Below are 72,089 nucleotides of genomic sequence, written 5' to 3'. Positions count from 1 at the left end.
TTTAGGTTGGTAGATAATTAAATTCTACTGTATTTGGTATAAGTTTTTTTTTTGCTATTATTTCTTGCTTTTTAGAATTTTCGACTAAATACTTCTAAATTAAGGGGGGTTGCTTAGATTGTATTTTAAACTGAACTACGGAGGTTGGAATGCCCCCCCCTAAAATGTACTTGGAAAAATCGATTTTATAGCGAGACTTAAGAATGGTTAGCCGAAAAAAAGGTGAAAAGCAAAACAAATAATCAATAAATAATTGTTACCAAAGGCAATAAATGCTACTTTTTTTTACTTATATGAATGAGTTTATTTTCTGTTTTAAAGTATTTTCAAGCACTTTTCTTTATTTTTAATCTAAAATTGCGGGTGTGTGGGTGCGGAATTTCTCTAGATTTTCTAGAATTCCCCACTAGATTGCAAACGAAATCTCCAGATCTAGCGGGAAAACCGCTAAATTGGAAACACTGGTCACGTGACGGCAAGCGGTGATAAATAATTGTCCATAAATAAAAAAACATGGCCCATCGGTACAAAGAAAATCACCTATTTATTATAGAAAAATTAAGTATAATGTTAGAATTAAAAAGAGATATATAAAAACGCGCATAGGTACAGTAAACATATACCAAAATGACGAAGCAATCATTTATTTAGTTATTTAGACTATTAAGTACGAACGAACCAAGAGTTACATTCATATATATATATATATATATATATATATATATATATATATATATATATATATTCTCTCACACTTTCTAATAATTATATATATATGGGTGACCATTTGAAAATGCTAGGGGCCGTATGTACCACGCCAAGACGTAGAAATTTCGACGTTGGTATCTGAAAGCGCGTTTAATTCACTGGAGGATATTCATCCCTAATCTTCGTTAAGACATGCATACAGGATAAGGAAAAATCTTATGTAAAAACCTGAGATCTACTGTATGCTCCCTATCGTGACAGCCATTGCACCGACAAAGATTAGCAGTTGTAACAAAAGGTGTAGTTGGTTCTACACAAAGCCTTCCCCACTTTAAACAAGTCATCTGTGTGGATTTCTGAGTAACTTGATTGTTGTGGCGGAGCTCATACGTTGAAATCGACTGGAGGATCCATTATATATATATATATATATATATATATATATATATATATATATATATATATATAGGTGTATGTGTGTGTGTCTGTTTGTATATAGAATCGATTTATAGAGTATGTCCATAGGACAAGGCCATGTCCAATTTTCTAAGGTATGTGAAATTTCACGTTTTGTCGGGTCTACAGAAGACGTTAAAAAGGATGCCGAACGAACGTTAATTCGTCTCCAGTGTTCGTCAAAAAGAGGATGAAAGATAGAGTCACGTGACTGGCGTCATACATTCAGAGCTAGAGGCGAAATTTTATAAGTCTGTGCGTATTTTCGCATTTACTGTTACAACGTCGGGAATAATAATATCTTGAGAAGATCTTAGGTAAATTTTTGTAAGTTCAGAAAAAGATAAACTGTAACGACCATAGATTGGAGCTCAGCCGAGCACTTGCCATGAAAATAGCGATAAAGCAGAGACAAACTCGCAACATCTCTTCTATGAGAAAGAGGTTGCAGGGAAGAGAAAAGGGACATCCCCTACAAGGCTACGAAGTCTATTTTGAACTCTATCTATTAGTTTTCATAATAACCTTGAGTACAAAAAAAAAAAAAGGAAAAAAGAAAAAAATGGAATGCGTTATATATATATATATATATATATATATATATATATATATATATATATATATATATATATATATATATATGCTTTTTATATTTCACTGAAGAGTAACAATAAACACGCGATAGAAAGAGAGAAATAATAAAATAAAGAAAATATAAAAGAAGGAAAAATGCAAACCTGTTTTTCGTTCTTTAAAAGAATAAAAGAATAAAACAATAAAAGAATAGGTCCACGATAAATTACCAACGAGTAAGCAACCATAATCTTTATGAAACATAGGGTTTTATAGATTATAAATTCTTGAGCAAATAAATTGGGCCAAATTATATTTTAATTATCCAGAAGTGAAAGGACCTTATATTTCCTTTCTCTATTTAACATCGCACACCCTTCGATCAAATAACAAACCCTCTTTCTGTGCGTGGCAGTGATTTATGCGACCGTCATAGAATTTTGAAGCAACAGACATGCCGTCAGAGTAAAAGATAATAGTGGGGCAGGTTATCTCAATATTCCATAAGAATCTTTTAATTACAAGCACAAAAATTGGCACAAATGGCGTTCAGAACATACATTTCAAGAAAAGAACGTTAGCCATTAGAAAATTCAAGATGGCTGCCAGTTTTCAAGATGGCTGCAGAAGCAAACCTGACAAATTTCAATTTGGGTGCTTGTATCACTAAGTGAAAGATTGTTTCAGCAATCTGCCCCACTAACATAACCTAATTCTTATCGAACGAGTTTGAGAGAAAGGAATATTTGCATTTTTACAATCATTTGTGTCGTTGTTAATGCTGCTGATTCTGTTTGTTTATTTCTTTCTTCATCATCATTCCTGATGATTTTTTTAGAATTCGTTTCCCCGATATCTTTCTATTAAGAATTATTTCTAGAAGGATATCAGGTATTTATGGGCGGGACCACGTGACGGTTACCGACGTTCTTAAGTGAAAGTATTTCTGTGGAACTAACTGGATTCGAATTCGGCACGCCCAAGTTCTCAGTTCCTATTGTTAACCACTGGGCCACCATCACCTCCCTGCTACTGTTGCTGGTGGTACTGGTGCTTTCTTTTTGACAGTTATCAAGGCCCAAAGTCCATTCGACGATAAGTGTCAGGTAATTGGCGAGACAATACCGTGATAATCGATAATGGTGCAAATTTATGCAAACGGCACAACGATTTATGACAACACTTCAAAGACCAGTTATGACCCAGACTTTTCTGATTCTCTCTCTTCTGGACTTAGGAACGTGGTGCAATGGGGAAAGAGGTGGCTGGTTAACTTTAATGCATCGAAAACCAAGCTTCTCTCCTTTCATCATAATCGCTCTGATGCTCATCACGCTCTAATTGAAATGAATGGCTCTCGTCTGGAGGAAGCTCCATATCTTGACAAGCTCCTGAGACTGACCTTCACTCATAATCTGAAATGGAATACATCAAATATGTTGCCAAAATCGCTGGAAAAATGGTTGGATAACTCTACTGCTCCAGTAGGTATCTCACTGCTGATGCCATCCTCTATCTGTATAAGAGTAAGGTAGTCCTAAAATGGAGTACTGTTGCCACATCTGTAGTAGCTGCTCGACGCATCCTATCCAGCCTTGATAGAGTTCAAAACCGGCTTCAAAACCTTGTAGGCACTCTTTCCCACAGAAGAGACGTTGCGAGCCAATCTCTGCTCTATCGTTATTTTCTAGCAAGCGCTCGACTGAACTCCAATCTATGGTACCCTTTGCTAAACTTACATAAAAAACACTCGGCTAGCTACAACCACTATATACGATTCCCCCACATTCTATTTGTGCCTAAAACTAAACGAAGATTCCATGAACAAAGTTTATTTCCCAGAACTGCCCGCCCGTGGAACACTGCTCCGCTGGCTTGCTTCCTGGTTGAATACAACATAGTTACCTTCAAATCCAACGTAAACAAGTTCTTGTTGAGCCGTCCCTGTAAATAATTAAATTCTACCCAATTAAAACCATTAACGGTTACTACACTACATTCATTAACACTTATCATCGAGAGGACTTCGGGCCTTGATAAGTGGTGACTCCCAAGTAAAAAAAATGAGTAGAATTTCATTATTTAAGAAAGTTGGACTTAAAAACGACCATTTTATCGTCAGCTAAGAAGCAGTTCCGCGGTATTGTGTTCCACAGAGAGGTACTTATAGTAAAGAAACTTTGCTTACAGAATTATTTTTTATTTTTAGGCACAAATAGAGAGCAAGGGAAATTATTAACTGTGGTTGTAGCTAGTCGAGTGCTTTTATTGTTAAGTTAAAGATCACGAAAATCGTGTCTGGAAATTTTAATGAATGTATAAGAGTCTAATACATCTTCTGAGGAGGAGCTGCCCAGAGTACTCTTTCCTGCCTTGACAGACTTCGAAATCTAGTTGGTGGTGTTATTTTCTCCTATTGTCAATTTCTTTCTCAGACGTTGCGAGACTATCTTTGCTTTATTGTTATTTTCATGGAAGTGCTCAAATGCCCCTTCAATCTATGCTCCCAATGCAAAATATTCATAACAAACACTTGTTTAGCTACAACCACTGTCAACAATTTCCGTTACTCTCTCCCTGAGCTTAAAACTAAACTCAAATTCCATGAACACCGTCTCTTTCCTAAAACTGTCCGCCCATGGAACTTTATACCGCAAGGATGTTTTCCACTGACTACAACATGGTCGTTTACAAGTCCAATATAAACAAGTTATTTATTTATTTATTTATTTATTGTGGACTATTATCCTCATCTTTCTTAGTTTTTGTTTCACAACGTTTCGGCCAACTATTCCTCTGGCCTTCGTCAGGTGGTAACCGCGACGGGATGGGAATTCCGATTCTCCTAACTGCATTCTCAGCAATTACTGCCATTCATAGTTGTTGTCGTCCCACTAAGTTTTAACCAAGTAAGACTCTGGCCGGCTTTGGGCAGGATTGAAACCGCTATCTTCAGACAATTCTCACCAGAAACCCTAGAGATTCAACGTTTCTATCCACTGCGCCACGGGCCCCGTGAAACAGCAACTAAAAATAATGAGGATAATAGTCCGCAATAAATAAATCAATACTCATCTCAATAATGAACTGCAATAAAATAATATATAAACAAGTCCTCTTAAATAATTAAATTCTACCCAATTTCCACCACTACAGTGTTGCTTCACCGAACACCTGACGATTATTAACACTTATCCTCGAATGGCATTTTAAGTGCGATAAGTTGATGAAGACTCCCACATAAAAAAACAAAACAAACAAAAGACAAAAAAATGAAAAACACACACACACACATCTTTTCTGATCGGACTATCTAACTTTAAAAATATGTATATGAACATGAAAACCCTCCCATTGGTTTTGATATTGAAAGATGGGTCTCCTTGCTGCCTCGGTTACTTGGAGATTTGAGTAGAAAAAACCAGGCAATCAACCCGACAGGTGATGGGCCAGGAACTGGCCCACTACTTGTTGGACTGGGGTACGCCACCTGGGTATTACTAGGTGTGCCAGAAATTTCGTGAAAAATAGTGAATAATTCCACCCCATCTTTCCAAGCTTATAACTCCACGAAAAATGTAATTCAAGCCCTATTTTTTTTCAAGTTTCGTGTTAGGGGTGTCAAAAATTCCTAAAAAAATTCTGATGCACCTAGGGTATTACCTAGGAGGTCTACATTTCCCAGGCCTTTTCAGGTGGGACAAGTTTATTGCTTGTTGTCTGAGGCGCCCCTATCAGGGAATGCCGACGGGGATGCTCAGGCAATTTTTTTGATAGGCCACAGTTCAGTGCCCCTCTTTTAGGGGCGCGGATTGGACTTCCTTACTTTCCGACCTTCTGTCACATCTTGCTGAGGCGGGCAGCAAGTCAATATCAGCCCTTGCCCCTTAGCTTATTATTATATAGACACCGCCTAATATGAATCGTAACCAAACAGCTAGTGCTTGCCCTAACGGGTCAACTGTCGTCTAAAGATCTTTGTTTTTCTAATTGTCCGTCAGCTTCGCTGACAGGCAAGCGCCTAGTCTCTCAAAATTCTGCCGAACCGAGAAAACCTTAACAAACCGACGAAAAAAAAAATGTCTTTCTTCGTCGACGGGTTTTTTTATTTTTTATTTTTTATGTTTATTCCTTTTGTTTATTTTACCGTCCTCACTTGACCTTTTCCCAGTCGCCCTCTTCACCCACGAATAAACAGAATCGAAAGTAAAAGAATCTGTTAACTTAATAAATAGTTTTCAAAAAATAAACAAATAAAAATAAAACCTAATGAAAATAACACAGTAACAACAAAAGTGTATCGAGTTCGAAGAAGGTGAAGGTTAATTTGTTTTAAAGTGTCTCATATAAGAAACAATGATGAAATATTGTCAGTAACTTAAGACTGCTTGGAGAGGCTTCGTGTGTCACTTGTCTTTCATTTGTTATCTTATTATTACTTGTGAGTACACACGTGTGTGTGTTGAGACGCAAAAGAGCGTGTGTGACCTATATCAGCATCCAAATGTAAAGTTAGACATCGTTAGCAAGATATCAAGTATTTAAAAAAGATATCTCACTACCTTATATTAATGTGTTAGAATATACGCTATTTCGTTACACAACTCATGTACTAAACTTATATTCTTATACATATAATTTATAAACTTATATTCCAAACGTATTTATGAAGTATATAAAATTTATAAACTTATATTCCAAACGTATTTATAAACTATATAATTTATAAACTTATATTTCAAACGTATTTATAAAATATATATAATTTATAAACTTATATTCCGAAGGTATTTATAAAATATATATAATTTATAAACTTATATTTCAAACGTATTTATAAACTATATATAATTTGTAAACTTATATTCCAAACGTATTCATAAAATATATATAATTTATAAACTTATATTCCAAACGTATTTATAAAATATATATAATTTGTAAACTTATATTCCGAAGGTATTTATAAACTATATATAATTTGTAAACTTATATTCCAAACGTATTCATAAAATATATATAATTTGTAAACTTATATTCCAAAGGTATTTATAAAATATATATAATTTGTAAACTTATATTCCAAAGGTATTTATAAACTATATATAATTTATAAACTCATATTCCAAACGTATTTATGAACTATATATAATTTATAAACCTATATTCCGAACGTATTTATAAACTATATATAATTTATAAACTTATATTCCAAACGTATTTATAAACTATATATAATTTATAAACCTATATTCCGAACGTATTTATAAACTATATATAATTTATATACTAATATTCTGAAAGTATTTATGAACCATATAAAATTCATAAACTTATATTTCGAACGTATTTATAAACTATATATAATTTATAAACTTATATTTCAAACGTATTTTAAAGTATATATAAGTTATAAACTTATATTCCAAATGTATTTATAAACTATATATAATTTATAAACTTATAATCCGAACGTATTTATAAATTATGAAAAATTTATAAACTTATATTCTAAACGTATTTATAAACTATATATAATTTATAAACTTATATTCCATGCGGATTTATAAACTATATATAATTTATAAAAATATATTTCAAAACTATTTTTAAAATATATATACTTTATACACTTATATTCTAAACATATTTATAAAATATATATAATTTATAAACTTATATTCCAAACGAGTTTAAAACTATATATGATTTATAAACTTATATTCTAAACGTATTTATAAAATATATATAATTTATAAACTTATATTTCCAAAGTATTTCTGGACCATATATAATTTATAAACTTATATTCCGAACGTATTTATAAACTATATATAATTTATAAACTTATATTTCAAACGTATTTTTAACTATATAAATTTTTTAAACTTATATTCCAAAGGTATTTATAAACTATATACAATTTATAAACTTATATTCCAAACGTATTTATAATATATATAAAATTTATAAACTTATATTCGAAACGTATTTATAAAATATATATAATTTATAAACTCATATTCTAAACGTATTTATAAACTATATATAGTTTATAAACTCATGTTCTAAACGTATTTATAAAATATATATAATTTATAAACTTATGTTCTAGACGTATTTATAAACTAAATATAATCCATAAACTTATATTCTGAACGTATTTATAAAGTATATATAATTTATAAACTTATATTCGAAACATATCTTTTTTACTCTTATTCGCGTCAAAAAAGCATATTGCCCTTTGAACGTAAATGGTTATTATTTTGAATGTAAATGCTAATTATTTTGAACGTAAATTGTTATTATTTTGGACGAAATGGTTATTATTTTGATCGTAAATGGTTATTATTTTGAACGTAAATTGTTATTATTTTGGACGAAATGGTTATTATTTTGAACGTAAATGGTTATTATTTTGAATGTAAATGGTTATTATTTTGAATGTAAATTGTTATTATTTTGAACGTAAATGGTTATTATTTTGAACGTAAATGGTTATTATTTTGAACGTAAATGGTTATTATTTTGAATGTAAATGCTTATTATTTTGAATGTAAATGCTTATTATTTTGAACGTAAATGGTTATTATTTTGAATGTAAATGCTTATTATTTTGAACGTAAATGGTTATTATTTTGAACGTAAATGGTTATTATTTTGAATGTAAATGCTTATTATTTTGAACATAAATGGTTATTATTTTGAACGTAAATGGTTATTATTTTGCATGTAAATGCTTATTATTTTGAACGTAAATGGTTATTATTTTGAACGTAAATGGTTATTATTTTGAATGTAAATGCTTATTATTTTGAATGTAAATGCTTATTATTTTGAATGTAAATGCTTATTATTTTGAACGTAAATGGTTATTATTTTGAATGTAAATGCTTATTATTTTGAATGTAAATGGTTATTATTTTGAACGTAAATGGTTATTATTTTGAATGTAAATGCTTATTATTTTGAATGTAAATGCTTATTATTTTGAACGTAAATGGTTATTATTTTGAATGTAAATGCTTATTATTTTGAATGTAAATGGTTATTATTTTGAACGTAAATGGTTATTATTTTGAATGTAAATGCTTATTATTTTGAATGTAAATGCTTATTATTTTGAATGTAAATGCTTATTATTTTGAATGTAAATGCTTATTATTTTGAATGTAAATGCTTATTATTTTGAATGTAAATGCTTATTATTTTGAACGTAAATGGTTATTATTTTGAATGTAAATGCTTATTATTTTGAATGTAAATGGTTATTATTTTGAACGTAAATGGTTATTATTTTGAATGTAAATGCTTATTATTTTGAATGTAAATGCTTATTATTTTGAATGTAAATGCTTATTATTTTGAATGTAAATGCTTATTATTTTGAATGTAAATGCTTATTATTTTGAATGTAAATGCTTATTATTTTGAACGTAAATGGTTATTATTTTGAATGTAAATGCTTATTATTTTGAATGTAAATGGTTATTATTTTGAACGTAAATGGTTATTATTTTGAATGTAAATGCTTATTATTTTGAATGTAAATGCTTATTATTTTGAACGTAAATGGTTATTATTTTGAATGTAAATGCTTATCATTTTGAATGTAAATGGTTATTATTTTGAACGTAAATGGTTATTATTTTGAATGTAAATGCTTATTATTTTGAATGTAAATGCTTATTATTTTGAATGTAAATGCTTATTATTTTGAATGTAAATGCTTATTATTTTGAATGTAAATGCTTATTATTTTGAATGTAAATGCTTATTATTTTGAATGTAAATGCTTATTATTTTGAATGTAAATGCTTATTATTTTGAATGTAAATGGTTATTATTTTGAACGTAAATGGTTATTATTTTGAATGTAAATGCTTATTATTTTGAATGTAAATGCTTATTATTTTGAACGTAAATGGTTATTATTTTGAATGTAAATGGTTATTATTTTGAATGTAAATGCTTATTATTTTGAATGTAAATGGTTATTATTTTGAACGTAAATGGTTATTATTTTGAATGTAAATGCTTATTATTTTGAATGTAAATGCTTATTATTTTGAATGTAAATGCTTATTATTTTGAATGTAAATGCTTATTATTTTGAATGTAAATGGTTATTATTTTGAATGTAAATGGTTATTATTTTGAATGTAAATGCTTATTATTTTGAATGTAAATGCTTATTATTTTGAATGTAAATGCTTATTATTTTGAATGTAAATGCTTATTATTTTGAATGTAAATGCTTATTATTTTGAACGTAAATGGTTATTATTTTGAATGTAAATGGTTATTATTTTGAACGTAAATGGTTATTATTTTGAATGTAAATGCTTATTATTTTGAACGTAAATGGTTATTATTTTGAACGTAAATGGTTATTATTTTGAACGTAAATGGTTATTATTTTGAATGTAAATGCTTATTATTTTGAATGTAAATGCTTATTATTTTGAATGTAAATGCTTATTATTTTGAACGTAAATGGTTATTATTTTGAATGTAAATGCTTATTATTTTGAATGTAAATGCTTATTATTTTGAATGTAAATGGTTATTATTTTGAATGTAAATGCTTATTATTTTGAATGTAAATGCTTATTATTTTGAATGTAAATGCTTATTATTTTGAATGTAAATGCTTATTATTTTGAATGTAAATGCTTATTATTTTGAACGTAAATGGTTATTATTTTGAATGTAAATGCTTATTATTTTGAATGTAAATGGTTATTATTTTGAATGTAAATGCTTATTATTTTGAATGTAAATGCTTATTATTTTGAATGTAAATGCTTATTATTTTGAATGTAAATGCTTATTATTTTGAATGTAAATGGTTATTATTTTGAATGTAAATGCTTATTATTTTGAACGTAAATGGTTATTATTTTGAATGTAAATGCTTATTATTTTGAATGTAAATGCTTATTATTTTGAACGTAAATGGTTATTATTTTGAATGTAAATGCTTATTATTTTGAATGTAAATGGTTATTATTTTGAATGTAAATGCTTATTATTTTGAATGTAAATGCTTATTATTTTGAATGTAAATGCTTATTATTTTGAATGTAAATGCTTATTATTTTGAATGTAAATGCTTATTATTTTGAACGTAAATGGTTATTATTTTGAATGTAAATGCTTATTATTTTGAATGTAAATGCTTATTATTTTGAATGTAAATGGTTATTATTTTGAACGTAAATGGTTATTATTTTGAATGTAAATGCTTATTATTTTGAATGTAAATGCTTATTATTTTGAATGTAAATGCTTATTATTTTGAATGTAAATGGTTATTATTTTGAACGTAAATGGTTATTATTTTGAATGTAAATGCTTATTATTTTGAATGTAAATGCTTATTATTTTGAATGTAAATGCTTATTATTTTGAATGTAAATGCTTATTATTTTGAATGTAAATGCTTATTATTTTGAATGTAAATGCTTATTATTTTGAACGTAAATGGTTATTATTTTGAATGTAAATGCTTATTATTTTGAATGTAAATGGTTATTATTTTGAACGTAAATGGTTATTATTTTGAATGTAAATGCTTATTATTTTGAATAAATGCTTATTATTTTGAATGTAAATGGTTATTATTTTGAACGTAAATGGTTATTATTTTGAATGTAAATGCTTATTATTTTGAATGTAAATGGTTATTATTTTGAATGTAAATGCTTATTATTTTGAATGTAAATGCTTATTATTTTGAACGTAAATGGTTATTATTTTGAATGTAAATGCTTATTATTTTGAATGTAAATGGTTATTATTTTGAACGTAAATGGTTATTATTTTGAATGTAAATGCTTATTATTTTGAATGTAAATGCTTATTATTTTGAATGTAAATGCTTATTATTTTGAACGTAAATGGTTATTATTTTGAATGTAAATGCTTATTATTTTGAATGTAAATGCTTATTATTTTGAATGTAAATGCTTATTATTTTGAATGTAAATGCTTATTATTTTGAATGTAAATGGTTATTATTTTGAATGTAAATGCTTATTATTTTGAATGTAAATGCTTATTATTTTGAATGTAAATGCTTATTATTTTGAATGTAAATGCTTATTATTTTGAATGTAAATGGTTATTATTTTGAATGTAAATGCTTATTATTTTGAACGTAAATGGTTATTATTTTGAATGTAAATGCTTATTATTTTGAATGTAAATGGTTATTATTTTGAACGTAAATGGTTATTATTTTGAATGTAAATGCTTATTATTTTGAATGTAAATGGTTATTATTTTGAATGTAAATGGTTATTATTTTGAATGTAAATGCTTATTATTTTGAACGTAAATGGTTATTATTTTGAATGTAAATGCTTATTATTTTGAATGTAAATGGTTATTATTTTGAACGTAAATGGTTATTATTTTGAATGTAAATGCTTATTATTTTGAATGTAAATGCTTATTATTTTGAATGTAAATGCTTATTATTTTGAATGTAAATGCTTATTATTTTGAATGTAAATGCTTATTATTTTGAATGTAAATGCTTATTATTTTGAACGTAAATGGTTATTATTTTGAATGTAAATGCTTATTATTTTGAATGTAAATGCTTATTATTTTGAACGTAAATGGTTATTATTTTGAATGTAAATGCTTATTATTTTGAATGTAAATGGTTATTATTTTGAACGTAAATGGTTATTATTTTGAATGTAAATGCTTATTATTTTGAATGTAAATGCTTATTATTTTGAATGTAAATGCTTATTATTTTGAATGTAAATGCTTATTATTTTGAATGTAAATGCTTATTATTTTGAATGTAAATGCTTATTATTTTGAATGTAAATGCTTATTATTTTGAATGTAAATGCTTATTATTTTGAATGTAAATGCTTATTATTTTGAACGTAAATGGTTATTATTTTGAATGTAAATGTTTATTATTTTGAATGTAAATGCTTATTATTTTGAATGTAAATGGTTATTATTTTGAACGTAAATGGTTATTATTTTGAATGTAAATGCTTATTATTTTGAATGTAAATGCTTATTATTTTGAATGTAAATGCTTATTATTTTGAACGTAAATGGTTATTATTTTGAATGTAAATGCTTATTATTTTGAATGTAAATGCTTATTATTTTGAATGTAAATGCTTATTATTTTGAATGTAAATGCTTATTATTTTGAATGTAAATGCTTATTATTTTGAATGTAAATGGTTATTATTTTGAATGTAAATGCTTATTATTTTGAATGTAAATGCTTATTATTTTGAATGTAAATGCTTATTATTTTGAATGTAAATGCTTATTATTTTGAATGTAAATGCTTATTATTTTGAATGTAAATGCTTATTATTTTGAACGTAAATGGTTATTATTTTGAATGTAAATGCTTATTATTTTGAATGTAAATGCTTATTATTTTGAATGTAAATGCTTATTATTTTGAATGTAAATGCTTATTATTTTGAATGTAAATGGTTATTATTTTGAATGTAAATGCTTATTATTTTGAATGTTAATGCTTATTATTTTGAATGTAAATGCTTATTATTTTGAATGTAAATGGTTATTATTTTGAATGTAAATGCTTATTATTTTGAATGTAAATGCTTATTATTTTGAACGTAAATGGTTATTATTTTGAATGTAAATGCTTATTATTTTGAATGTAAATGCTTATTATTTTGAATGTAAATGGTTATTATTTTGAACGTAAATGGTTATTATTTTGAATGTAAATGCTTATTATTTTGAATGTAAATGCTTATTATTTTGAATGTAAATGCTTATTATTTTGAACGTAAATGGTTATTATTTTGAATGTAAATGCTTATTATTTTGAATGTAAATGCTTATTATTTTGAATGTAAATGCTTATTATTTTGAATGTAAATGCTTATTATTTTGAATGTAAATGCTTATTATTTTGAATGTAAATGCTTATTATTTTGAATGTAAATGCTTATTATTTTGAATGTAAATGCTTATTATTTTGAATGTAAATGCTTATTATTTTGAATGTAAATGCTTATTATTTTGAATGTAAATGCTTATTATTTTGAACGTAAATGGTTATTATTTTGAATGTAAATGCTTATTATTTTGAATGTAAATGCTTATTTTTTTGAATGTAAATGGTTATTATTTTGAACGTAAATGGTTATTATTTTGAATGTAAATGCTTATTATTTTGAATGTAAATGCTTATTATTTTGAATGTAAATGCTTATTATTTTGAATGTAAATGGTTATTATTTTGAACGTAAATGGTTATTATTTTGAATGTAAATGCTTATTATTTTGAATGTAAATGCTTATTATTTTGAATGTAAATGCTTATTATTTTGAATGTAAATGCTTATTATTTTGAATGTAAATGCTTATTATTTTGAATGTAAATGCTTATTATTTTGAACGTAAATGGTTATTATTTTGAATGTAAATGCTTATTATTTTGAATGTAAATGGTTATTATTTTGAACGTAAATGGTTATTATTTTGAATGTAAATGCTTATTATTTTGAATGTAAATGCTTATTATTTTGAATGTAAATGGTTATTATTTTGAACGTAAATGGTTATTATTTTGAATGTAAATGCTTATTATTTTGAATGTAAATGGTTATTATTTTGAATGTAAATGCTTATTATTTTGAATGTAAATGCTTATTATTTTGAACGTAAATGGTTATTATTTTGAATGTAAATGCTTATTATTTTGAATGTAAATGGTTATTATTTTGAACGTAAATGGTTATTATTTTGAATGTAAATGCTTATTATTTTGAATGTAAATGCTTATTATTTTGAATGTAAATGCTTATTATTTTGAATGTAAATGCTTATTATTTTGAATGTAAATGCTTATTATTTTGAATGTAAATGCTTATTATTTTGAATGTAAATGGTTATTATTTTGAATGTAAATGCTTATTATTTTGAATGTAAATGCTTATTATTTTGAACGTAAATGGTTATTATTTTGAATGTAAATGCTTATTATTTTGAATGTAAATGGTTATTATTTTGAACGTAAATGGTTATTATTTTGAATGTAAATGGTTATTATTTTGAATGTAAATGGTTATTATTTTGAATGTAAATTGTTATTATTTTGAACGTAAATGGTTATTATTTTGAATGTAAATGGTTATTATTTTGAATGTAAATGCTTATTATTTTGAATGTAAATGCTTATTATTTTGAATGTAAATGCTTATTATTTTGAATGTAAATGCTTATTATTTTGAATGTAAATGCTTATTATTTTGAATGTAAATGGTTATTATTTTGAACGTAAATGGTTATTATTTTGAATGTAAATGCTTATTATTTTGAACGTAAATGGTTATTATTTTGAACGTAAATGGTTATTATTTTGAATGTAAATGCTTATTATTTTGAATGTAAATGGTTATTATTTTGAATGTAAATGCTTATTATTTTGAACGTAAATGCTTATTATTTTGAATGTAAATGGTTATTATTTTGAATGTAAATGCTTATTATTTTGAACGTAAATGGTTATTATTTTGAATGTAAATGCTTATTATTTTGAACGTAAATGCTTATTATTTTGAATGTAAATGGTTATTATTTTGAATGTAAATGCTTATTATTTTGAATGTAAATGCTTATTATTTTGAATGTAAATGCTTATTATTTTGAATGTAAATGCTTATTATTTTGAATGTAAATGCTTATTATTTTGAATGTAAATGCTTATTATTTTGAATGTAAATGCTTATTATTTTGAATGTAAATGGTTATTATTTTGAACGTAAATGGTTATTATTTTGAATGTAAATGCTTATTATTTTGAACGTAAATGGTTATTATTTTGAACGTAAATGGTTATTATTTTGAATGTAAATGGTTATTATTTTGAACGTAAATGGTTATTATTTTGAACGTAAATGGTTATTATTTTGAATGTAAATGCTTATTATTTTGAACGTAAATGGTTATTATTTTGAACGTAAATGGTTATTATTTTGAACGTAAATGGTTATTATTTTGAATGTAAATGCTTATTATTTTGAATGTAAATGGTTATTATTTTGAACGTAAATGGTTATTATTTTGAATGTAAATGCTTATTATTTTGAACGTAAATGGTTATTATTTTGAACGTAAATGGTTATTATTTTGAATGTAAATGCTTATTATTTTGAATGTAAATGGTTATTATTTTGAATGTAAATGCTTATTATTTTGAACGTAAATGCTTATTATTTTGAATGTAAATGGTTATTATTTTGAATGTAAATGCTTATTATTTTGAACGTAAATGGTTATTATTTTGAATGTAAATGCTTATTATTTTGAACGTAAATGCTTATTATTTTGAATGTAAATGGTTATTATTTTGAATGTAAATGCTTATTATTTTGAATGTAAATGCTTATTATTTTGAATGTAAATGCTTATTATTTTGAATGTAAATGCTTATTATTTTGAATGTAAATGCTTATTATTTTGAATGTAAATGCTTATTATTTTGAATGTAAATGCTTATTATTTTGAATGTAAATGGTTATTATTTTGAACGTAAATGGTTATTATTTTGAATGTAAATGCTTATTATTTTGAACGTAAATGGTTATTATTTTGAACGTAAATGGTTATTATTTTGAATGTAAATGCTTATTATTTTGAACGTAAATGGTTATTATTTTGAACGTAAATGGTTATTATTTTGAATGTAAATGCGTATTATTTTGAATGTAAATGCTTATTATTTTGAATGTAAATTGTTATTATTTTGAATGTAAATGGTTATTATTTTGAATGTAAATGGTTATTATTTTGAACGTAAATGGTTATTATTTTGAATGTAAATGGTTATTATTTTGAACGTAAATGGTTATTATTTTGAATGTAAATGCTTATTATTTTGAACGTAAATGCTTATTATTTTGAACGTAAATGGTAATTATTTTGAATGTAAATGCTTATTATTTTGAACGTAAATGGTTATTATTTTGAATGTAAATGCTTATTATTTTGAACATAAATGGTTATTATTTTGAATGTAAATGCTTATTATTTTGAATGTAAATGGTTATTATTTTGAACGTAAATGGTTATTATTTTGAACGTAAATGGTTATTATTTTGAATGTAAATGGTTATTATTTTGAATGTAAATGCTTATTATTTTGAACGTAAATGGTTATTATTTTGAACGTAAATGGTTATTATTTTGAATGTAAATGGTTATTATTTTGAATGTAAATGGTTATTATTTTGAACGTAAATGGTTATTATTTTGAACGTAAATGGTTATTATTTTGAATGTAAATGGTTATTATTTTGAATGTAAATGCTTATTATTTTGAACGTAAATGGTTATTATTTTGAATGTAAATGGTTATTATTTTGAACGTAAATGGTTATTATTTTGAACGTAAATGGTTATTATTTTGAATGTAAATGCTTACTATTTTGAACGTAAATGGTTATTATTTTGAACGTAAATGGTTATTATTTTGAATGTAAATGGTTATTATTTTGAATGTAAATGCTTATTATTTTGAATGTAAATGCTTATTATTTTGAACGTAAATGGTTATTATTTTGAATGTAAATGGTTATTATTTTGAACGTAAATGCTTATTATTTTGAATGTAAATGCTTATTATTTTGAACGTAAATACTTATTATTCTGCACTATGTTTGCTCAAATTACACTTAAACTTCTGCGTGTATGTACAGTCATGTAAGCATGTAACAAGGACGGAATTCCAAAGTTTAGCAGTCATAAGGAGTAAACTATTAGAGTAGAAGGCTTTCAGAAATCTAGGAACCTCTACAGTGAAGGGGTGGGTTTTTGTTGCTAAACGGGTTTGTCGAGGGAACGTCGACAGGGCACAAGTTCGATGAGTTGATAGAGACTCTCCTTTGGACCCTGCTCAAGAGTGGGGGGGATTGATGCTAATAATACATGTAATTTCATTTCACAGCTCTTGTTTTTAACATATGCTCTGAACATATCCATGAATAACAGGAAAGTCTACGATAAAAGTTCATTTAACACGTGACGCGGTTCGTTGCTTTTGTAGGGCCGCTCTAGACGATGATAGTGTCTTTGAGTATAGCCAAACATTTCATATTAATTCGGTATAAAAGTAATGTTTTAGCGATGGAAGAAAATGAAGCATATTAAACAGACGTGCATATGAAAAAAAAAAGAAATAAAACATTGCAAAAAATAGAAAGGACACCAGGTAGCACTTGCTACCTAAAACATAAACAGATTTTCAAGATAAAGAATTGAAGAAAACGAAACTTTATAACAAAACATTTTTTATATAGGATATAAGAATATAAATGTTATTTTCATGTTAGTAAATGCTCATAGTGCAAACGTATTTGGGAAAGAAAATCGGGTTCGTAATACCAAAAATTAGATTCTTCATATGTTCATTGTGTATATATGCATATGTAAGTATGTGAGTATTTGGCAGCGTGGCATTCTGGGGGGGGGAAGGGACGACAGTGCAATTTGGTCATATTACTCGTTTTAATCGCTGGCCACCGTGGGGTAAGGCTGCATATTTTTGGCTCTCTTTAAAGGGGAGGGGCTCTTCCTCAGCACTGGTTAAGAAAAGCTAATTGTTGTGAGTGTTAATTGTTTTATTGTAAAATATTGTAATATATCATGTAAAATTAAATAGTTCAGATTTTCTTATATATTACGACTTGTGTTGCGTGTTGTTTAATCTGCCTTAAACATCAGAACGAGGCCGTCACGCTTCTCAGCTAGAGCACAACTTCAAGAAGTCACCTCGAGGAATGGACAGCCCAACAAAGAGGTACATCACTCTTTGATTTCTAGATCATTACAGACGGGGGCTGGCAGGAAAACACAAAGTAACACTCCCATCCTCCTCAGAACTGCCGCCGTTGGGACCAGAAATGAACGATGACGCAGAGAAGAAACCCAACAGACTGATGTATGTTTTATTGTTTTCTGGAATACTGCTTGTTAACAACTGCGGGCCTGGATTCAACCGTACATTGGTTGCCGTTCCTAGGACATTTGTGTAACACTTGGGCGGTCACACTACACTCATTATCGACGTCACAGTCCCAAATGATTTGGCCTAAATAGAGCTGAACGGGAAAAGATAACAAAATGTAAGGACCTAAAAAATGATATAAACACGACATGGTCTCTGAAAGAAATAAACATTATACCGGTTGCGACGGGAGTAACTGGCCTAATAAAAAAGAACCTTCAGAAATACTTAGAAGCAATTCCTGGAAGACCAAGCTGTAACGAAATACAAATAGCAGCCATAAAGGGAACAGCGTCTATTCTTAAAAGAGCCCTCAGATATAAATTTGAATCGTAACAAAATCAAGTGTTAGCCCCAGGAGAGAGCCCCTTGATCTCTTCAAACTAACAAAAAAAAAAAAAAAAAAAAAAAAAAAGAAGTAACCGACTCATCGTGTTTTATGTGTGCGCGTTGTTTTTACCTTGTTTTTGTTAGTGCATGTATAGCTGTGAGCAGTAGTTCGTTTCTGTTCTCTTGTTGGTGCGTAGGAATTTGTGTGCGAGATCGATAAGGCTCGTACCTGAGTCATTGTATCCTTTCCGTATCTCTCGGCTCAAATATACGAGGTGGGTGAGTAGACGTTCTTGGGTTCTTCATATAGATGCGACCGATGAAGTCCGTAAAAAAAAAAACCCCCCAAAAAAACATTTATTGACCAGGTCTTGCAGATTTTTTTTGACGTAAGCTTATTACATCCACATAGGCATGTTGATTTTGTGTCTTGAAACGATCTTTATTAGTTGGGAAATACTTTGAGGTCAAACGTTTCTTTGAAACTTACTTGGTTTAGAAAGCGAGAAAGCAAGCGAATCTAAACGGAAGATAGACGGTAGCAATGAAAGCCATTTACTTTTTAGCGTTCGTCGAAATCATTTCGTGATTCAGCCGCCACAAATACATTTATGTTCAATTAACACACTTCAGGAAACTTACATTATTATACAATCAATATAAATATTTAGTCTTACTCTGCCTTCAACACAGGAACATGGATTACTGAAAGTGAGGGAAGAAACCCAGATTCTTCATTTTGTTGGGCCCAAGGGAGCGATCTGACATCGGTAGGTTCTTTTTCTTTTTACATTGGAGTCACCACTTATCAAGGCCGGGAGGCCACTCGAGGATAAGGGTTATTGAGTGTACAGTAGTCAATGGGATAATATCATAGTAATCGTTTGCAGTAGAAATTTGGTAAATTGGATTACTTAAAGAGACGGCTCATCAAGAACTTGTTTACGTTGGACTTGAAGACAACCATATTGTATTCAGCCGGAAAGCAGGGAAACGGAAGAGAGTTCCACAGGCGTGCAGTTCTAAGATAGAAACTTTGTTCATGGAATCTAGATAAAAAGTGGGGGAAATTATTAATAGTGGTTTCAGCTAGACGAGTGTTATTTTGTGACAATTTGGCGAGGGGGACCATAGGTTGGAGCTCAGACGAGCACTTGCCATGAAAATAACGATAGAGCGGAGACAGGCTCGCAACATCTCTTCTGTGGGAAAGTGAATCTTTGGTTTACTTTTAACAAACGATGAATAACAAGATTTTTTTTCAGCTGACGTTATAAGAGATTTTACCAAATTCATTATGGAATATTGCCCCTCTGATTTTTCAATAAACAAAAACATGAATATTATATTCAAATGTATAGAATAGTCTTTGATCTTGAAACACATTTTCCATCTATAAAAGAATATGTTGGGTAGCGGAACAGCACTACTGTCAAAGGAAATGTAAAACGCCCCTTTTCTCCATTAGTCTGTGGGAGACCCTTGGACATGGTCAAGAACTCACTCAGCCCCTTGATCAGGTTAAGGTGAGGTCATGGAAAACAGGTAACTGATGTAACGCGGAAGCAAACAGAGAAATATTTCTGTTCATAATTTCGTATTTCGTTGTGCTGTGCAGAAGATGCCTCTGGGTACAATGGGCCGGACGATCGTCCAGTATGGGCATTGCTCGGACAGAAAGAAACTGCAAACTACTGTCTGTAGAGCTGGAAAGAAAGCTATGGCAAGACATTGTGAGGAATTCTACAATTGTAAGCAAGCCCCTCATTGGCTGATTGGCCACCCACTGTCTTTGTTTAGACCAATCAGATTGGTCGAGATTTTAACAGCCGAGCGATGGGTTTGGCGGGTTTTTGAATGCCTTTTCTTTTCAGTTCCAATTACAGCAGCCGTGGAAGAAACATGGAACTCAACTCTCTCTGTGCATATGAGACATTTGGCGCCTCTACCCTTCGTCTCGTTGGGATTTTATTTTTAAAGCCTAAATGATTAGGCTGAGTTATCATTATATATGTCTCCCAGAGGCATTTTTAAGGTCAGAATTATTGACCTGTCTTTTATGACAATTCCTCCAAATGAACATGCTTTATGAACTTCTCTGATGTCGACTCTAGTCGAGAACTGAATCCATCACCAGAAGGCGTCATACCAACCCTTTCAAACGGCTGTAATTTATCCGATCTTCGAACAGTGCTGAATCCGAATTCCAGTTCCTGCTGAAGATAAAAGGACTATTACCTTTCGCGGTATTACCAGCTCAGAGGCAAAATAGGCATTTCCTTTTTTGCAACGAAGGATGAATAAAATTTGTGTCAAATTTTAGAGTCATGCTTTGCTGTAATTGTTATGTTAATTTTTTGCAACTGTCTTTGAGCAAAAACAGGGGAGAAGAAAATTATCACATTATTCGAGAAACAGCGTGAATAGGGTCCTGAATCAGAACACCTCGCTCGGTAAAGATTACCATGAAACTACTCTCCGACGGACAGGCAAAGAATAACGAGAAAGATCGTGGGTAAAAGAAACAGAGAAAAATACGTTGACACTATGAACACCCAGGAAACATAAAACATGATGAGCAACTATGAATTCATGAATGCCTCCATGGAGAGGGATAGATGGAGAGCCATGACCGTCAATGCCTGTACCAGACCGGACGCCACTTGAATGAACGAAAAGAATATATTCGTATTGACCGAAGCTTTCATATCCAGCACCAATACAATAGAAATGCTATACTATCGCCATAATGATTTATATATGGAAATAATACTAAACTTACAAAATTTTGCACGTTAGGAAATTTTTTCAACTTACGTCAAAAACGTGGTGGAAGAAGAGGCATACTCGCTTTTAAATGGATTTCAAAAAAAACATTATAAATCAACAGGCTGTCCTTTATTTTCTGCAGACCAACTATCTTATGTCTTACTACTGTGCTAGATATCAAGGCAATCTTATGAATTACGTCCAGAGAAATTCCCATTACCATCTTTGTCTTTATTATACAATGGAATCACATACAGCAGTAAAAGCACTCTTAGAGAAAGGTTCTTGCATCAATTGAAACGAATGGTTCTCCTCTTGGGGAGGCTTGATGCTTTGAAAAACTTCTGGGTCTGACCTTTACTCCTGATCTGAAATGGAACACATACATCAAATCCGTTGCCAAGGTCGCTGGAAATATGGTGGGATCATTCAACCGCTTCAGTAGATATCTCACTGCCGATGCAATTCTCTACCTATATAAGAGCAAAGTACGTCCTAAGATAGAGTACTGTTGCCACATCTGGGCAGGATAAGATGCTAGAAGCAGCTTATCCTTCCTTTACAGAGTTCAAAATAGACTTTGTAGCCTAGTGGCCTAGTTTCTCTTCCGTGCAACCTCTTTCCCACAGAAGAGCTGTTGCGAGCCTTTCTCTGCTTTATCGTTATTTTCATGGCAAGTGCTCGGCTGAGCTCCAATTTGTGGTCCTATCTCGCAAAACTTTCACGAAAAAGACTCGTCTAGCCAAAACCATTATAAATAATTTCTCACACTCTTTATCTGAGCCTAAACCTAAATGCAGATTCCATGAACCAAGCTTCTTTCTTTCTTAGAACTGCACGCATGGGAAAAATCTCTTCCGATTGCCTGGTTTTCAGCTGACTACAATTTGATTGTCTTCAAGTCCAACGTAAACAAGTTCTTGATGAATCGTCCCCCTAAGTAATCCAATTAACAAAATCCCCAGTACTTATGTTTACTTCGCTATAATCATAATGACCAATGTATACCCATAAAACCGTATCCTCGAGTGGCCCCCTTGATAAGTGGCGATTCCTGTGTAAAAAAAAAGAAAGGCAGCAAAGCAACACTTATGAATATGAACTATGTTTCCATTATTATTCATGATGGTAAGCAATGGCAGTGATATGTTTCCATTATTATTTATTATAGTAAGCAATGGTAGTGATATGTTTCCATTATTATTTATCATGGTAAGCAATGGTAGTGATATGTTTCCATTATTATTTATTATGGTAAGCAATGGTAGTGATATGTTTCCATTATTATTTAATATGGTAAGCAATGGTAGTGATATGTTTCCATTATTATTTATTATGGTAAGAAATGGTAGTGATATGTTTCCATTATTATTTATTATGGTAAGAAATGGTAGTGATATGTTTCCATTATCATTTATTATGGTAAGCAATGGTAGTGATATGTTTTCATATTATTATTTATTATGGTAAGCAATGGTAGTGATATGTTTCCATTATTATTTATTATGGTAAGCAATGGTAGTGATATGTTTCCATTATTATTTATTATGGTAAGCAATGGTAGTGATATGTTTCCATTATTATTCATTATGGTAAGCAATGGTAGTGATATGTTTCCATTATTATTTATCATGGTAAGCAATGGTAGTGATATGTTTCCATTATTATTTATTATGGTAAGCAATGGTAGTGATATGTTTCCATTATTATTTATTATGGTAAGAAATGGTAGTGACATGTTTCCATTATTATTTATTATGGTAAGCAATGGTAGTGATATGTTTCCATTATTATTTATTATGGTAAGCAATGGTAGTGATATGTTTCCATTATTATTTATTATGGTAAGAAATGGTAGTGATATGTTTCCATTATTATTTATTATGGTAAGCAATGGTAGTGATATGTTTCCATTATTATTTATTATGGTAAGCAATGGTAGTGATATGTTTCCATTATTATTTATTATGGTAAGCAATGGTAGTGATATGTTTCCATTATTATTTATTATGGTAAGCAATGGTAGTGGTATGTTTCCATTATTATTTATTATGGTAAGCAATGGTAGTGATATGTTTCCATTATTATTTATTATGGTAAGCAATGACAGTGATATGTTTCCATTATTATTTATTATGGTAAGCAATGGTAGTTATATGTTTCCATTATTATTTATTTTGGTTAGCAATGGTAGTGATATGTTTCCATTTTTATTTATTATGGTAAGCAATGGTAGTGATATGTTTCCATTATTATTTATTATGGTGAGCAATGGTAGTGATATGTTTCCATTATTATGTATTATGGTAAGCAATGGTAGTGATATGTGTCCATTATTATTAATTATGGTAAGCAATTGTAGTGATATGTTTCCATTATTATTTATTATGGTAAGCAACGGTAGTGATATGTTTCCATTATTATTTATTATGGTAAGCAATGGCAGTGATATGTTTCCATTATTATTTATTATGGTAAGCAATGGTAGTGATATGTTTCCATTATTATTTATTATGGTAAGCAATGGTAGTGATATGTTTCCATTAATATTTATTATGGTAAGCAATGGTAGTGATATGTTTCCATTATTATTTATTATGGTAAGCAATGGTAGTGATATGTTTTCATTATTATTTATTATGGTAAGCAATGGTAGTGATATGTTTCCATTATTATTCATTATGGTAAGCAATGGTAGTGATATGTTTCCATTATTATTTATTATGGTAAGCAAATGTAGTGATATGTTTCCATTATTATTTATTATGGTAAGCAATGGTAGTGATATGTTTTCATTATTATTTATTATGGTAAGCAAATGTAGTGATATGTTTCCATTATTATTTATTATGGTAAGCAATGGTAGTGATATGTTTCATATTATTTATCATGGTAAGCAATGGTAGTGATAAGTTTTCCATTATTATTTATTATGGTAAGCAATGGTAGTGATATGTTTCATTATTATTCATTATGGTAAGCAATAGTAGTTATATGTTTCCATTATTATTCATGATGGTAAGCAATGGTAGTGATATGTTTCCATTATTATTTATTATGGTAAGCAATGGCAGTGATATGTTTCCATTATTATTTATTATGGTAAGCAATGGTAGTGATATGTTTCCATTATTATTAATTATGGTAAGCAATGGTAGTGATATGTTTCTATTATTATTTAATGTGGAAAGAAATGGCAGCTATATGTTTCCATTATTATTTATTATGGTAAGCAATGGTAGTGATATGTTTCCATTATTATTTTTCATGGTAAGCAATGGTAGTGATATGTTTCCATTATTATGTATTATGGTAAGCAATGGTAGTGATATGTTTCCATTATTATTAATTATGGTAAGCAATTGTAGTGATATGTTTCCGTTATCATTTATTATGGTAAGCAATGGTAGTGATATGTTTCCATTATTATTTATTATGGTAAGCAATGGCAGTGATATGTTTCCATTATTATTTATTATGGTAAGCAATGGTAGTGATACGTTTCCATTATTATTAATTATGGTAAGCAATGGTAGTGATATGTTTCCATTATTATTTAATGTGGAAGAAATGGCAGCTATATGTTTCCATTATTATTTATTATGGTAAGCAATGGTAGTGATACGTTTCCATTATTATTTATTATGGTGAGCAATGGTAGTGATATTTTTCCATTATTATGTATTATGGTAAGCAATGGTAGTGATATGTTTCCATTATTATTAATTATGGTAAGCAATTGTAGTGATATGTTTCCGTTATTATTTATTATGGTAAGCAACGGTAGTGATATGGTTCCATTATTATTTATTATGGCAAGCAATGGTAGTGATATGTTTACATTATTATTTATTATGGCAGGCAATGGTAGTGATATGTTTCCATTATTATTTAATGTGGCAAGAAATTGCAGTTATATGTTTCCATTATTATTTAATATGGTAAGCAATGGTAGTGATATGTTTCCATTATTATTTATTATGGTAAGCAATGGCAGGTATATGTTTCCATTATTATGTATAATGGTAAGCAATGGTAGTGATATGTTTCCATTATTATTTATTATGGTGAGCAATGGTAGTGATATGTTTCCATTATTATGTATTATGGTAAGCAATGGTAGTGATATGTTTCCATAATTATTAATTATGGTAAGCAATTGTAGTGATATGTTTCCGTTATTATTTATTATGGTAAGCAACGGTAGTGATATGTTTCCATTATTATTTATTATGGTAAGCAATGGTAGTGATATGTTTCCATTATTATTTATTATGGCAAGCAATGGCAGTGATGTGTTTCCATTATTATTTATTATGGCAAGCAATGGTAGTGATATGTTTCCATTATTATTTATTATGGTAAGCAATGGTAGTGATATGTTTCCATTATTATTTATTATGGCAAGCAATGGTAGTGATATGTTTCCATTATTATTTATTATGGTAAGCAATGGTAGTGATATGTTTCCATTATAATTTTTATGGCAAGCAATGGCAGTGATATGTTTCCATTATTATTTATGATGGTAAGCAATGGTAGTGATATGTTTCCATTATTATGTATTATGGTAAGCAATGGTAGTGATATGTTTCCATTATTATTTATTATGGCAAGCAATGGTAGTGAAATGTTTCCATTATTATTTATTATGGCAAGCAATGGCAGTGACATGTTTCCATTATTATTTATTATGGTAAGCAATGGTAGTGATATGTTTCCATTATTATTTATTATGGTAAGCAATGGTAGTGATATGTTTCCATTATTATTTATTATGGTAAGCAATGGCAGTGATATTTTCCATTATTATTTATTATGGTAAGCAATGGCAGTGACATGTTTCCATTATTATTTATTATGGTAAGCAATAGCAGTGATATTTTTCCATTGTTATTTATTATGGTAAGCAATGGTAGTGATATGTTTCCATTATTATTTGTTATGACAAGCAAGGGCAGTGATATGTTTCCATTATTATTTATTATGGTAAGCAATGCTAGTGATATGTTTCCATTATTATTTATTATGGCAAGCAATGCAGTGATATGTTTCCATTATTATTTATTATGGCCAGAAATGGCAGTTGTATGTGTCCATTATAATTTATTATAGTAAGCAATGGTAGTGATATGTTTCCATTATTATTTATGATGGCAAGCAAGGGGAGTGATATGTTTCCATTATTATTTATTATGGTAAGCAATGGTAGTGATATGTTTCCATTATTATTTATTATGGCAAGCAATGGCAGTGATATTTTTCCATTATTATTTATTATGGTAAGCAATGGTAGTGATATGTTTCCATTATTATTTATTATGGTAAGCAATGGTAGTGATATGTTTCCATTATTATTTATTATGGCAAGCAATGGTAGTGATATGTTTCCATTATTATTTATTATGGCAAGCAATGGTAGTGATATGTTTCCATTATTATTTAATGTGGCAAGCAATGGCAGTTATATGTTTCCATTATTATTTGTTATGGTAAGCAATGACAGTGATATGTTTCCATTATTATTTATTATGGTAAGCAATGGTAGTGATATGTTTCCATTATTATTTATTATGGTGAGCAATGGTAGTGATATGTTTTCATTATTATTTATTATGGTAAGCAATGGTAGTGATATGTTTCCATTTTTATTTATTATGGTAAGCAACGGTAGTGATATGTTTCCATTATTATTTATTATGGTAAGCAATGGTAGTGATATGTTTCCATTATTATTTATTATGGTGAGCAATGGTAGTGATATGTTTTCATTATTATTTATTATGGTAAGCAATGGTAGTGATATGTTTCCATTATTATTTATTATGGTAAGCAATGGTAGTGATATGTTTCCATTATTATGTATAATGGTAAGCAATGGTAGTGATATGTTTCCATTATTATTTATTATGGTGAGCAAAGGTAGTGATATGTTTCCATTTTTATTTATTATGGTAAGCAATGGTAGTGATATGTTTCCATTATTATTTATTATGGTGAGCAATGGTAGTGATATGTTTCCATTATTATGTATTATGGTAAGCAATGGTAGTGATATGTTTCCATTATTATTAATTATGGTAAGCAATTGTAGTGATATGTTTCCATTATTATTTATTATGGTAAGCAACGGTAGTGATATGTTTCCATTATTATTTATTATGGTAAGCAATGGTAGTGATATGTTTCCATTATTATTTATTATGGTAAGCAATGGTAGTGATATGTTTTCATTATTATTTATTATGGTAAGCAATGGTAGTGATATGTTTCCATTATTATTCATTATGGTAAGCAAATGTAGTGATATGTTTCCATTATTATTTATTATGGTAAGCAATGGTAGTGATATGTTTCATATTATTTATCATGGTAAGCAATGGTAGTGATATGTTTCCATTATTATTTATTATGGTAAGCAATGGTAGTGATATGTTTCATTATTATTCATTATGGTAAGCAATAGTAGTGATATGTTTCCATTATTATGTATTATGGTAAGCAATGGTAGTGATATGTTTCCATTATTATTCATGATGGTAAGCAATGGTAGTGATATGTTTCAATTATTATTTATTATGGTAAGCAATGGTAGTGATATGTTTCCATTATTATTTATTATGGTAAGCTATGGCAGTGATATGTTTCCATTATTATTTATTATGGTAAGCAATGGTAGTGATATGTTTCCATTATTATTAATTATGGTAAGCAATGGTAGTGATATGTTTCCATTATTATTTAATGTGGAAAGAAATGGAAGCTATATGTTTCCATTATTATTTATTATGGTAAGCAATGGTAGTGATATGTTTCCATTATTATTTATCATGGTAAGCAATGGTAGTGATATGTTTCCATTATTATGTATTATGGTAAGCAATGGTAGTGATATGTTTCCATTATAATTTATTATGGCAGGCAATGGTAGTGATATGTTTCCATTATTATTTAATGTGGCAAGAAATTGCAGTTATATGTTTCCATTATTATTTAATATGGTAAGCAATGGTAGTGATATGTTTCCATTATTTTTTATTATGGTAAGCAATGGCAGGTATATGTTTCCATTATTATGTATAATGGTAAGCAATGGTAGTGATATGTTTCCATTATTATTCATTATGGTGAGCAATGGTAGTGATATGTTTCCATTATTATGTATTATGGTAAGCAATGGTAGTGATATGTTTCCATAATTATTAATTATGGTAAGCAATTGTAGTGATATGTTTCCGTTATTATTTATTATGGTAAGCAACGGTAGTGATATGTTTCCATTATTATTTATTATGGTAAGCAATGGTAGTGATATGTTTCCATTATTATTTATTATGGTAAGCAATGGTAGTGATATGTTTCCATTATTATTTATTATGGCAAGCAAGTGCAGTGATATGTTTCCATTATTATTTATTATGGTAAGCAATGGTAGTGATATGTTTCCATTATTATTTATTATGGTAAGCAATGGTAGTGATATGTTTCCATTATTATTTATTATGGCAAGCAAGTGCAGTGATGTGTTTCCATTATTATTTATTATGGCAAGCAATGGTAGTGATATGTTTCCATTATTATTTATTATGGTAAGCAATGGTAGTGATATGTTTCCATTATTATTTATTATGGCAAGCAATGGTAGTGATATGTTTCCATTATTATTTATTATGGTAAGCAATGGTAGTGATATGTTTCCATTATAATTTTTATGGCAAGCAATGGCAGTGATATGTTTCCATTAATATTTATGATGGTAAGCAATGGTAGTGATATGTTTCCATTATTATTTATTATGGTAAGCAATGGTAGTGATATGTTTCCATTATTATTTATTATGGCAAGCAATGGTAGTGATATGTTTCCATTATTATTTATTATGGCAAGCAATGGCAGTGACATGTTTCCATTATTATGTATAATGTGGCAAGCAATGGCAGTGATATGTTTCCATTATTATTTATGATTGTAAGCAATGGTAGTGTTATGTTTCCATTATTATTTATTATGGTAAGCAATGGCAGTGATATTTTTCATTATTATTTATTATGGTAAGCAATGGCAGTGATATGTTTCCATTATTATTTATTATGGTAAGCAATAGCAGTGAGATTTTTCCATTGTTATTTATTATGGTAAGCAATGGTAGTGATATGTTTCCATTATTATTTGTTATGACAAGCAAGGGCAGTGATATGTTTCCATTATTATTTATTATGGTAAGCAATGCTAGTGATATGTTTCCATTATTATTTATTATGGCAAGCAATGCAGTGATATGTTTCCATTATTATTTATTATGGCCAGAAATGGCAGTTGTATGTGTCCATTATAATTTATTATAGTAAGCAATGGTAGTGATATGTTTCCATTATTATTTATTATGGCAAGCAAGGGGAGTGATATGTTTCCATTATTATTTATTATGGTAAGCAATGGTAGTGATATGTTTCCATTATTATTTATTATTGTAAGCAATGGTAGTGATATGGTTCCATTATTATTTATTATGGCAAGCAATGGCAGTGATATGTTTCCATTATTATTTATTATGGCAGGCAATGGTAGTGATATGTTTCCATTATTATTTATTGTGGCAAGCAATTGCAGTGATATTTTTCCATTATTATTTATTATGGTAAGCAATGGTAGTGATATGTTTCCATTATTATTTATTATGGTAAGCAATTGTAGTGATATGTTTCCATTATTATTTATTGTGGCAAGCAATGGTACTGATATTTTTCCATTATTATTTATTATGGTAAGCAACGGTTGTGATATGTTTCCATTATTATTTATTATGGCAAGCAATGGCAGTGATATGTTTCCATTATTATTTATTGTTGTAAGCAATGGCAGTGATATGTTTCCATTATTATTTATTATGGTAAGCAATGGTAGTGATATGTTTCCATTATTATTTATTATGGCAAGCAATGGTAGTGATATTTTTCCATTATTATTTATTATGGTAAGCAATGGTAGTGATATGTTTCCATTATTATTTATTATGGTAAGCAATGGTAGTGATATGTTTCCATTATTATTTATTATGGTAAGCAATGGTAGTGATATGTTTCCATTATTATTTATTATTGGAATGTGCAGATCAATTTATAGTACAAAAAAAAAATCATACATCCACTACAAGAATGTCTGCAGAACAAGTTTGGGAATGTATTCCTCAAAAATATAAAATTTTGCATATGAAAAACACACATATATTTTACAACAAAACTCTTAATCAGATGTAAAACACTTAAATTTGCTATAAAAATTGTTGTAAAATATATTTCACAACAAAAATATATTTCACAACAAAAATATATTTCGCAACAAAAATATATTTCACAACAAAACATTTAATCAGATGAAGTTCGAAAGAATATTGTGGAACGTTTTTTTAAAAAAATGTTCCAAAATAAATTTTATTTTAAAGTGAAAATGTTAAGTTCCTTTACTGATATTGTTGCATTTTTAAAAAAAATTTGTTTGCTGATCTAAAATATTTTGTTATTTTATTAAATTTCTGAAAAAAAACAACAACTTTATTTATGTATTTTTTTTACACAGTTTTAATAATTTTTCAGATGAAATAGGTTTAAACAGACAATAAACGAAATCCGCCATGTAACATATGGGGTCATGTTTATGAGTGGACCTTAAGAGGCATCGCTACCTTCATATGTGACTGCTAATGGCGGATACATTTTTGTTGTCCTCCAACGTTTAGCCTTTATTCGCGCGTTTCGATTTAGTTGGAACCATATATATGGCAACATTCTAAGACAATGACATTCTTAATCTAGTCTGGTTCACTGCAACATCTGCTATGATTATACAGTTCAAAGCTGAAATTGGCTCCCCTAATGCAGGCCTAGGCGGGTGAAAAGGAGATCTAAGTTTGTCCAATTTCCAGAGCCCTCCACCCTCTCAGCGTTGCAGGTTAAGTCCAACGGAAAGGCAAGCCAATATGGTCGGAGTCAGCGCAGCTGCAGGAGTTGTCGGAAAGGTGTTGCATTGCTTCACCATCCGCATGCCGGTACTCCAAACCGGATTTTTTTTTATCGGGGTTTACTCCCCAAGTCTTTACCTTTCTCGAAGCACCCACAAGCCAGAAGAAGTATTTGCCCATAGCTGATCAAAAATTGAAATATTTAAAATTTTGAGGAAAATAACGGAGATCCTCATTTTAGTTATGATTGAATCTAAAATAAAGAGAAATCCTTAAATAATTCTTCTTGGGATCATGAACTAACGTCATTCTCATTTCATCCGGGGGGTGGGGATTAGTACTAAATCTATTTTATTTTTACCTACGTATTAATACGTTTTTTTTTTGTCCGAATACGTGTGTTATCCTCTGTTATAATAGCGGAAACAAGGTTGAAGTAAGTAATTTTCTGAGATAGTGCCAGCATGTCACAGATAACCTACCTGTCAGCGGACGAACCCTCGGGGGACGAACAGCTCGTAAATAAATTGTGTCATACTGAATGTGTGCGTGTGTGCTAGTCAGAGAGAGAGAGAGAGAGAGAGAGAGAGAGAGAGAGAGAGAGAGAGAGGGAGAGAGAGAGAGAAAGGTGGATACAAAGTTCTATGTTTATATTTCTATAAATTTTAGGTTTTTGTGCATAGATATTCATATTAAAAACTATTTTTTTCCTTCTATTTATTTAAAAAGAAAATACACCTTTGTTATATATGGGTCGTGATTCTTTTAAACATTAATTATATATATATATATATATATATATATATATATATATATATAGATCGTTTAGGTGATCGGGTTTCGATCCTGGCTTGAGGTTGTTGCCTGTCTATCCGCACTAATGAGCTGCGAAACAGAACTATATATATATATATATATATATATATATATATATATATATATATATATATATAGTGAGTATTTAGGCAGCATTGTTTTATCTAAACAAATGTTGTTAAAGACAACAGAGAGAATCCGTTTGATTATACCTTGTTTTATGTTCTTTCAATTTTTCTGATAATCTTTTAAATGTGTACATAAAGAGAATTAATATAAGTTCCATGTGTCGTTCGAAGTTGGTCGCGCTGTTTCTTTTCGTCTTTCAAAGAATATACCATAAGGAGGGCTGTGTGAATATTACTGCAAGGTGGGGTGAGAGCTGTGAATGTCCGGCGTGGAAGAGAGAGATATCCAGCTCTGTGGCTGTTTTTGAAGACTGGTTTCTTCTGTGGAAAGCAACCATTTATTAAGTCGCCTGACGGAAACTTCTGGTTTTAACCGACCATTTGTCCGAAACATTAGCATATCCAGTGTCAGTACTACGTACATTTTGTATATATATATATATATATATATATATATATATATATATATATATATATATATATATGTGTGTGTGTGTGTGTGTGTGTGTGTGTTGTTTGTGTGTATATATACACACACACACATACACACATATATATGTTTTAATCTCACTATAGGTTCAATATAATAATCCATAGAGAATTGTCTTTATAATAAGAATAAATGCGTAATCTGTATGAATTGAAAAAAAAGTATCATATTTAAGCGCATCCTACAACTGGGCAACGCCGGTCGGTCAAAATAAATAATTACTTTATATTCGCTATATAACTCATTCTCTTTTGTTCTCTTATTTTCTTGTCAGACATTGGTTTAATAGTATTAATACTGGTTGCGATATTCCCCATTGTTTATATTGGTTACTGAAATATATACAGTGATGATCATATTTATTGGCACGGTAAAATAAAAGTTAAATTTTGTCTAATAAATTCTAAAAAAGGGATTAAATTAAAGAAAATAACAAAGTATATTATGTATTTTTAACTGGCCTTTCCGATGCAGCAATCGGATTTTAGAAAAAATAAATAACAAAGGAACAACAAACATAATTGTAAAAAACCCTTGTTAAAAATTATTGGCACGATTTATTTAATAATCAATTGTATAGCCTTTGGCCTTGATTACCTTCCTCAGTCGCTTTTCATAGTTTACAACCAAGTTGTTGCACTCTTCAGTAGTAATTTTAGCCCACTCTTCCTGACAATAATCCTCCAATTGAATAAGATTCTTAGGCTTCCTTTGCATTACCCTCAATTTTAATGTTCTCCATAAATTTTCAATTGGATTAAGGTCTGGGCCTTGTGATGGCCACTCCAAAACATTAATATGATTGTCCTCAAGCCATTTCTTAGTCAGTTTAGCCGAATGCTTTGGGTCATTATCTTGCATGAACCACCAACGACGACCAAGTGAGAGCTCTTTAGCAGAGTCTTTCAGGTTTTCATCCAATATTTTAACATAATCTACCTTTTTTATGCTACCTGTGACCTTAACAAGTCGCCCTGGTCCAGAGGCAGCAAAGGATCCCCAAAACATCAAACTGCCTCCACCGTGCTTCACTGTGGGTATGGTGTTCTTAGGCAGGAAAGCTTCGCCAGATTTTCTGTAAATATAAGACACTTTATTATGGCCAAATAACTCTATTTTCGTTTCGTCAGTCCATAGAACACGTTTCCAGAATGCAACATCTTTATCAATATGACGTTTTGCAAAGGCTAGCCTTGCTTTCAGGTGCATAGGCTTCAATAAGGGAGTCTTTCTCGGACGACATGCTTTTAAAGCAGCTCTCTTCAAAACTCTACCAACTGTATGTCGAGATACATTCACTCCAGAGGTGCTCTGTTCATCAACAATCTCCCCAACAGAGATCCTTGGGTTTTGTTTTACTTGTCGAACAATTTTCCGTTCATCTCTTGGGGAAAGAATCCTTTTTCTCCCTCTACCCTCTAAACTCATAACGTGGCCTTGCGATTTGAACTTGTTTATTATGGCTCTAACAGTGGATTTGGGAAGGTTTAGCTTCTTTGAAATCTTATCATAGCCCTCCCCATTGGTATGGCATGCTACAACAAGCTTCCTGACGTCTTCGCTGTGTTCCTTAGTTTTAACCATGGCGATTGAAAATTATAATTTAGTCACTTATAATAGTTTAAATAAATCGCTATCTAAAAATTATCTGAAAAAAATTATTCACTGAATTAGCGTTAAACAAGCATAATATGGCTATAAAAAAGTTCAGAAAGCAGGTAAACCGGAAATTGATTGATATTATACTGATACTAAAAGAAAAACAAAGCCGTGCCAATAATTTTGAACAAGGGTTTTTTGCAATTATGTTTGTTGTTCCTTTGTTATTTATTTTTTCTAAAATCCGATTGCTGCATCGGAAAGGCCAGTTAAAAATACATAATATACTTTGTTATTTTCTTTAATTTAATCCCTTTTTTAGAATTTATTAGACAAAATTTAACTTTTATTTTACCGTGCCAATAAATATGATCATCACTGTATATTTTTTTAATTAGTTTTATTGCCATTAACTGTTAATACACGCAGAGAAAGGGACGGATTGGGGTAGAGAGCAAGAGAGAGAAAGAGAGAGGTTAGAGAGAGAAAGAGAGAGAGAGAGAGAGACAGAGAGAGAAATCGATACATAGCCCGCGTGGATATATATATATATATATATATATATATATATATATATATATATATATATATATATATATACAAGCCTCCGTGGATATATATATTAATCCTGGTTAGTACTTAATGGGTGACCATTTGCAAATACCAGATTCTCGTCACTGTTTCCAGACGTCTTGTACTTCTATTTGCCATTGTCAAAGAGCAGTACTGATTCAATAGGTGTGGATGGTTATTGCCCAACTCTTGATTCCCAGATACAGGCACAGGTGTATCCATTGTTTTTCAAAACTGAGCAAAGGTTATGATATCGATTTCTTTCTTTCTCTCTCTCCCTCCCTCTCTCTCTCTCTCTCTCTCTCTCTCTGTATATATATATATATATATATATATATATATATATATATATATATATATATATATGCATATACTCTTGGCTGTACTTCGCAAACGAAGATTCTATGAAGGGGGTTGTCCACGTCGACTGCAGGCACGCTTGTAGCTGACGAGCCCGATGCGGGACAAGCAAGTTTGGCCACAGCGGTTGCAGTCAAAAGTCGCGTCAGTTGTGGCTGCTGAGGCTTCCCGAATCTTCCCCCTGTAGCGCTTCTCCCGCAGATTCTCTGTGCGGGAGGTCTCAAAGAAGGCGACAGCCTGGTGGACAATACATCGCCAGGTATCACGGTCAGCAGCGAGAGCAGACCACTTAAGGTGGTCAATGTGGCAGTCACCGATGAACTTCTTTAGAGAGTCTTTATATCTTTTCTTTGGTGCCTCTCTGTCATGACGACCAGTAGAGAGTTCGCCATATAGGACTATATATATATATATATATATATATATATATATATATATATATATATATATATATATATATATATATATATATATAGGCAGCATTTTCTCATTTAGACAAATATTATTGAATAGCACGGAATTATTCTGTCTTACAATTTTCCTTTTTATCTTCTCCAATCTCCGAATAGTCTTTTTGTGTTCTTCTAGAAATTGTATATGTTGGACCTATAATCGCGAGCGGTTTCGACAGAAGTACTTCTATCATCCTCAGGCATATTGTAGAAAGAAATGTAGAGATTGTTTTTTAATTTACTTATATATACATTTTTTCCTAGTCACGTGGTAATTTGTTACAAGTTAGGTGGGCGGACTCTTTTTTTCATATATTAAACACATTTATATATACAAACACGTATACATTTTCAAACATTTATCCTAAACATTTCAAAACGTTCCGGCTGCACTCATAATTAATATTGTTTATTTGAGGCTTCTTTGTTTTAATGTATAATGCTAGGAAAAAATGTATATATAAGTAAATTAAAAAACAATCTTTACATTTATTTCTACAATATGCCTGAGGATGATAGAAGTACTTCTGTCGAAAGCGCTCGCGATTATGGATCCAACATATACAATTTCGAGAAGAACACAAAAAGGACTATTCGGAGATTGGAGAAGATAAAAAGGAAAATTGTAAAACAGAATAATTCAGTGCAATTCAATAATATTTGTCTCTCTCTCTCTCTCTCTCTCTCTCTCTCTCTCTCTCTCCATATATATATATATATATATATATATATATATATATATATATATATATATATATATATATATATAATTCCCAAATTGTCACCCATCTGGAACTAGCCAGGCTCAACGTTGCTTAACTTCGGCGATCTGACGAAAACGGTGTGTCAAAGTTATTATGCAATTTGGAATTCTAGGCGCTGTATGTAGTCTCCGCTTACCTGGACATTGTTTTCAGTCGTCCTGAACCCACACTTGCCATTGGTATTAAACAACCCCGACTCAGAAGAGGTGTGGTTAGAGATTGCGCAACTCTTGCCACCAAAATTCCACGCATGACGTAAAGAGGAAACAATGTATTCAAATCAAAGATATCCACACATATTTGTTAACCAGCAATGCTTTAAACAAACAAGCTTTATATTTCAAATAAAAATTAATACAAATGTGAAAAAATGGAAAGAAGGAAAATATTTCGAAATGAAATAAAAATGCGAATTAATTGAAAAAAAAAAAAAACGAAAACCAATTTTTAATGTAACGGAATAAAAATGTGAAAGCGTTGAAAAAGAGAAAAATATTTTTTATTAAACGAAAGAAAATACGAAAGTATTGAGAGAGTGAAAACGTTTTTAATGAAATAAAATCAAATGTGAAAGCATTAAAAAAAAGGATACATATTTTGAATATAATAATAGAATAAGGGCGAGAGAAATAAATAAAAACAAATATATTTTCGATAAAATGAAAGCAATGTAAAAAAAAAAAAAAAATTGGGAGAAAGAAAAACTTTTTGAATTAAATAAAATATAAACCGTGGAAGAATTTTTTTTTTTTATGAAATGAAATAAATATGCGAAGGAATAGAAAACTTTCCAAGAGACAGTATTTTAGGCAAGCTTGTTCTACTGCAGACATCCTAACTGTAATCTCTTCACGCAAATATCACGTACTGGATAAATCAGGAAAGGCTAGGGCAGTAGCCCTAGATATATCCAAGGCCTTTGACAAGGTATGGCACGAAGGTTTTTTTTTCTTGAAAATAAAATCATATGGTATTACTTGACGAATACTTAACATAGTAAAACACTTCTTAAACAAGACAAAAAAGTAGAGTACCCTCCATAGTCGTTCGTCAAAACAACATGATATAAAATGTGAGTGTGGCACAAGGGTCGATCCTGGGACTTTTATTATTCCGTATATTAAAACTGACCCCCTGATAAAATTGTCTCCGAGATGGATATATTTGCTTATGACACCACGCACTATAACAGACACGAGAGGAAAACGGATGAACACATATCTAGTGCAATGGTTGAAATCTTAGAGGAAGAACGCCAGTCTGTAATGGAATGGTAACATTTAATGCTGTCAAGACCAAGCTTCTTTCGTTTAACAATTACAAGAAACTGTCTCATCTCAACCACAGTTTAATAATACGATAACTGAATGCTCTACGTTCAAACTTTTCGGCTTAACATTCACAAGCAACATGAATCGGAACAAATACATTAAGGATATTGTAATGGCTGCTGAAAAAAAAGGGGGCTCTCTCTACCGTGCTAGAAAGTATCTTGTATCTCACAAGGCTGCAGGGAGTATTGCTGCCACATCTTAGCTGGTTTATCTACCACGAGTCTCTCGCTCTTATATAGGGTCCAAAAAAGAATCTCCAGGCTCACACCATCAACCAAACTCCAACCTCTGCCCCATCGCTACGATGTTTTATCCGTCTGCCTGTTTTAAAAATGTTTTAATGGAATAAACACTTGTACCCAATCGAAGTAAATATTCCCAACTAACTCGACAAACAGCAAAATCCCACCCTACCCTATAGATATCCCTAGATACTGGAAAGCCTTCTACTCTAATTGATTCTTTTATTCCCGACCTGCTAAACTTTGGAATTCTTTCCGGAATCCCTGCTTGCCTGACTACTGATATGCAGAAATTCACGTGTAGCGTGAACAGATGTCTAACTGCTCAACTCCCTACATAGTGTCCTAGTAGATTTGGATACAAATAGTAGCCCTTTACATCCAAGTGACACTGCGCCCTGCTTGAGGTGAAATAACTGTAAAAAAAAAATACTCACGCATCTACATTTACAGTCGTTATCGTCTGTCATGTTTTCGGGGCGTGAACTGAATGACAATCACAGATACCCGAATTTGGGTGCAATCTGGTGCGATTTGAGTTCATATGAAATTTAAGGAAACATATGAGAAAACGAGAGAAAGAGAGAAGAGAGAGGAAGAGGAAAAAGCAGTGGAGGGATGGGGAGAAAAAGGGAGAGGGGGAGAAGGAGAGAAGAGCAGTAGTAGAGAGTATAAATGCCAGTAATAGTAGAAAATAAAGCAAATAGAAGGAGAAGGAGGAGTAGAAAAAATAAGACAAAAAATAATTGTATCAGCAGTAATAGTAGTATTCGCATTATTATTATTATTATTATTATTATTATTATTATTATTATTATTATTAGTAGTAGTAGTAGTAGTAGTAGTAGTGGTAGTAGTAGTAGACGAAGAAAAATGGATACAAAGAAGAAAAATACTAGTGGAAATAGTAGTACTAATAGTATTAGCAAAAGTAGTAATAATAAAAGAAGAGGAAAAAGAGAAGAAGAAGAAGAAGAAGAAGAAAAAGAAGACGACGACGACGACGACGACGACGACGACGACGACGACGACGAAATATTAATAGTAAGAGGTAGAAAAATAAGAAAAAAAAAAAAGGAAGCAAGGAAAGTTATTTACGGCGGTGGTAGCTAGACGAGTTCTCGGTGTGAATGTTTACAGAGGATAGTGAATAGAGCTAAGCCATGAACTTAACTTTGAAATAAAGATAGCACTGTCTCTTTTGCGATAAACCTGCTGTGAAGAAGAGCAGACTTCGTCTGTCATTAGATTGCGAAGCCAATTTTGCACTCTGTCACGGCAAGAAAAGTTCTTCAGTTATGGCAGCACATACTCTATCTTAGAACATATCTGAATCTTATACAAGTAGATGATTGCATCAAATGTAATGTAATATCTGGAGCGGTAGAATGATCCAATCTTTTAAAAGCGATTTTAGCAATGGGTTTAATGTAAGTGTTCAACTTGAATCTGGAGAGCAGGTCAGTCTCAGAATGCTTCATGAAGGAAAGAGACATTCATTTCAACTGAGGCTTCCTGGATGCCGAGGTATTAATACTTATTCAACAAGTGCCTTCATAACTTCTCAATTAGGTAGTTCTATGCCGCCTGATTTTTTTTGTTTTCGAGTTTCTCTTCTTCATCGCAAGCTATGCATATTTTTCTATTCTAAATTTAATTCCTATACTTTTTCTCGTTTGTGAACACCTGGTCTTTTTGTCAACAGCGTAAGATCATCTCTCTCTCTCGTTATACGATCGTCGGATCAATTTTTTGTTAAAAAGTTCAGATTGCATTTTGTTTTTGATATTTCTTCTCGCACCGACATGCGATTCCAATTCGCTCGCCACGTTGTTCTAAAATCTTCCCCGCTTTTATTTCCCCTCTCTTCCATCACTGTGACGTTACCGAGCGCCACGGCTTAGTCATTTGCACACGTGAGCTGCCTCTGCTACTACATACGTCTCCGTTGTTTCGTTACATCGGTATTTCCGTTTTTCTGGTTTTGAATTTTTGTTACAAATATCTCCCCTCTAGTGGAAGGTATTATGTCTTGTATACCGCAATTAAATAAAGCATATGTTTTTTTATGCATGGGTCGAATTCTTACTCTGAGATTACAATCTCATACTACGAAGAAAAGAAGAATAATCTGAACTTAGAGAAGGCACATTTATAAAGTTATCAACGTTGCCTTCTCTTTTGCTAACAGTGGAGGGAGGACATTCTGGAATATGGATATCTGACTCCCTTAACCCCTTAGTTCATAATCGATACTCATATAATTTCTTAATATGCTTTATCAGCTCAAATCCGAGTAAAGACCAATGGTCGTTGCTGGCTTTTTGTCACTCAAGCCCTAGGGAGTCCTAATGAGCAGCGACCCGCAAAAAAAAAAATCAGCGGTAAACGGATTTGGCAATTCCGCAAACTCAGTATCAATGGCTATCGAAAGAGGTAGAGAGTACTATAAATCTAAGGAGACTTGACACCCAATCACCAGATAATACCACCTGCTATTATTAGTGAGCAATCACCGATTAAGATCTGTTTGAGAAATCCTTGTGAGCAAATAATAATAATAATAATAATAATATAGTAATAATAATAATAATAATAATAATGATAATAATAATAATAATGATAATAATAATAATAAATCAATGCCAAGCAACTGTTGCGATAATGCAAATTTATTTGTAAATGTTATCGAAAGAGGTGGAGAGTACTGGAAACCTGGGGAGATTTGTTGTCACTCAGCTTCCAGGGAACACCACAGGCTGTTTTCAGGGAAAGATCTATGAAGACCTGTGTGAAAGCTCCTTGTGAGCCAATAATAATAATAATAATAATAATAATAATAATAATAATAATAATAATAAAATCAATATAATAGTAATAATCCTAATAGCATTAGAAACAGTACTGAATAGAAAAAAAAAGAGAAATTGGAATCAAAGGGAAGTCTGATACTAAACTACCATTTGTCCATGCATGGAGTATTGCTGCCACATATGTGCTGGTGCATCTGCTATGAGCTTCTTGCTCTCAAACAAGGTAAAAATATAATAGGTACCCACTATCAACCAAACTCCAATCCCTGTTTCATTACCGAAATGTTGCAACTCTGTGCTGTTTTACAAGTATTTTAATAGAATGTGCTCCGACGAACTCTAAACAACTTGTACCTTCTCGACGAAATACCCCTGACTAACCCGAAAAGCAGCAAAATCCCACCCCATACACTGTGGAGATCCCTAAATGCCGAAAAGCCGTTTACGCTAATATTTTATTGCCTTGACGTCTAAATTTTAGAATTCCATCCCAGGTGCACGCTTTCCTGCCTGTACTGACATGCAGGAGTTCAAGTATAATGTAAACAAGCATCTCGCTGCTCAACTCCCTACATAGTGTCCCTGTAGATTTGGTTCCAAATAGTAGCCCTTACGCCCAAGTGGCACTGTGCCTTGTTTGAGGTGAAATAACAATAAAAGAAAAAAAAATTAAGAATATTGGAAATCTCTCTAAGAACAACCACTGATGATGACCTGTGTGAGAACTCCTAGTGAGTACATAATAATAATAATCTATATTATATTTCTCTTAGTCTGTCCGTCTGTCTGTTTGTTCAAACTTTTTTTTTTCGGAAACTACTGGGCTGTTCTGGCTGAAAATTGATATGGACCTTTGTTATGATAAAGTGCATCGAACTAAGTATTATGGTATTCGTTTGATGCACAGCTAGGTATTAATATTACTAATAGAGATTAGTATTTAATGCAAAAATTGGTACAAATTTAGTCATGTCCAACCATCAATTTGAAATAAATCACTCGTTCTAAGTCAACGGCTCATAATATTTTTCTGTTTTTAATGGGCTAAAATATAATAATAATAATGATAACAATAATAATGATAATGATAATACTAATGATAATAATGATAATAATAATAGTAATAATAATAATGATAATAATAATAGTAATAATAATAATGATAATAATGATAATAATAATAATGATAATGATAATAATAATAATAATAATAATAATAATAATAATAATAATAATAATAATAATAATAATAACTAGTAGGACCAGTGGAAATTCCACGGAATGAGAAATATACTTAATCAAAAAATATATTTGATAAAGCTGATATTTTTTTTGAATAACGCAAAAAAAAAAAGGTTTTTGTGGACAGAAAACCAAAAACAAAAAAAAAACAAAAAAAAACAAAAAAAACAAAACAAAATCAATAAAACGCAACAAATATCAATTTATTAACATTTCTATAAAAAATAATGCCCATTGTATTTTAAATATAAGAACTGACCCAAATGAGATAAATTAATAAGTACTAAACTAATATCGAAAAAGTAATATTGTGCTATATAGTTCAGTAAAAATAATAAAATCACACTATTCTTTAGTTAGTCTTTAATTTACTCCTTCAGTTCAGCACTCTTGGTAGGTAATGTTCTTTTTTGCCCCGTTTCTTTCGAATGTTTCCCTTTTTACGTAACCTTTCGCTGATTTCTTTCTTCGGCATCGAATTTACTACGAGTTCCTTTCTCACACCATTACAACAGTGACAATATGTTATTATAATGATATTCGAAAACGAAGCTACATCAAAGGCAGGTAACTCTCATATTCTTGTCCAGAGCTGCAAGATTGGCCTTTCTGAAGCTAATTTTCGATAATTTGGCCGTTTTTATTTTAGCAGTTTGACCTTCAAAAAGGTATTTGACCTTTTTTCAAACTAAGAAAGGAACAAGCACAATATTATATACTACTACTACTACTACTACTACTAATAATAATAATAATAAGAAGAAGAATAAGAATAAGAATAATAAGAAGAAAAAGCAACCGAAGAAGAAGAAAAAGAAGAGCAAGCAGAATATTATATACTACTACTACTACTACTACTACTACTACTACTACTACTACCAATAATAATAATAATAATAAGAAGAAGAAGAAGAAGAAGAAGAAGAAGAAAAAGAAGAGCAAGCAGAATATTATATACTACTACTACTACTACTACTACTAATAATAATAATAATAATAATAATAATAATAAGAAGAAGAATAAGAATAAGAAAGGGAGGTAAAATTGGTATCGAAGAAGGAAAAGAAATGCTGTTTATAAAACAGAAAACAAAAATATGTCGATAACTTAAGGAGACGGATTGAACAACAAACAAACAAACAAGCAAACAAACAAAAACAGAAAAAAAGAAAAGAAAACTAAAATAAAATAAGAAAACATAATGAAAATTCGGAGAGAAGTTTTCCCAGCGGTTTTAATGCTGGTAATTCCTGGTGTGGACGTAAAAGTAAACAGATGCGAGAGAATTACTACGCAGCGAACGATAAAACCTCTTCACACTCCGCGGAATGCCAAAGAAGTTCTCGAATCTGTCGTTCTTCGTGCATTGTTTAGTCAGTTGAATTAGTCGCGCAGTCGGTCCGCGTGGCTTTCTGTACAACATCACACGACAAAAAACAACATTCCTCGTTACGGACGGGGCGAAGATGGGATGTAATACTCGACAGCTTTATTGTACGTCCGCCATTTTTTCCCCTTTTTATTTCTTCCTCTACTCAGTCGATGCGGGCCAATCTGAGCCCGGATAAGCGCCGCTTGATAAAAAGAGGTGTCAGCAACAACAACGATAATAACAAGGAATAACAATCAAAGAATTTATAATAAATACGGTTCAAAATTCCTCCTGAATTAAGTGCACTGGCGCCGAGAACATATTCCTTTGGCATTTTGGATAGAAAACATAGAAAATAGTTAGGCGATAGGTAGTCTAGCTCCAAGACAACATAACATCTCCCCCTATCAGGCAGCGTTGGGTGGATACGATATACACTTATCCGACAAAAGACTGACGCCAAATCTGATCGCATTTTTAATCGTACTTCTTTATGACCTTCGTAAACCTCCGGAGTCTTTCCTGGCTATTTCATACATCCATTTCACACAAGAATTTATTTAGTAAATGTAGACATTATAATTACGGATGGCTAGAACAACCTGTAATTGTTCTCCATTGCTCCTGAAAACTAGCCCAGTCAAATAATAATGATCGAAATTAGCGAAGCTTGAAACTGCTGTCCGACATTCTTACCGTTGGGCAATAAAAATTCGCTAGAAGTAACTGAATATTTTATAGCACATAAAAAAAAACAAAAAACAAAAATGAATGCATTTTCATTTCTGTTTCTAATTATTTTGCCATCACGACATATGAATCAATTCACTTACAGTCTTCTAATTTGTATTCAAACGTATGAATTACATTGATTTTTTAAAAAATGTTTTATGTGTTCTGTGTTTGGAATGAGTTGTTTTGTACTGCAAGATTTTGGGTCTTAAATATTTTACAGTAAATAAAGAGACTACTTTTATTATTATTGTCAGTTAGAATTCTTATTTTGGAAAAATGAAACAACAACAACAACAACAACAACAACAACGACAACGACAACGACAACAACAACAACAACGACAACAACAACAACAATAATAACAATAATATAAAAGGCTATATGTCTGTCTGTCCTTCTGTCTCCATATTTTTAAACTCTATCCCTTTCGAAACTAAAAATTGCAAAGTGTAGCTAGGGGCCTCAAATGATTAATTTTTTATGAACCGTTCTTTTAGGGGCCTTTAGCCAATTAAAATAGTTTTTAATGGGTGAAAGTTGAAAGTAGTTTAGCCAATTAAAATAGTTTTTAATGGGTGAAAGTTGAAAGTAGTTTAGCCAATTAAAATAGTTTTTAATGGATCAAAGTTGAAAGTAGTTTAGCCAATTAAAATAGTTTTTAATGGGTCAAAGTTGAAAAAAAAAAACCAAACTCGTCATACATTTTGTACATTCATCTTAATTTATTTTTAATTTTTACTTTTCTAATCATATGAATTTGATGGCAGCCAAATACTTTTTTTTTACTTTTGAAATCACGACTCAGTAATAATATATACGAAATCTGGACAAATTAAAATATCATATTTAAGCGTATTTTATGATCGGGCAAAGCCGGCACCTATCCCTCCCGTTAGTAATGTTAAGTTTACACCACTAGTAGTAGGAGCACTAGGAACAATTATGTAAAACTAAAAAAAAAAAAAAAAGAATTGGAGAGGTTAGAATCAAAGGGATGGCCGACAAGATATACGGATAACAATAATGAAAACTACAGAAATATTAAGGAAAACCCTTGAATGTGAAGACCAACACACATGAGCTGCAGATACAAAATGGACATAAACACACACAAAAAACGTGACATGGAATCATGAAAACTGAAACTGTATAATTGTAAGTTAAAGCACCAGCCAGACCTCTGCTGGATGCGTGTAAAGAGGACTGGGACCTCTGGGAGGATTATTGCCACTTAAATTCCAGTAAAGACCAATGGTCGCTTCCAACGAGAAATCAATGGTAAGCGGCTGTTGCGAAAACGCAAATTATCAGTAAAGATTATCATAAGTGGTGGAGAGTACTGGAAATCTGGGGAGACTTGTTGTCACTTAGACTCCAGATAACATCACAAATTGTTCTCAAAGAGAAATCTTTGAAGATGACTTGTGTGACTACTTATAGTGAGTAAAATAATAATAATAATAATAATAATAATAATAATAATAATAATAATAATAATAATAATAATACATATGAACCACATGCGTGAGCCAGACAAACTGCTGCAGAGGCAAAATATGAAGAAACGTTATAGGGAATGAAGAACACTGAAGCTGCATATCAACAAGTTCTACATCCCCATCATGCATCCCCTCCCATTGTACCATCACCCCCCCCCCAAAATAGCCGAGAAGGGTCAAGGAGGATTTAAAGACCGAGGAGAGAGCGCTGACCAGACCTCCGCTGGACAAGCGCGAAGAGAACTGGGACCTTGGGAGGCTTAGGGCCACTCAAATTCCAGTATAGACCAATGTCCGCTGCCAGAGAGAAATCGGTGGTGAGAGGTTGTTGCGATAACGCAAATTTATTTGCATGCTATCAAAGGAGGTGGAGAGTTCTGGACGTCTTGGGGAGACTTGTTGTCACTCAGCTTCCAGGAAACACCACAGGTTTTTCAATCATATCTTTGATGACTTGTGTGAAAGCTCTATGTGAGCTAATAATAATAAAAATAATAATAATAATAATAATAATAATAATAATAATAATAATAATAATAATAATAGTTACATTGGTATTACACCCACTTCTCTGGCGCACCGCATTGACATGCATTAAGCTCCAGCTCAGTTTACTAACATCTACAAAAGCTTTTAATTAATAATACAAAAATAATATATTCTGAAACCAATTTAAAAAAAAATACAAAATATTCGAAGCTATATTCATTAAAACTCAGTAATCTACAATTAATAACATTACGTATGTGGCACAAATATCAACATTTTAAAATTTATAACCGATGTGGGGATTCCCCATGCACTAGAGATTGGCCCTTGTGAACTGTATAAATTATTTCAGAGTTAAAACTTTCGGTGTGGTCGGTGGAAGAGAGATACAAATTAAAAAAGTTAAGCATGCATGGTCTCCCGTGAGTGCACAATGAACGGGGCATAAAAAATGACTAAGTTCAACATTTGCTCCCCCCCCCCCATTTAGCCCGAAAAGTCCCCAGTGGTGAAAATGAACAAACGATGCAGTTTTAGGCCTTAACATATGTAAATTTGAGTTCTGCACCATGAAAAAAAAAGAAAGTCCATCATTTGCACCCACCACTTAACCCCAACAGTCCACAAGGCCTTAACATACTTCAATTTGAGTTCAGCACTAGGTGTATCAGAAATTTTGGGGAATTTTTGACACCCTTAACACGAAACTGCGAATAAAATATAAAAACTCGTAATTTCTCTTTTAAAAGTGGGTTGTTTATTTTCTTTATGGGTTATACTTCCAAAATAAACTATTAAAGTTGTATAAAAAGTAATAGAAATATTATTTTTTTTATTTTTTAAAAAACAGTAATGAAATCAATTGAAATGAATTAAGTATTTTTCAATTTTTAAACTTTAAAAATCTATAAAAAATTTTCTATTGATTCAATTTTTACGATATTTTCAGGGTCAATGTGAAATTTTATGCTCTTTCCAATAAACCGAATATAATATTTTAGACAAACGTTTTTTTTAATTCACGCTCCTCCATTTTGAAATGTCTATTAAAAAGTAAGTAATTAATTTACTCACCAAAGTTTTATATATCACAAATTAAAGATAAAAGATCAATAAATAAAATATTCAAATTTAAAACAACAAAAAAGAAGTGTTTCTTTAGAAATTTACTTGTAGAGACCGAAGTTTAAAACCGTGTGTTTTGTTTTGTTTTTTTAAATGATACCTTGGTCCTTGCTCCTTTAATTGAAAAAAAAAATAGGGCTTGAATTACATTTTTTGAGTAGTTATAAGCTTGAAAAGACAGGGGGGTCGAATTAATTCACGCCCCACCCCATTTTGAAATGTCTATTAAAAAGTAAATAATTAATTTACTCACCAAAGTTTATATATCACAAATTCAAGATGAAAGATCAATAAATAATATATTCAAATTTAAAACAAAAAATAAAAGAAGTGTTTGTTTAGAAATTTACCTGTAAAGTCCGAAGTTTAAAACCTTTTTTGTTAAAGAAAAAAACATATTTTTTTTAAATGAAACCTTGGTCCTTGCTTCTTTAATTGAAAAAAAATAGGGTTTGAATTACATTTTTCGAGTAGTCATAAGCTTGGAAAGACAGGGGGTCGAATTAATTCACGCCCCCCCCCATTTTGAAATATCTATTAAAAAGTAAATAATTAATTTAATCATCAAAGTGTTATATATCACAAATTGAAGATAAAAGATCAATAAATAATATATTCAAATTTAAAACAACAAAAAAGAAGTGTTTTTTAGAAATTTAGCTGTAAAATCCGAAGTTTAAAACCTTTTTTTAAAAAAAAAACAAACACATTTTTTAAAAAAATGAAACCTTGGTCCTTGCTCCTTTAATTGGAAAAAAAAATTAGGGGTTGAATTACATTTTTCGAGTGGTTATAAGCTTGGAAAGACAGGGGGTCGAATTATTCAATATTTTTCATGCATTCGTAAGGTCAGTTTTTGACATACCTAGTTCAGCACCATGCAAAACTGCTAAATAGACATACACAGAAAATTTTGGACAAATATGGTAAAATATTCCCCAAAATGGAGTGTTTTTATTAGGCCTAAAAGAGCCCTTGGGGCACACCCAAGAGTTATCGCGAAGTATAGACAAACAAAATTATATAGAAATCAGTTAGTTATAATTTTTCAGAAAGTTTGTTAAAAATCCAAGGCATCAATTTTTTTTTTAATAAGCACAAAAGCGTCAATTTTAGCCATTTTAACCCGAAAGGAGGGCAACCAGAGTTTTCCCAGAAAATTCGTTCTGTTACGTTTTTACTCATATCATGTTTAATGTTTGTGCAATTTCAAAAAATTCCAAGGTATAGTTATTGAGAAAAGTGCGGAGAGACGAACGGACGAATGGACGAACTGACAAGGGTGAATTTACAGGTCCACCCTCCTTTTGTCGGGGGACCAAAAATAAGTTTACAAAGAATTTTTGATGTACAGACTTGAACTTTGGTATATAGAATTTTCAGACATGTAGAAAACTTTTTAATCGACTGTCATCCGAAAAAAAAATGTCTGCTAAGGGGTCAAAATTTAAAAAAAATTGGTACATGAGGGGATCGTTGTTTTTTTTTTTTTTTTTTTTTTTTTTTTTTTTTTTCTATTTGCTAACTGTTTCACGGATGCGCGTGTGTGAATAGTTCATATTACGTTAAAAATAAGTACAATTTGAAAACACTTTTTAAAGATGGTGTCAAACCTTCCTAATGGTTATCTTACTAGACTCACTGTCTTTAGGTTTTGGTTTCGATCTCAGTCGGAGTGATTTTTTTGTTTTTTACTTACAAGAAGTGAACTGCTTTGAAAAAGAAAAAAAAAAAGATAATGCTCGCATGCACATGTCTCAGTTACTGTATTAAAATTTATGCGTATTTTACGACCGGGCAACGCCGGGCGGCCTGCTCTCTCTCTCTCTCTCTCTCTCTCTCTCTCTCTCTCTCTATATATATATATATATATATATATATATATATATATATATATATATATATATATATATATATACAAGGTGGTTGTACGTTTTCAAACTGCTAACAGCTATAGTTTCTGTTGTTTGTATTCAGTGACGAGAAACAATTCTGTTAAGGCGAAGTGTCGCCATTAACGCCATATATCAGCATCTGTAGGGTTCTGCATTGTGTACAAGACGTCGGAAATTGAAATGACGCCAAGCCCACACAGGCAAGTTTCGCGTACGAATTGCACATAATCGCATCGCATTTGTCTGGGGCCGGGAGAGAGAACCTACGGCAGATTAGATTAACAAGCAACATGACCCATTGCTTGGGTTTCTATTTTAGTTCTCACCCTCGTCTTATATCGCATCTGATATGGACCAGATTTCTTGTATTTGTAGAACAGACGTCGGCTAGATGCCAGATATAATGTCTGGAGCTATTATAATTATGTGCTCACTAGAAGTTCCCTCGCAGGTCGTCATTGGCGATTGTTCACTGATAATAACCGGTGGTGTTCCCTGGAGTCTGATGACAACAAGTTTCACAATATTTCCATTACTTTCCACCTTTTTGATTTTTGCGTTTTCCCAACAACCGGTTTTTAAAATTTTATTTTATTTTATTAAAAAATTTTTTTTTATTACATTTTTACCCCAAACAAGGCACATTGCCACTTTGGTGTAGGGGGTTACTATCAGGGGCAACAACTACTGGGGTACTATATAGGGATTTGAGCAGCAAGATACCGTCACGTTACACTTGAACTTCTGCACGTCAGTACAGTTGGGGAAGCAGGGACCTGGAATGGAATTCCAAAGTCTAGCAGTTCTGAGGAAGAAACTACTGGAATAGAAAGATCTTTTACATCTAGGGATCTCTCATCATGAATAAGCAGTTACTGAAGGATGAGGGTTAATGAGTACCGTTGGACTTGAAAACGATCATGTAATAGTCGGCCGAAAAGCATTCCTGTGGTATTGTGTTCCACAGACGACCAGCTCTAGGAAAAAAAAAAACTCTGCTCATGGAATTATCGTTTAGATTTAGGCACAGAAAGAGAATAACGGAGATTTCTGATAATTGTTGTAACCAGTTGGATGTTTGCCGTGAAAGATTGACCGGGAGAGGGACCATGAAAATAACGGTAGACCAGAGAGATGCTGGCAGCGTCTCTTCTTTGAGAAAGAGGCTGCAGAGAGGAGAAAAAGACATCGCCTACCAGATGCTGAAGTCGCTTACCATTGATTTTTCGCCGACAAAGACTAATTGTCCACTCTGGGATATGAGTGGGTAGCAATGATCCTCATCAACGCCCCGGTACTCCGTTTAAATATATGTATGGTTAGTGCTTTCTCTCATAGTTTTCTTTTCAATACTATTTTATTCGTCACGACTATTTTGTATGGTATCAACCGAGCCTAGTGCCATCGCATTGTTGTTTTTATTTTTAGGGTCGAGGACAATTAATGAAATTTACAGTTTCAGTGCCATTGGTTTCATGAGTTGCTGTTCATTTATTTTATTTTACTTGCATCGCAATTTCCATGTGACTGATTAGTGTTCGTAGCTTATGCAGGTTTGTTTCCACGTTTGAGGATTTTCCTAAGGTATAGTCTCAGCATTCTCTTTGTTTCTATTTTATCCTAGTTTTTTTAAAAAATGTTTTTATGTTACTGTCCTCAGTGTTCCTATGACTATTTATTACTGTCCCTATTGTTCATATTACTGTTTATTACTGTCCCTAATGTTCCATGACATTTTATTACTGTCCCTAGTGTTCTTATGACTGTTTATTACTGTCCCTAGTGTTCCATGACATTTTATTACTGTCCCTAGTGTTCCTATAACTGTTTATTACTGTCCCTAATGTTCCCATGGCATTTTATTACTGTCCCTATTGTTCCTATAACTGTTTATTACTGTCCCTAGTATTCCAATGACATTTTATTACTGTCCCTAGTGTTCCTATGACTGTATATTACTGTCTCTATTGTTCCTATAACTGTTTATTACTGTTCCTAGTGTTCCCATGACATTTTATTACTGTCCCTATTGTTCCTATAACTGTTTATTACTATCCCTAGTGTTCCCATGACATTTTATTACTGTCCCTATTGTTCCTATAACTGTTTATTACTGTCCCTAGTGTTTCCATGACATTTTATTACTGTCCCTAGTGTTCCTATGACTGTTTATTACTGTCCCCAGTGTTCCCATGACATTTTATTACTGTCCCTAGTGTTCCTATAACTGTTTATTACTATCCCTAGTGTTCCCATGACATTTTATTACTGTCCCTAGTGTTCCTATGACTGTTTATTACTGTCCCTAGTGTTCCCATGACATTTTATTACTGCCCCTAGTGTTCCTATAACTGTTTATTACTGTCCCTAGTGTTCCCATGACATTTTATTACTGTCCCTAGTGTTCCTATAACTGTTTATTACTGCCCCTAGTGTTCCCATGACATTTCATTACTGCCCCTAGTGTTCCTATAACTGTTTATTACTGTCCCTACTGCCCCCTTGATCTATGGGGTGTTTGGAACAGGAACATAACAAACAACACAATAAAAATAAAATATTTATGGTTTGTTGGAGCAGCAAAATTTACGATTTGTCAGTTTTCCCCTTCTTTTCACCGTCAAAAATAACGAAAAAAACTGCTTCACCAACGTTCATACCAATATCCATGCAAAATCACAGATTTACGTCAGTAATTTAATTTTCATGTATAAATCTAATATATCAAAGGCTATATGTCTATCTGTCTGTTTCCATATTTTCAAGCTCCATCTCTTTCGCAACTAAAAATCGCTGAGCGGCAGTAGGGAGTCTCAAATTATTGGATTTTTTATGGACCGTTCTTTTATGGGTCTTTAGCCGATTAAAATAGTTTTTAAGGGGTCGAAAATGGGTCAAAATGGAGGGGGGTCGTTATACATTTTGTACATTCATCTTAGTTTATTTTTAATTTTGAATGTTTAACCAGTTCGTATGCGTGTCAAGTTGGTACAGTGGTAACGTCACCAGCTTTGAATTCTACAGTTTGGCTTTCAGTTTCAATTCTAGCTGATTGCTCCCAAATACTTTCTTTTTACTTTTGAAAAAAAAAAATCGTTATACATTTCGTAGTTTCATCTTAGTTTATTCATATCGTATACGTGTCATGTTGGTAGAGTGGTAATGTCACCAGCTTTGAGTGTTAAAGTTTCGGTTTCTATTCTAACTGACGGCACTCAAATACTTTTTTACTTTTGAAATCACGACACTATAATACTATATACGAAATCTGGACGAATTAAAATATCACATTTAAGCGTATTTTATGACCGGGAGAAGCCCACCCCCTTGCTAGTCATTATTATCATTTTGATGACTTAAAACACGCACCAATTGTTGACGTTTTTATTTAAAGTGAAGGATTTCTTTTTAAATTTATTTCAAACGGCATTGGTTGTCTGAGTTGCTATTTATTCACTCGCTTGCCCTCAGCAATGAATAACTGATGCTACCACATCAGGCTGTCTGAAGATATTGGCTTCCTGACCTAAAATGCACCAAACATTAATGCTCTTATTAGTTTTTTTTTCTTTTTCTTTGCGAAATTTCATTATCTTCTGCAAAAACAAAAACAACTATTTTCCTCTACAAAACAACCAAACCAAATATCATAAATAAATATTTGAGGATATGAAGATTTTTAAACATAAAACCTTTCATCAAAATGACCGGATTCAGCATTAAATAACCTGAAGATAGGTTGAAAAATAATTTAAAAAAAAAAACATCATGAATAAATATTTAAAGATATAAAAAATTTGAAGCATGAAAACTTTTTTTTTTTTAATTATTAGATTTAGGATTAAATACCCGGAAAATTGTTGCTATGTTGTAAAACAACACACAAATAAAAAAATAATTTACGCTGAAATAATTTCGTCCGACACGTTTTTTACTTGCTAGCTTTTTCATAAGGAATGGAATCATATATATTTCTCTTTATATAACTATTCAAATAAATACACGTTTATCTTTATTATGGGATAGAGAATAAGCATTTTTTTTTTTTTTTTTACTAAAAGTTCTCCCACGGGTTTTTACCAGTGATCGCTCGCCAGCAGAAAAACGCTGGTGTTCCCTGAAGTCTGAGTGACATTAAATATTTCCAGTACATTTAGCTTCTTTCAAAGATCGTTGCAAATAACTTTGCATTATCACAACAGCCGTTCATCATTAATTTCTCGCTGTTTCACGCACCAGATATTTATTTTTAATATAACCATATTTAAAAAAATAAACGTTTTTGCAAAATGTATTCTAAGTTTTCGCATCAATACAATATTACCTTTTTTTTATCTCAAAGAGTGAAATATACATCTGTATAATTTACTGTTTAGATGACTATTTTTTTTAATACACGTCCACCTCAAACAAGGCGCCACTTGGACGTAAGAGGTTACTATTTGGGACCATGCCTAGGAAAGATTAACAAGATGTTGGTTTACATTACATTTAAACTTCTGCATATCAGTACAATCAGGGAAGCAGATAGCAGGAAGTAAATTCCAAAGTCTAGCCGTTCGAGGGAAAGCTTTCTGGCATGTAGGAACCTCAACAGTGAAGGGGTGTGATTTTGTTGCTAAGCGGGTTTGTCGGGTATATGTATGTCGACGGGGCACAGCGAGTTCATCAGAGCACATTCCATTAAAATACTTGTAAAACAGGCAAAGAGATGCAACATTGCGGCGATGGGACCGAGGTTAGAGCTTAGCTGACAAAGCGGGACCTATTAGATTGAAGACTTTTTTGGACCCTATTCAAGAGGGAGAGACTAGTGGTAGATGCACCAGCCTAGATCTGGCAACAACACTCCATGCATGGGCGAATGGTAGGTTTGCAGAGGTACAAGATGCACTTAGGTGTGAATAGTTTTCTAGCACGATAGAGGGAGCCCACTTTATTTGCAACAGTCTTCGGAATGTCCTCAATGTATTTGTTCCAGTTCATATTTCCCGTGAATGTTAAGCGAGGAGTTTGAAGAAATAATTCTTAGGTCGGGTATTATTTTTAATGGATATCGATGGTTGGAGAAGTGCCTTGGAATTGTTAAAGGAGAGCAGCTTAGTCTTACTAGCATTAAATGTTACCACCCATTTGCGGCCCCATTCCATTACGGTCTGGAGGTCATTTTCTAACGGTTCTGCCATTGTCTTAGATTTGTGTACATCCGTTCTTCCCTCGTGCATGTTATAGAGCGTTTTATCATTAACAAATATACCCACCTCGGACACAATATTATCAGGGAGATCCTTAATGAATATCAGAAATAATAGTGATCCAAGGATCGACCCCGAGGCACTCCCGCATTAATATTATGTTGTTTGGATGAAATCCATCACTGATAACCTGAGTGTCATAATTGTATTTAGTATACGTTCAGTTATAGCGTACAATTTAATTTTCATTAGCAGCCTTTCGTGCCAGATTTTGTCAAAGGCCTTGGATATATCAAGGGTTACAGCCTTGGCTTCGCCCGCCTTATCCAATGCATGGCATGTGCGTTCAGATATGGCTGTTAAAATATTTGCAGTAGAACAGTATTGCCTTAATCTACACTGTTGCCAGAGAGAAGATTAGTTATTAGACTATATATATGTTAAATGTTTGTACGTCTGTCAAACTGTTCACTAATACTTTTAGATCATTGTTATTTTGCGAACTATAGGAGTCTGCGTTCCAACCTTCCAGAGGTTGAAGCACATTTACGGTGGACCAATGCGGACTTATTTTTTTTGCGAAACTAGCATTAGCCTGTCAGCTTCCACAAATCATTTCATGATTAAAGAATATTCGAACATCAAAACCCGACACTCGCGATGTCTTTTTGTACGTACAGAAGACGACAGATTGACTCGTTGTTTCTGTGTGAAAGATTTGTCACTTTGCATTTATAGACCTAAGCAAAATGCCGAGCCATTCTCACGTGACCGCAAAAAAAAACGACTTACAAATTCGCCACTGACTTGAAGTTTTTGAGTTATAGTCAACTAACGTACTTTTTTTTTACACACGCATCACCACATTATCAAGGCCAAGAGTCCACTCAAGGATAAGGGTTAAAGAGTGTACAGTAGAAATTCGACAATATAGTAATCATTAGTAATGAAAATTCGGTAAATTTGATAACTTATATGGAACGGCTCATCAAGAACTTATTTACGTTAGACTTGAACACAACCATATTGTAGTCAGCCGGAAAGCAGGAAAACGGAAGACAATTCCACAGGCGTGCAGTTCTAAGAAAGAAGCTTTGTTCATGGAACCTACGTTTAGGTTTAGGCACAGATAAAGAGTGGGGGGAATTATTGATAGTGTTTACAGCTAGACGAGTGTTTCTTGTGAAAGTTTGGCGAGGGGGGGGCATAGACTGAAGCTCAGTCGAACACTTTCCATGAAAATAACGATACATCAGAGACAAACTCGCAACATCTCTTCTGTGAGATAGAGGTTGCAGGGAAGAGAAAAGGATATATCCTACGAGGCTATGAAGTCTATTTTGAACTCTATCAAAGCAGGACAAGTCCTTTCTAGCAGCTCCTGCCCAGATGTGGCAATAGTATTCCATCCTTTGACTGATCTGGCTCTTATATAGATAGAGAATTGCATCAGCAGTGAGATATCTACTGGATCGATAGAAAGATCCCACCATTTTACCAGCGGGCTTGGCAACAGATTTGATGTACGTATTCCATTTAAGATCAGGAGTAAATGTCAAGCCCAGAAGCTTGTCAAAACTTGAGGCCTCCTGAAGACGAAAGCCATTCATTTCTATTGATGCCAGATGTGGATCAGAATGTTGATGATGTAAAGAGAGAAGCTTGGTTTTAGATGCATTAAAAGTAACCAGCCACTTCTTTCCCCATTGTACTACGTGCTCAAGATCAGAAGAGAGAGAATCGGAGAGAACTTGGTCGTTTACTGCCTTAGATGTGCTACCATAGATGGTAGTGTCATCAGCATAAATGCCTACAAATGATGTAAGGATGTGATTTAGAAGATCATTAATGTAGATCAGGAAAAGAGTTGGGCCCAGGATGGACCCCTGAGGGACACCAGCATTAATACTGTGAGCTTCTGATTTTTGCCCCTCAACTACTACTCTTATGAACCTATCAGAAAGAAATGATTTAATAATTGAGAAGACATTTCCAGCTATACCATAGCTGGAGATCTTGAGAAGTAAGACTTTATGCCATACCCTATCAAAGGTCTTAGATATGTCAAGAGCAATTGCCCTAGAAAGGTTGCCTCCGTCGAGAGATTTGCTAATCCTATGAGATATAACTGTAAGCACATCTGCTGTAGATCTAGCAGAACAGAAACTTACTTCCCAACTTCCGCAAGCGAGGACAAGGCAAATCAGTTTCTTTGGCCTTTTTTTATGCCTATAGCTTCCCTGTGTATGTAGTCTTCTCTTTAATTACGTTTTTCCGATCTTTCTTTTTTATTATTTAATAATCACTGCAAAGGTTTTACGGTCTTATTTTAATTCAGAATTATTGAAACGAAAAAAAAACTGTTAAAGGAATCAAAATTGAGGTCAAAGTTTAAAAAATTTGACCTCTGCGGTCTCTACCAAATTACTCAGCCAATTTTTGGTCTAAACATTTGAAATTTTATATAAAGTATTCAGACATAGAGCAAGCCTTTTAATCGGTTTTTGGTCGAAAATTTGGCTACCAAGGGGTGAAAGTTAAAAATATTTGACTTTTGCGGTTTTTAGCAAACTATTCAGCCAATTTTGGGTCTAAACATTTGAAATTTTACATAAAGGCTATTCAGACATACAGCAAGATTTTAAATAAGTTTTTGGGCGAAAGTTTGGCTGCCAAAGATCAAAGTTGAAAGAGTTAAACTTTGCAGACTCTACCAAACTCTACCTCCGCCAATTTTGGGTCTGAAATTTTAGATGTAGGTAACCTGAACACTTTTTAATATATATATATATATATATATATATATATATATATATATATATATATATATATATACATATGCACATAAAGTTATGAGCAGTACATAGGGCCCAAACAAAGCGGGTCTGAACTGCTAATATATATATATATATATATATATATATATATATATATATATATATATATATATATATATGTATATATATATTATTTCTTCTTTGCATGGCCGGTTATTTATCTGCATTTTCTGCTTTATTCTTTAAACTTTCCTATCTATCTAATATATCAATCTACCCACACTTTCATATCTTGCATGTATATTTACTTATATTTTACTATATGCATTTACTTACTTTTTTTTTCTTGGTGTTTCCTGAATTTGCAGATACCGGCCGTCCTCCCCACTTATATAATTTTTATTTTATTTTTTATTTTTTTATTTTATATTTTATTTTTATTATTATTTATTTATTTATTTATTTATTCTTTCTTTATTTATTTTCCATTTAGTGTCGTCTAACAACTCTTGCTGACATTTTTTTTTAATTGATGACCTATACATTTCAGTTGACCTATATTATTTTGCCCTATATATGTTTTTCGCGCCTTTAACATTTCCTGTCTGGGTCATTTTGACGTTTGTTTCCCTTTATTTTATATTTTATATTTAACTTTATCATCATTTATTTTTCTTTCCTTTTTTTTTCTCTCCTTTTTTTCTCTCTCCTGTTTCTCTTCCTAGATCTTTCTTATTTATAGTTATGTCTCGGAAGTAGAGTGAAAAGCACATCTTATTTTTCTTTTATTAATATTATTTTTTTCCTGTACACATTTTTGTGAATTATTCCATGGATTTCTGCCTTTGGATTATTATGGACCATCTTCTTCCAATTACGGGATTTCCTTGGATTTTACTTGTACAAATGGAAATTCTTTTAACTTTCTTGAAGTTTTACATTTGGATTTTACCGTCACTGGATTTTTTATCTTCCACCAGACTTTCCATTCATGTGTAATCACCTTTTTCTTCTTCACCATATTCCCTCTGCTTAACTTTTTTTGTTTTGAAGTAAGATCTTTGACTTACTTGGTGCTTCATCAAATACTTCTGCATGCAAAATCCGATCCCGCATTTTGCTAATTCCTACCCTCTGATGAGACGGAAAGTATTTCTTCAAAACTCCGCGGATTAAGGACTATCCATTTATCTAGTGTTTCCTTTTCAGATTAAATATGTTTTTAACTCATTTCAAAGTGTTTTTAACATATTTTATTAACTGTTTGCTCATATATATATATATATATATATATATATATATATATATATATATATATATATATATATATATATATACTCGGGTTTTTTATATTCAAAAGTAATGGACTAATGAATTCAACGAGGTTGTTAGATAGTGCTCAATAAAAAGAGCTGATAATACTTGTGTATTGTTATATAAACATGCTCACATCCCGCTGCTACAAATAGCCACTTGTTTCAATCAAACAACAGATATCATCAGGCAGCGACTTGACTATTCAAAAGTTCAATGAATAATGGATTTTTATTTTAGGTAGGAACTCTTTAAAAGTTGGAGTTAAAAAACTTAAAACAACGAACTTTAATTATAAGATTTAAAGAGGGAGGGGCAATTTAAATAAAGTTAAAAGATTATAATGGAGAGAGAGTGGTTAAAAAGAGAAAAAAAAAGAAATAGAGAAAGAAATAGAGAAAGAAAATATATATATATATATATATATATATATATATATATATATATATATATATATATATAATATGGAGAAGAAAAGAAAAAAGATATAAATGGTTATTATAAAGAGAATAAGGACTAGAAGGGAAAGGAAAGTGTGATGAGATATAGTTAAAGAGAGAAAGAGAAAGTAAGAATTTGACAGTATATAGAAAAAGAAAAAGAAAAAAGAAAAAGATCTGCGTGTCAACCAATTTATGAACAATTATACAATTCAGTAATGAAACATGTTATTACAAATACAAAGATTGTATCTTCTGTCTCTCTCTCTTTTAACTTTATTTAAATTGCCCCTCCCTCTTTACATCTTATAATTAAAGTTCGTTGTTTTAAGTTTTTTAACTCCAACTTTTAAAGAGTTCCTACCTAAAATAAAAATCCATTATTCATTGAACTTTTGAATAGTCAAGTCGCTGCCTGATGATATCTGTTGTTTGATTGAAACAAGTGGCTATTTGTAGCAGTGGGATGTGAGCATGTTTATATAACAATAAACAAGTATATATATATATATATATATATATATATATATATATATATATATATATATGTGTGTGTTTTTACTTATTACTTGTATATCTTGTCTATTGTTTATAATGAATGGTTCCCATATCGTATTAAATTCTATATATTAAATTCTATACTTGTCTACCCCAACATATGTACTGCTTCTTTCAGTCGTTTAACTCTCCACCGTTCTTCTCTGTCTATAATTTTTACTCCATCCCATAATGGTAGATAGTTTCCCTTTTCTTTCCAGATATTGTCAGCCATACGAGACTTTTCAATCTCTCCACGTACTACGGATTTTCGATGTTTTTCTAATCGTGCTCTCAGTGGATGACACGTTTCACTTTTGAAACAGTGTAAAAAACACTCAAGATGAGAACAGTAGTCCGATGAATCCAAATAATACCTTAATTTTCTTATTAAAAGTGTCAAATAAAGACTAATTGTGTTATTTTTATTTGTATAATTTTGTTAATTTTTATTTTATATTTTTCAATAATGTCTTTTTCTTACATTTTATTTCAATAAATCGCTTCACAATAGAACAATAAATAGGACGGTTTTCTGTTACGTATTGCTGATACGCCTTATCGATTTAATAATTAAAACAAAATTATTTAACAAAAACTGGTACATTAATGCTAATAAAAAAACAAAACACTAGATGCGTAATGATTAATGTCCGTAATGGAGACACGTCTTTTTTGTTTTTCTCCCAATGTCCGTTCTTCTATCTTATATCTTTATAATTTTCCATCTCGCCCCCGTTTTTTTTTTTTAATTAAAAAACTGATGCGTTCCTCTAAAGCATCTGTTTTGAAAATATAATAATGTGTTTGCTGTTTTAAGCATCTTCAACCGGAACTAATACGTATCCTTACAAAGCTGTTCAGTCGTTGCTTAAATTAGAAATGCTTTCTCGTCCCCTTGGAAAATTTTGTCGTTGTGTCAAATATTTAGAAATACTGAGGATCGGGCGTCTGCGTCTCGATAGTGACCGACCATCGATCTACAACTATACTGGGTTCTGCAATCGCTTTTATACTGTCTTTCAGATAAGATTTAAGAACAGGCTGTAAAGATCCGCCGAAAGAACTGATGAATCGAGCCAGAATCAAATACCGTAAACTGGGATGACTCTGCCCACCCAGGGTGACTTTGAAGCATTAATGAAAAAATAAATATAATAATACATAAGTAATATATGATCTCTGTCTTTTATAAGCATAATTTCCGGTTTCTATACGATTTCATAATTTTATAGACATATTGTAGTGCAGCAGCAAATATTTACTGCGGAGTTATTTACACATTATTATTATTATTATTATTATTATTATTATTATTATTATTATTATTATTATTATTATTATTATTATTATTATTTATTTATTTATTTATTTATTTTATTATTTTTTTTTTAAATTTTTATTAATAGCTCAAAGTTACCCGGATGGCCAGAGTCACCCTAACTTACAGTATTAATTTTGTAGGAAGAAAAGCTATCGATGACAAAACACCTGAGAAAGAGACTAGTTGTACTTTATATATAAGATTTTTTCTTACTTTTATTTATTTGTTTATTTTTTCACTTTCTGTTTTTTACAATTGGGAACTCTTTAGTCCCTTTTTCATCCAGCACACAAAAAGATTTTTTCTTGTTATCCCTTTTAAATTTCCTTTTTGTTTTTGCTTTTTTTGCGAAAACCGCCATCACCTGTTAAAATAGAATCGCTGGCCTGTTTATTTTCAGACATAAAATGTAGTTGTTTCGGAGACTACCGCCAGGGAACGCGCGTGAACGCGGAAGACGAGCACAGCGGTTGGTCGCTCTGCTGGCCCAGCTGCCCGCCATGACGACACATTATCGTTTTGTTTTACTTCGCTTAAACGTTTTAGGAAAAACAAACAGGGAGCGCTGACATACACAAGGAGTGCAGTTCAGCAAGCACATGTTGCCAGGGACAGAGGACCCAGCATGTAACACCACACGCTACCACCGACGTTTTTATATCGGTTAAAGAGAAACGAAAGACGGAGATGGTATAATCATCAAGTGTTTATATATATATATATATATATATATATATATATATATATATATATATATATAAGAACAAGTAGTTAATAAAACATGCTAAAAAACACTTTGAAAAAGAGTTAAAGACATATTTAATTTTAAAAAGGAAGTACAAAATAAGTGGATAGTCCTTAATCCACGGAGTTTCGAAGAAATACTTTCCTTCTCATCAGAGGATAGGATTTAGCAAAATGCGGGATCGGATTTTGCTTGCAAAAGTATTTAATGAAACTACACGTAAGTCATAGATCTTACTTGGTAACAAATAGTGAAGGAGGGGGAATATGGTGAAGAAAAAGGTGATTTCACGTGAATGGATAGTCTGGTGAAGGATAAAATATCCAATAAGGGTAAAATCTAAAAAATCAAAATCCTAAAAAGTAGGTGAAATTTCCATTTCCACAAGTACAATCCAAGGGAATCGCATAATACAATATATATATATATATATATATATATATATATATATATATATATATATATATATATATATATATATATATATATTATTGATGGGATGATTCCAATATTTTTCCCGATCCCAATACAATTACCGATTCCGTTATGAATTCCCGATTCCGATACAATTACCGATTCTATAATAAATTCCCGATTCCGATACAATTACCGATTCCGAGTCTCATAAATCTCTAAATATTTAATTATATAGTCGTTATTTTTCCCCGTTTACTGTAAAAACACGTGTAAAAAGTGTAGATATTTTTTTCAAACGCAAAAACACACTTGTGGGGGATCATCTACAGATTTTAATTTTTCTATTAGTTTAAAATCAATAGATATTTATTATTTTATCATTATTACCATCAGTGGAAGAATTTATTTTAAACACAATCAGATAAAAAACGACAATTAAAGGAATCGTTTTTGGTATCGGAAAATAGGATCAAATTTTTCTGACACCTTAAAAAGTTCCAATTTCTCCGGTTTCCGATTAATCGTTCCAACACACACACACACACACACACACACACACACACACACACACACACACACACACACACACATATATCTATATAATACTAAAAGTCTATGGATCTTGTATGTTTGCAATCAGATTTCCGGTTTTCAACATCCGGTTGCGCATGCGTAAATAGCAACGTCTTCAATCCGTTATTCCAATTCCGGAATTTTTATATCGCTTTTAATACAAACAATTTCATTTAATTTGATCAAATAGTTTTTTGTTTTTTTTTAACGGCTAAAAACATTCAACTTCGTAAAGTCTGTCGCAGTTTCAAAAAAACTTCTCCCTTTTAAAAAAACAAAAGTAAACAAACAAGAAAAACAACACTCATTATTAATAGAAGCAGCGGCGGTGAAAGAAAACACCTCTCACTTTCCCTCTAATAGATTTCAACACTCCTACTCCCTCTGTTTTCGTTACGTACGCGAGAAATCTTTAATTCATGTCATTATAAATAAATAATTTTATAAAATCAACCGTAGTTTTTTGTTTTTTTTAACGGCTAAAAACATTCAACTTCGTAAAGTCTGTCGCAGTTTCAAAAAAACTTCTCCCTTTTAAAAAACAACACTCATTATTAATAGAAGCAGCGGCGGTGAAAGAAAACACCTCTCACTTTCACTCTCATAGATTTCAACACTCCTACTCCCTCTGTTTTCGTTACGTACGCGAGAAATAGTTACGTGTATGTGTGAGAGAGAGAAAAAGGGAGCGATGTAAAACTGGATAATTAAGCAAAAGGAAAACATAAAAGTTTTTTTAAAACACTCAAATTGTACAAAAAATGTTGTAAATAGAAAAGTATTGTCTTAGTTTTAGTGACCTTATTATTAGCATATGAATACAATATTTATTTTCTGTACAATAAGTGCTTAAGCACCCGTGCTTTTCAGCGATACATATTCAATAAAATAAATTGATTAATATAATTAATCTGGATATAAGAGAGTTAGAACCTGATAAGAAGTCTCAATTAAGCAAAAGGATAACAAAAGTTTTCTTTAAAAAAAATTAATTGTACAAAAAATGTAAATAGAAAAGAATTGTCTTAATTTTATTGACCTTATTATTAACATACAAATTAAATATTTTACACAATGGGTACTGAATGTTTGCTTAAATTAAATGAAAAAAGTTACATTTTATTTTCATTTTCTATTTAAAAAGCCATTATTAACATGTGGAGAGTTTTTTTTTTATTATTCTGTACTTTCAACTAACAATTTCATTTAAAAGATGATATATCAAAATTTGAATTTAACTATAATAAGGATTATGATACCTGTTCAGTGCATATTTACCTATAAGTATGACCAACCACTTATAATTCAGTAACTGTAATTTAAAAAAAAATAACAATTATAATAAACAGAACGACTCATAGAAATCTATCTATATTCTTTTTTCATTTTAATATACTTTCATAGAAATGCTTCTGTTATGTAAAAAAAAAATATTTTCTTTATGCCACAAGTGTCACGCTCATACATGAATTCCATAGCTAATATAACGTACTGACCCAACGGGTCACGGGTGGTCTAGTATATATATATAAGTTTGTTCGTAACCCATGATCCAAATAACCACTGATTATATATATATATATATATATATATATATATATATATATATATATATATATATATATATATATATATATATATATATATGTATATATATATATATAGGTGGTTTTCTTCGTAATGATGTTGCCATTTCTTTATTTGGGGAAATGTCAACGCCCGTCGGTGATTCATTCCCCAGTCACGTGATATCACTAAAAGGAACTTTCGGTCAACATCAGTATTTCGCTTAATGTAAACAGAATTTGTTTACAGTATGGGTATATTAGAAATGTTTCACAAATTTTAAATGGGTAAAATTTAATCACGTTATTATTGAAAATGTAATCATGTGATTAAAATTTAATTTAAATTAACCACGTGTCGCGTTCCTGACAATTATTCATCGAAAATGGGTATTAGCAGCAAAGCGACTACTGTGGTCCATGTTTTTACTCTTCAGGAAATTAAAGATTCCAATGGAATTTTACATATATTTGTTTATTGACTAATGAGATTCCTATTTCAGTCACTTAAATTATTTAGAGTGAAATGAGTTTAGGTATTTATAGCGAAACGTAAATATTATTTTTACTTAAAAAATAACATTAATACAGTCAGTTATAACAAGTTTCATCGTGAAACCACTACACATTTTTATATCTACTTACGTTGTATTAGAAACTTAGCGAACCCTAAAAATCTTTGAATAGTGAATTTTCGGCGTTTAAAAACATTTGCAGAATCTGGTAGCTAAGTGTCAAATCAATAATAATCTGCTAAAAATATTTTTAAAAAACCCGAAAAGAACCTCTTTCAAACATAATTTGGTTTCGTGTTTTCCTTGAGTATTTCCAATAAAGGAGGTCGATTTACTAGGACTTTGTATTAAAAACTGAGCACCGTTTTTTTTAATCTTTAATAATTGAATTTTTTTGCATTTTGGTTAAATTTGTTAATTTGTAATTGTTGATAATCCGCTAAAAAAGTCTGGGGGGGGGGAGACGAAATTAAAAAGAATGCTACTCTAGCAGAATTTGACCTGAATCCTCGGGATTTTCCGTCAATTATGGTTAGGCATTCACCGGCAATCATTGGATGAAGCCGAGCGTTGTTCAAATGTTGAAACATTAAATCGACATTTCTTTTTTTTTTTTTTGCATAAAAAATCTAAATATTTTAATTATTTCTTGGATGGTGGGGGTATTTTTTTTTTCTGTTTGGTTTTTAACATCTGTGAACAAAAATAATTTGTACATTTTCTTGAAAAAACATTTCTGTACTTTCATTTACCAATTTACGGTTTACCTAAAAAGCATTCATCTTTTCTTATGAAAAATCCGTTTTCAAAAAAAAAAAAAAAAGAAAAAAAAATGTTTAATGCTAATTTTCTTTAAAAACATGTAAGTTTTCTGAAAAAAACTTTCACCTAACAATTTAGAGTAAAAGAATCATTTTTTCTTGGAAAAAACAACATTTATTGGTATAAAAATATGCGAAAAAGTAAATAAACAATACAAATTACAACTTTTGTTGAGGAAAATAAATATATATATATATATTAAGTAAATTTACAGTTATTATTATTATTATTTTATTTATTGTATTTCTATTTTTCCGGTTTATTTTGACATTCATATGTCTTCGTCTCTTACTTTGCTCGGCTTCATCCGGTGACTGCCGGCCGAGCCCACATTATGATTGACGAAAATTCTAGAAGATCCTGGACATAGTCTGCAAGAGTACCAATATATATATATATATATATATATATATATATATATATATATATATATAAACGGGGTGTCCATTGTACAGGTCGGTCAATAAAAAAGGGTGCTTCTTCATTATAGTCGCGAAATCGGCCAGCCGAGAAGTTGATATTTAATTTAAAAAAAAAAAATGATAAAATTTCTTGTCAATTTCAATAATAAGCAATGTCATCTACCTAATTGGCATGTCTTTCATGCTTCAACAAAAATGATGATTTCGGCCATGGGTTTTTTGTCACGTTACATGTGTGGCGTAAACACAAGAAAAATAGCTAAAATTTCTCAGTTTTTCGAAAACTATTTTCTTTGATAATTAAACACCTCATCAGACAAAAAAAAAGAATCGATATTCGATTCTATTTTTTGTATGATGAGGTGTTATTCCACCGAAACATGTATGCACATATGTAATTTGTATAATAAACAGACTATATATAAGTAACGTTGTCTGTGTGTGTGTGTGTGAAAGAAAGAAAGAAAGAGAGAGAGAGAGAAAGAGAAAGAGAGAGAGAGAGAGAGAGAGAGAGAGAGAGAGAGAGGCAGACAGACAGAGACAGACAGACAGACAGACAGACAGAGTTAGAGTTCTCAATAGGCTCCGCAATGGCTGGGATGAGTTTTATGAAATTTCACACGAAATGTGTCTGGCAGTGTTCTTAGATAGGTTTTGTACCGGAATGTTTTAAATTCAAGCCATTATCATCGCACAAACAGAAAGGCCAGGCATATAAAATTAGCAATTGGTTCTTTGATATGACAGGGACCCGGGTAAATACATGTTTCTGCTTAGAGTACAATTGAACCATGATACTAGACTTTTGCATTTTAAACTTTAATTGAAGCCGTTACATATCAAAATAATTTTACCAAATCAACAGTACGTTCTCTACAGTGCAATATAGACTACAATGTATTGTGGACTAAGTTACTGCGTGGAGACATATGGTGCTTCCTCCCGGTGCATCGTGATGATTCCCCAACCAGAGCAGGCAATTAATCGATTTGATTAAAAAGCTGATCGGTTTCATCGATTTCGATATCAATAGAAATATGAGAGTGTGAAACATTTGTTGATCATCATTCAATCCCGGGTAACGTCGGATCTCCTTACTAATATATATATATATATATATATATATAGTCACCCATTTAGTACTGGTGAGGCTCATCGTTGCTCAACTTCGATGATCTGACGAGAACCGGTGCGTCAAACGTGATATGCCGTATAACATTAAGAGTTTATCGGTTAAATAGTTAAACGCACATATACATTTACTGCTTTATTTAAATAGATACGTTCTCTTGAGTGCGATATAGACTACTCGCGTTGACACACCGGTTCTCGTCAGATCACCGCAGTTAAGCAACATTGAGCCTGGTTAGTATCAGATGGGTGACCATTTGGGAATTTATAGGTGCTGTATGTGCACTCCGCTTATCTTAGCATTTGTTTCCAGTCGTCCTGTACTTCACTTGCAACTGGTATTTAACAATGTCGTCTCAGGAGAGGTGTGGTTGGAGATTGCGCACCTCCTGCCACAAAAATTTCACGCGCAAGCAACCCTTCGTGGGTATCCATAGTCTGCCTAAGACTGAAGGAGCCTGCTTTATATAGATAATGTCCGAAATATTGTACAGATTCCCGACTTCAACAAAAAGAAGGTCGAAGGTCACCAAGCACGAAGCCTTGTTATAACAACATTAAAGATGAGAACAATAGTTAAGTACTACAAGTTTTCGATCCTCATCTTAACAGTTCAGAAACTTACTTTGTTGTGCTGTTGTAGAAAATAAAAAAGGAAGTAATTGACAATTGCTAATCGTGCCGTTTCCTCTTCTACCGCCACCCGCAAAATACCATCATCATACGACGAAAAATTATCTAGCTTTGCTACTCGAACCGATTGCCTTTGGAATACATTCCCTGGTCAATGCTTCCACGACCAACATACAGAAATTTAAATATAGTGAATAAATATCTTGCTGCCCAAATCTTCACCCAGATTTTCTCCTATAAATCTGGGTCCTATCACAGTATCTCCTTACGCTTCGGTGACAATATTCCTCGTTTGATCGCACAAAAATAAAACAAAAGTAAAAAAAAAAAAAAATCTATTAAAGTGTAGCTGGGGCAGCATCAGCTACACTTTAATAGATTTTAGCAAGTGATCGCCATTGATTACTAGAGTTAGCGAGAGAGAAGAGGGGTGGGGATGAGATAAAGCGATAAAACGTTCGGACGTTGCAGAAAATGCGTATAAATTAGCGAAAGATAAATCAGCAGGATATCTATATAACATTGAAAATGGCGTTAAATGCTAACAGAAAAAGATAAATGGAGTCGTTTATCTTTTGTGTTTATTTATTTTTCTTTTACCTTCGTTTGTCATTATTACTGCCAAACTGTCTTTTCTTTCTCTTTTGCATTTGTTTTTCCATTATTACACTTTTTCCTTTTTTCTTTCTTTCGTTTTTCATTATCACCGTTTCTCTTTTTTTCTTTTTTTACGTTTTTCATTGTTAAATTTCTTCTTATTGCTTTCTTTCCTTTATTTATTATTACCCGTTCTCCTTTCCTTTTTCTTTCTTTCGTTTTTTCATTATTACCTTTCCTCCTTTTTTTTCTTTATTTTTCATTATTATATTTCTCCTTTTTTTTTCTTTATTTCGTTTTTTCATTTTGATTTCTGTTTTCATTCTTCTTTAATCAAATTACCTTTTTCTTTTTTCTTTCGTTATTACTTTTTCTTTCTTTCTTTCTATCGTTTTTCATTATTACTTTGTTTTTCTTTTTATACATTGTTACCTTTTCTTCTCTTTCATCATTACGTTTCTTTTTTTCTTTCTTTTTTCTTTCGTTTTTCATTATTACGTTTTCTTTTGTCCTTCTTTTCCTTTCTTTCTTTCGTTATTTTCTTTTCTGTAGTTTCTCACCGTTACTTTTTTCTTTCTTTTTCCAATTTTCATTAATTCATTATTGCCTTTTCTTCCCATTTTCCTTTTTTTTCTGTTTCCATTTTTAATTATCTTTTCCTTTTCTTTCTTTCTGTCTTTCTTTAATTATTTTTCTTTTTCCTTCTTTCGTTTTTCTTCTGTGCATTTCATTCGAATTTTCTGTCTTTTGTCTTTTTTTCCGTCTTTCTACATTCTTTTTCTCATTTTTTGGTATTTTCTTTCGTTTTTTTTTTTTTGCTTTTTCCATTCTCATTTATTTCCTGTTTTTTTTTTCGTCATATTTTTTGGTTTCTTCTTTTCTTTTCCCTTCTTTCTTTCATTTTCTTTATTCATTTGTTTCTTTCTATACTTATCAATCACTACCTTGCTTCCCTTCATTTTTTCTTTCTTTCTCATAATTCCTTTATGCTTTTCTGTCTTTATTTTCCTCGTTCATTTCTTTCTCCTTCCTTCTTTCCCTCCTCCCCTTATCTTCTTATTCGCTCTCTTTATTTATTCTTTTCTTTATTCTTTATTTCCTCTTCATTTTTTCCGTCCCCATCTATTCCTTACTCAAGTTTCCTTTATTCTTTCCTTCATTCTCTTTTTCATTTTCTCCTTACTTTCGTTTTCCTTTATTTTTCTTTCTTTCCTTTCTATTTAATTCCTACCAACTACTTTCTCTCTTCTCAGATATTTTTCTCTTTTTCTCCATTTTCCTTCCATTACTTTATTCTTTCTTTCTCTTTTTGATTTCTAGCTTCCTTTCTGTTACATATCCCCTTTCTTTCTTTTTTTTTCTTTCTTTTCTTTCTTTCTTCCTTCCTTCCTTTCTTTCTTTCTTTGTTCTTTCTTTTTTCATTCCTTCTCTTTTCCGTTTTTATCCTCCTTTACTTTATTCTAACCACTTATGTCCTTTTGCTTCATCGCTTTTGCCTTCTTCTCTATTTTTTACCCCCTCCCCTTCATTTCTCCCTTACTTCCTTTCTCACCCCTTCCTTCTCTCCTTGTGATAGATTATAATTCTACGCTATCCATTCCCACACATAATTACGAGATAATTGACGATAAATGAGACGTTCAGTGGATTAAAATAGGGAAGAGGTAACGGGTCTCGCCCGTGACCTCTCTATGTCAGGCAGGTGCGCTGATCATCGACGTCAGCACCCCCTCTCTCCATACACAGGCACCCTTGTTTTCTCGTGTTTCTACTGCTTGCTTTTTTTGACCCCTCTCCTCGAAATCCTCGCCTCGAACAAGAAAACAAAGTTAATAGATAGGAGTACAGTGCTAGCGTTTAGGGCTCATAGGCCCGCCCCAAATTTATGATATGGGGCATCAACTTGGGAGCACGCTTTTTATAAACAAATGGATATGTTATGAACGTGTGTTTGCGTGTGTTCATGCACAGTGCCGCTCGTTGTTCTGGTTCAAAATCATTTCTTCTACTGAACTTGCATTCTTATCCAGACCAAATAAAAACACAAACACACATCTGTTTCTGTGTTAATGCCACCCCCGCCTTTTAAATCAGAGAGCGTTTTTAAATCTTAATGAAATTGTCAGATTTTATTAAATCTTTACATATAAAGTTATATAGCCGGATTTCTAAGCCAAGCTGTTTGACACACCTATACTTGATTCGGACTATCCTATTTTTTTACAGCTATGTTATTGGCATAAAAGTGATTTATTTTGTATCGGGTTTTCATTGAGAATAATTATTCCAGCTAAGACAACTTTTAGAGTGGACACATTTTCCTTTACTCACCAGATATTCTTCAACATCTCTATACTTGATTCGGACTAGCCTATTGTTTATTTTTCTTCCACTACGTTATCGGCATACACGTATTTTATTTTTGGGGTCAATTTATTTTTTCTGAACATAAATGTTTCATCTAAGACAACTTCAAGAGTATACACATTTTCCTTTACTCGGAAGTTATTGCTCGACATTAATAAATTATATATTTTATAACGAATGCAAATTTGTCAACAATTTGGAACCAGATAAACGTACATCGCAGTGAAGAACAAAAAAAAAAAAAAAAGAAAAAGAAATATGTATTACCGCGTTTTTATCCGATTAAATAATGAGTCGTGGTTTAGTGAAAACTAAGTTTCGGACAAATAACACAACACAAACTTTGAGGTACATTTTTTTTTACAAAGAATCACCACTTATCAAGGCCCGGAGGCCATTCGAGGGTAATGGTTAATGAGTTTACAGTGATTAAGGGGAATATGTTGTAGTCATCTTTATTAGTGGAATTTTGGTAAATTGGATTAATTTAGGGGATGGTTCATAAAAAATTTGTTCATGTTAGACTTGAAGACAATCAGATTGTAGTCAGTTAGAAAGCAGGAAAACGGAAATGTGTGCAGTTCTAAGAAAGAAATTTTGTTTATGGAATCTGTGAGAAAGAGGTTACAGGGAAGAGAAAAGGGCATCCCACACTAGGCTACAAAGTCTATTTTGCTCTCTGTCAAGGCAGGATAAACTGCCTCTGGCAGCTCCTGCTCATCTGTAGCAACAGTAAAGGTTTATCTTACTATATAAAAAATTTAATTGACCTACCGTAATATATACATATTACATTGTTATTTTTTTTATTTTGCGTTGCGCAATTTATAATCTCCCCACCTGAAATGTAAATATTTCTTTGTTTTCGGTGATAATTACAATTCCGGTCATTATATAGGACACAAGAATGTAGATCAAAAATCTATCTGCAAAGGAACACCAAGGAGAAAATG

The sequence above is a fragment of the Euprymna scolopes genome, chromosome 23 (assembly GCF_053919585.1).
Source record: "Euprymna scolopes isolate OS-2025 chromosome 23, ASM5391958v1, whole genome shotgun sequence".
NCBI classification, from domain to species: domain Eukaryota; kingdom Metazoa; phylum Mollusca; class Cephalopoda; order Sepiida; family Sepiolidae; genus Euprymna; species Euprymna scolopes.
Note: the sequence above shows the minus strand (reverse complement) of the source record.